The following is a 72,089-nucleotide window of genomic DNA, read 5'->3' as shown; positions in this document are numbered from 1 at the left end:
GAGAGGACGACCTCCACGCCCGGCCCTTGCAGAGCCAGTCCCGTCAACCTCGTCCACAAGAGGCGCAGGAAAGGCTCCACGCAGATGGCATATAACTGGCCGGACATGGGGCATCCCTGGTGCACCCCTCTCCTAAAGCGAAGGTGCGCCGTCAAGGACCCGTTAACCTTAATCAGACACTCCGCGGCGGCGTACAAAAGTCGGATCCGGGCGACGAAATGCGTCCCGAACCCGAAAGCGCGCAGAGTTCCGAGCAGATAGTCGTGATCCACACTGTCGAACGCCTTCTCTTGGTCGAGAGATAAGAAGGCGACCGATAGACCAACCTCCTGGGAATGATGGATGAGGTCCCGGACCAGATGGATGTTGTCGTGGATTGTCCGGCCCGGGACCGTGTAGGACTGGTCGGGGTGGATCATGTGGTCCAGCACGGCACCAAGGTGAGCAGACATCGCCCTGGAGAAGATTTTGTAGTCCGTGCTGAGGAGGGAGACCGTGCGCCAGTTCTTAAGGAGGCGGAGATCGCCCTTCTTAGGCAGCAGGACGATGACTGCCCTGCGCCAAGAGAGGGGCATCTCCCCGGTCGCCAGACTTTCCCCCAGGACCTGCGCGTAGTCGCCCACCAGGACGTCCCAGAACGCCCTGTGGAACTCCACGGTCAGCCCGTCCAGCCCCGGGGTTTTTCCCCTCGAGAGCCGGTCGAGGGCACCGGTCAGCTCCGCCACGCTTAGCGGAGCTTCCAAATTTTCACCGCCCTCCGGGCTGACTTTCGGCAGGTCCTCCCACAAAACTCTACGCGCTTCCTCGCTGGACGGATCCGGAGAGAACAGTTCCCCGTAATATTCACGGGCCCTGTTGTTGACACCCTCCGGATCCGAGACGAGAGAGCCGTCGTCGGCCAGCAGCGTCAAGAGCTGCTTACGGACACTCTGTCTTTTTTCCAGCGAGTAGAAGAAGGGGGAGCCGCAGTCCAGATCCCGCAGGAACCGGATCCGCGACCTCACGAACGCGCCTCGGGACCCGACAAGCTGCAGGTCCTTCAGCGCGGCCTTCTTCGCTTCGTACACCGTCCGCAGGGCCGGGTCCTGGACGACTTGACTGAGACGGGATTCCAGGTCGAGCACCTCTTTTTCTAGGCGCCCGACTCTGCCCGCCCGCCTCTTGGTCGACCCCCTCGCATACTCTTGACAGAAGACGCGGACGTGAGGCTTGCCCACGTCCCACCATAGCCTCAAGGAGGGGAAGCCCCCCTGCTTCCTTCTCCAGTCGGACCAGAATCGACGGAACGAGTCCTGGAACCGCACGTCCTCCAGCAGCCGGTTGTTAAAGTGCCAGTACGCGGACCCCGTCCTCGCGCGGAGCGAAGCGAGCTCCGCCCACACCAGGTGGTGGTCCGAACACGGCACCGGCCGCATGGAGGCCGCCGGGACGCAGGAAACGTACGCCCGAGACACGCAAAGGCGGTCTACTCTAGACCATCCAACTCCAGGCCTCACCCAAGTAAAGGCGCTGGAGTCGGGGTGGAGATTTCGCCAGACGTCCACCAAGTCGAAGGACCCGACCAGGTCCCTCAACTTCTCCATCGCCGTCATGCACTGCGGGGCACCGGAGCGGTCCCTCGCCTCGAGGGTGCAGTTAAAATCCCCCCCGAGGACAATGCAGTCGCCGACGTCGACGGAGCCAAGAAGAGCGGACACCTCTTCGAAGAAGCGCGTTTACGCTGGCCGGGCTGAGGGGCGTACACGTTCACGAGTTGGAGCGGCACGTCCCCCAGGCGAACCGTTACGTGCAGCAAGCGACCTGGCACGGGCTCCTCGACCCTCAAGATCTCCGGCTGAAAATGCGGGCCCAGCAAGATGGCCACCCCACTAGAAGTGGCGGTGAGGTGGCTCATGCGGACCTCTTCTTGCCATTCCAGGAGCCACGTGGCTTCGTCTCCCGGAACGGTGTGGGTTTCTTGCAGGAAGCACACCACATATTTCCCCTCCCGCAGGAGCGAAAAATTGTCAAATCTACGGTGTGCCCCTCTGCCGCCGTTGATGTTGAGGCTGGCTATGGTTATCTTCATGGCAAAAGCATAGTGCAACCTCTACCTTAACCTATTGTGGGGGAGGGAGCGGAGTCTTTTGTTGAACTCCACTCCCTCCGCAGCCCAGCGAGGAGTCCCTCGAGCTCGCGCTGCTCAAGGTGTTGGGCCTTTGTCAAGGGCCCGCCCGCGGCCAAGGTTTTAGCGGCGGCGCGGACGGACCCCTTGATCAGCTCTGGCTCGGACCATTTTTTCAGGGCCAGTCGGGCTTGGTTGCAGCGACCCCGGCTCTGGGCCAAAAAGTCCCGGAGTTCCTTTGCAGGAATGAGGAAGGCCTCAGCGGCGGCCACGAGCAGATCCACCGCCTCCATGGTGGTGGTCTCTAGTTCTTCTCCCGCGTCCCCCACCAAGTCCCCGTCCTCCTCCGGGAGGTGGCCGCCAGCAGCCGGCCCATCGACCGCACAAGGTACGGCAAATGACCCGGCCGCTCCAACCGGCCCTGGCTCTGCCCCGATCCCACCCCCAGGATCGTCGGCAGAGGAGTCCCCACTGGGCTCTTTTAAAAATGGTGCTGGGTCGGGAAACGACAGCGGAAGGGGTTCCCCCTCCGCCCCCGGAACCGGGGAACAAGGAGAGACCCGGCCATAGGAAATCCCCAGGCTCTCCAAGTGCCCCAGCTCCAAAGTAGGGGGCGAGGGTGGGGACCATCGGGGACCCCCGCCTCCTCCGGACGGCAAGATGGTACGCCATGGCGTGTCCGGACGGCAGGTGAGGATGGCAAAGTTGAGAGTGTGCAGGAGCAGCCCGTACAAGAAACCCCTCTGCGCGGAACTGAAAGGCACGGAGGGGATTTCCCCAAGACGGCTCAAGTTGTGAGGCGCCGGCCCCCGAGGGAGGTTCCGGGGTTTGGCGCCGATGAGGAATTCCGTCCGGACGGGGGTCAGTTCGGACGGGATCTCCCCACGTGCTTGAGCCTCCTCGATGCACCTAATGGAGTCAGGGCCCAGAGCTGTTTTTAGCGACTCCTGGCGCCATCCAGCCCGCTCCTCCACCATCGAGCAGGTCCCTGACCCTGGTCACCTCACCAGCCACAGCCCTCTCTTCCGACCGCCACATAAGACCTCGGTCATGGAGGTACGGATTCCCGAGCAGCGGCTCCTGCAGGACGGCCGCCACTCCAGCCGGCGGAGAGCTGCGTTTGGTGGAGACTTTGTTCCAGACCCTGATGAGTTCCTTGTAAAAGACAGGCAGCTCCCGGAGGGCGGTCCTGACACCCCCCAAGTTCACAAACAGGAGCTGCGTGTCGTAATTGAGGTCGCGCTGCTGGCGGAAGAAATACGTCGCCAGAGCGCACCACCTAGGAGGAGGCTCGACGTAAAGGTATCTCTGCAGGGTCTGAAGACGGAAAGTCGCGAGCTGGGCGCTGACGCACACCAACGACTGACCGCCCTCCTCAAGCGGGAGACTCAAGACCGCAGCAGAGACCCAGTGCTTCCTGTTGTTCCAGAAGAAGTCCACCAGCTTCTTCTGTATCTTAGCGACAAATGCAGGGGGAGGGGTCAAAGTGACCAGCAGGTACCACAACATTGCGGCCACCAGCTGGTTTATGACTAGCGCTCGACCCCTGTAGGACAGCACTCGGAGCAGTCCTGTCCAGCGCCCTAGGCGAGCGGCGACCTTGGCCTCCAGCTCCTGCCAGTTCGCCGGCCAGGCTTTCTCGTCGGGGCTAAGGTAGACTCCCAGATAGAGGAGATGGGTCGTGCTCCAGGCAAAAGGCCTGAGCTCCTCCGGCAGGGAGTCCACCCGCCACTGACCCACCAGGAGTCTGGAACATTTCCCCCAGTTCATCCAGGCGGAGGACGCGGCCGAGTAAATCTCCTGGCACTCACGCAGCCTCCGCAGGTCAGCGGGATCCTCTACCGCGAGGAGCACGTCATCGGCGTAAGCCGAGAGGACGACCTCCACGCCCGGCCCTTGCAGAGCCAGTCCCGTCAACCTCGTCCGCAAGAGGCGCAGGAAAGGCTCCACGCAAGCGGCGTATAACTGGCCGGACATGGGGCATCCCTGGCGCACCCCTCTCCTAAAGCGAAGGGGCGCCGTCAAGGACCCGTTAACCTTAATCAGACACTCTGCGGCGGCGTACAAAAGTCGGATCCGGGCGACGAAATGCGTCCCGAACCCGAAAGCGCGCAGAGTTCCGAGCAGATAGTCGTGATCCACCCTGTCGAACGCCTTCTCTTGGTCGAGGGATAGGAAGGCGACCGACAGACCAGCCTCCTGGGAACAATGGATGAGGTCCCGGACCAGATGGATATTGTCGTGGATTGTCCGGCCCGGGACCGTGTAAGACTGGTCGGGGTGGATCATGTGGTCCAGCACGGCACCAAGGCGAGCAGACATCGCCCTGGCGAAGATTTTTTAGTCCGTGCTGAGGAGGGAGACCGGGCGCCAGTCCATTGGTGCATGAAACTCTTTTGAGTTTACCTGCAAAACATAAAAACATTAAACGGTGCCACCCGACCTGGGTGACACTCCAGACATTTACAAGGCCCTTTTTTTTCTCCCCTTTTTTTTTGTTTTTTTTGTGTTTTTCTTTTTTTTTTTCTCTTTTTTTTTTTGGGCACTAAAATCACAATTTTTCCCCAGTGCCCCCTATAAAAGGGAAGGGGACACTAAAAGCACCGGCAATTAAAACAAATTAACTTTAAAACGTAAAATCAAATTAAAATTTGGTTGCCGGGCGTGATGATGCACTCCAGTCCCTCCGGTGCCCACCTCTCGCGGAAGGCCGCGAGCGTACCGGTGGACACCGCGTGCTCCATCTCCAAGGACACCCTGGACCGGATGTAAGAGCGGAAGAGAGGCAGGCAGTCAGGTTGAACGACCCCCTCGACCGCCCGCTGCCTGGACCGGCTGATGGCACCCTTGGTGCATGAAACTCTTTTGAGTTTACCTGCGAAAACATAAAACATTAAAGAGTGCCACCCGACCTGGGTGACACTCCAGACATTTACAAGGCCCTTTTTTTCCCCCCTTTTTTTTTTTTTGTGTTTTTCTTTTTTTGGTTTTTTTTTTGGGCACTAAAATCACAATTTTTCCCCAGTGCCCCCTATAAAAGGGAAGGGGACACTAAAAGCACCGGCAATTAAAACAAATTAACTTTAAAACGTAAAATCAAATTAAAATTTGGTTGCCGGGCGTGATGATGCACTCCAGTCCCTCCGGTGCCCACCTCTCGCGGAAGGCCGCGAGCGTACCGGTGGACACCGCGTGCTCCATCTCCAAGGACACCCTGGACCGGATGTAAGAGCGGAAGAGAGGCAGGCAGTCAGGTTGAACGACCCCCTCGACCGCCCGCTGCCTGGACCGGCTGATGGCACCCTTGGTGCATGAAACTCTTTTGAGTTTACCTGTGAAAACATAAAACATGTATCCGTGCCACCCGACCTGGATGACACACACAAGACATTTACAAGGCCCTTTTTTTTTTTTGGTTTTTTTTTGTGGTTTTTTTTTTTGGGCACTAAAATCAAATTTTTCCTTTTTTCCAGTGCCCCCTATAAAAGGAGAGGGGGACACTAAAAGCACCGGCAATTAAAACAAATTAAACTTAAAAACGTAAAATCAAATTAAAATTTGGTTGCCGGGCGTGATGATGCACTCCAGCCCTTGGTGCATGAAACTCTTTTAGAGTCTACCTGCGAAAACATAAAACATTAAACGGTGCCACCCGACCTGGGTGACACTCCAGACATTTCCAAGGCCCCTTTTTTTCCCCCCTTTTTTTTTTTTTTTGTGTTTTTCTTTTTTTTGGTTTTTTTTTTTGGGCACTAAAAACACAATTTTTCCCCAGTGCCCCCTATAAAAGGGAAGGGGACACTAAAAGCACCGGCAATTAAAACAAATTAACTTTAAAACGTAAAATCAAATTAAAATTTGGTTGCCGGGCGTGATGATGCACTCCAGTCCCTCCGGTGCCCACCTCTCGCGGAAGGCCGCGAGCGTACCGGTGGACACCGCGTGCTCCATCTCCAAGGACACCCTGGATCGGATGTAAGAGCGGAAGAGAGGCAGGCAGTCAGGTTGAACGACCCCCTCGACCGCCCGCTGCCTGGACCGGCTGATGGCACCCTTGGCCGTGCCCAGGAGCAGTCCTACGAGGAGGCCCTCGGACCTACCCGCTCCCCTCCGCACAGGGTACCCAAAGATCAGGAGAGTGGGACTGAAGTGCAGCCAGAATTTCAGGAGCAGCCCCTTCAAATAGTGGAACAGGGGCTGCAACCTTGTGCATTCAATAAAAACATGGAACACGGACTCCTCCAGACCGCAGAAATTGCAGGCGGCCTGGGAGTCCGTGAACCGGCTTAAAAATTTGTTGCACGGCACTGCTCCGTGCACCACCCTCCAGGCCAAGTCCCCGATGAATAGTGGGAGGACCCCTGCGTAGAGTGCCCTCCATCGGGGACCCCCGCCTCCTCCGGACGGCAAGATGGTACGCCATGGCGTGTCCGGACGGCCGGCGAGGATGGCAAAGTTGAGGGTGTGCAGGAGCAGCCCGTACAGGAAACCCCTCCGCGCGGAACTGAAAGGCACGGAGGGGATTTCCCCGAGGCGGCTCAAGTTGTGAGGCGCCGGCCCCCGAGGGAGGTTCCGGGGTTTGGCGCCGATGAGGAATTCCGTCCGGACGGGGGTCAGTTCGGACGGGATCTCCCCACGTGCTTGAGCCTCCTCGATGCACCTAACAGAGTCAGGGCCCAAAGCTGTTTTTAGCGACTCGATGGCTTCGGCCGCGTGGCGGACGTCGGCTGAATTTAGGCGCCGCGCCAGCGTGCCTGGCGCCATTCAGCCCACTCCTCCGCCATCGAGCAGGTCCCTGACCCTGGTCACCTCACCAGCCACAGCGCTCTCTTCCGACCGCCACATAAAACCTCGGCCGTGGAGGTACGGATTCCCGAGCAGCGGCTCCTGCAGGATGGCCGCCACTCCAGCCGGCGGAGAGCTGCGCTTGGTGGAGACTTTGTTCCAGACCCTGATGAGTTCCTTGTAAAAGACAGGCAGCTCCCGGAGGGCGGTCCTGACACCCCCCAAGTTCACAAACAGGAGCTGCGTGTCGTGGTTGAGGTCGCGCTGCTGGCGGAAGAAATACGTCGCCAGAGCGCACCACCTAGGAGGGGGCTCGACGTAAAGGTATCTCTGCAGGGTCTGAAGACGGAAAGTCGCGAGCTAGACGCTGACGCACACCAACGACTGACCGCCCTCCTCAAGCGGGAGACTCAAGACCGCAGCAGAGACCCAGTGCTTCCTGTTGTTCCAGAAGAAGTCCACCAGCTTCTTCTGTATCTTGGCGACAAACGCAGGGGGAGGGGTCAAAGTGACCAGCCGGTACCACAACATTGCGGCCACCAGCTGGTTTATGACTAGCGCTCGACCCCTGTAGGACAGCACTCGGAGCAGTCCTGTCCAGCGCCCTAGGCGAGTGGCCTCCAGCTCCTGCCAGTTCGCCGGCCAGGCTCCCTCGTCGGGGCTAAGGTAGACTCCCAGATAGAGGAGATGGGTCGTGCTCCAGGCAAAAGGCCTGAGCTCCTCCGGCAGGGAGTCCACCCGCCACTGACCCACCAGGAGTCCGGAACATTTCTCCCAGTTGATCCTGGCGGAGGATGCGGCCGAGTAAATCTCTTGGCACTCACGCATCCTCCGCAGGTCAGCGGGATCCTCTACCGCGAGGAGCACGTCATCGGCGTAAGCCGAGAGGACGACCTCCACGCCCGGCCCTTGCAGAGCCAGTCCCGTCAACCTCGTCCACAAGAGGCGCAGGAAAGGCTCCACGCAGATGGCATATAACTGGCCGGACATGGGGCATCCCTGGTGCACCCCTCTCCTAAAGCGAAGGTGCGCCGTCAAGGACCCGTTAACCTTAATCAGACACTCCGCGGCGGCGTACAAAAGTCGGATCCGGGCGACGAAATGCGTCCCGAACCCGAAAGCGCGCAGAGTTCCGAGCAGATAGTCGTGATCCACACTGTCGAACGCCTTCTCTTGGTCGAGAGATAAGAAGGCGACCGATAGACCAACCTCCTGGGAATGATGGATGAGGTCCCGGACCAGATGGATGTTGTCGTGGATTGTCCGGCCCGGGACCGTGTAGGACTGGTCGGGGTGGATCATGTGGTCCAGCACGGCACCAAGGTGAGCAGACATCGCCCTGGAGAAGATTTTGTAGTCCGTGCTGAGGAGGGAGACCGTGCGCCAGTTCTTAAGGAGGCGGAGATCGCCCTTCTTAGGCAGCAGGACGATGACTGCCCTGCGCCAAGAGAGGGGCATCTCCCCGGTCGCCAGACTTTCCCCCAGGACCTGCGCGTAGTCGCCCACCAGGACGTCCCAGAACGCCCTGTGGAACTCCACGGTCAGCCCGTCCAGCCCCGGGGTTTTTCCCCTCGAGAGCCGGTCGAGGGCACCGGTCAGCTCCGCCACGCTTAGCGGAGCTTCCAAATTTTCACCGCCCTCCGGGCTGACTTTCGGCAGGTCCTCCCACAAAACTCTACGCGCTTCCTCGCTGGACGGATCCGGAGAGAACAGTTCCCCGTAATATTCACGGGCCCTGTTGTTGACACCCTCCGGATCCGAGACGAGAGAGCCGTCGTCGGCCAGCAGCGTCAAGAGCTGCTTACGGACACTCTGTCTTTTTTCCAGCGAGTAGAAGAAGGGGGAGCCGCAGTCCAGATCCCGCAGGAACCGGATCCGCGACCTCACGAACGCGCCTCGGGACCCGACAAGCTGCAGGTCCTTCAGCGCGGCCTTCTTCGCTTCGTACACCGTCCGCAGGGCCGGGTCCTGGACGACTTGACTGAGACGGGATTCCAGGTCGAGCACCTCTTTTTCTAGGCGCCCGACTCTGCCCGCCCGCCTCTTGGTCGACCCCCTCGCATACTCTTGACAGAAGACGCGGACGTGAGGCTTGCCCACGTCCCACCATAGCCTCAAGGAGGGGAAGCCCCCCTGCTTCCTTCTCCAGTCGGACCAGAATCGACGGAACGAGTCCTGGAACCGCACGTCCTCCAGCAGCCGGTTGTTAAAGTGCCAGTACGCGGACCCCGTCCTCGCGCGGAGCGAAGCGAGCTCCGCCCACACCAGGTGGTGGTCCGAACACGGCACCGGCCGCATGGAGGCCGCCGGGACGCAGGAAACGTACGCCCGAGACACGCAAAGGCGGTCTACTCTAGACCATCCAACTCCAGGCCTCACCCAAGTAAAGGCGCTGGAGTCGGGGTGGAGATTTCGCCAGACGTCCACCAAGTCGAAGGACCCGACCAGGTCCCTCAACTTCTCCATCGCCGTCATGCACTGCGGGGCACCGGAGCGGTCCCTCGCCTCGAGGGTGCAGTTAAAATCCCCCCCGAGGACAATGCAGTCGCCGACGTCGACGGAGCCAAGAAGAGCGGACACCTCTTCGAAGAAGCGCGTTTACGCTGGCCGGGCTGAGGGGCGTACACGTTCACGAGTTGGAGCGGCACGTCCCCCAGGCGAACCGTTACATGCAGCAAGCGACCTGGCACGGGCTCCTCGACCCTCAAGATCTCCGGCTGAAAATGCGGGCCCAGCAAGATGGCCACCCCACTAGAAGTGGCGGTGAGGTGGCTCATGCGGACCTCTTCTTGCCATTCCAGGAGCCACGTGGCTTCGTCTCCCGGAACGGTGTGGGTTTCTTGCAGGAAGCACACCACATATTTCCCCTCCCGCAGGAGCGAAAAATTGTCAAATCTACGGTGTGCCCCTCTGCCGCCGTTGATGTTGAGGCTGGCTATGGTTATCTTCATGGCAAAAGCATAGTGCAACCTCTACCTTAACCTATTGTGGGGGAGGGAGCGGAGTCTTTTGTTGAACTCCACTCCCTCCGCAGCCCAGCGAGGAGTCCCTCGAGCTCGCGCTGCTCAAGGTGTTGGGCCTTTGTCAAGGGCCCGCCCGCGGCCAAGGTTTTAGCGGCGGCGCGGACGGACCCCTTGATCAGCTCTGGCTCGGACCATTTTTTCAGGGCCAGTCGGGCTTGGTTGCAGCGACCCCGGCTCTGGGCCAAAAAGTCCCGGAGTTCCTTTGCAGGAATGAGGAAGGCCTCAGCGGCGGCCACGAGCAGATCCACCGCCTCCATGGTGGTGGTCTCTAGTTCTTCTCCCGCGTCCCCCACCAAGTCCCCGTCCTCCTCCGGGAGGTGGCCGCCAGCAGCCGGCCCATCGACCGCACAAGGTACGGCAAATGACCCGGCCGCTCCAACCGGCCCTGGCTCTGCCCCGATCCCACCCCCAGGATCGTCGGCAGAGGAGTCCCCACTGGGCTCTTTTAAAAATGGTGCTGGGTCGGGAAACGACAGCGGAAGGGGTTCCCCCTCCGCCCCCGGAACCGGGGAACAAGGAGAGACCCGGCCATAGGAAATCCCCAGGCTCTCCAAGTGCCCCAGCTCCAAAGTAGGGGGCGAGGGTGGGGACCATCGGGGACCCCCGCCTCCTCCGGACGGCAAGATGGTACGCCATGGCGTGTCCGGACGGCAGGCGAGGATGGCAAAGTTGAGAGTGTGCAGGAGCAGCCCGTACAAGAAACCCCTCTGCGCGGAACTGAAAGGCACGGAGGGGATTTCCCCAAGACGGCTCAAGTTGTGAGGCGCCGGCCCCCGAGGGAGGTTCCGGGGTTTGGCGCCGATGAGGAATTCCGTCCGGACGGGGGTCAGTTCGGACGGGATCTCCCCACGTGCTTGAGCCTCCTCGATGCACCTAATGGAGTCAGGGCCCAGAGCTGTTTTTAGCGACTCCTGGCGCCATCCAGCCCGCTCCTCCACCATCGAGCAGGTCCCTGACCCTGGTCACCTCACCAGCCACAGCCCTCTCTTCCGACCGCCACATAAGACCTCGGTCATGGAGGTACGGATTCCCGAGCAGCGGCTCCTGCAGGACGGCCGCCACTCCAGCCGGCGGAGAGCTGCGTTTGGTGGAGACTTTGTTCCAGACCCTGATGAGTTCCTTGTAAAAGACAGGCAGCTCCCGGAGGGCGGTCCTGACACCCCCCAAGTTCACAAACAGGAGCTGCGTGTCGTAATTGAGGTCGCGCTGCTGGCGGAAGAAATACGTCGCCAGAGCGCACCACCTAGGAGGGGGCTCGACGTAAAGGTATCTCTGCAGGGTCTGAAGACGGAAAGTCGCGAGCTGGGCGCTGACGCACACCAACGACTGACCGCCCTCCTCAAGCGGGAGACTCAAGACCGCAGCAGAGACCCAGTGCTTCCTGTTGTTCCAGAAGAAGTCCACCAGCTTCTTCTGTATCTTAGCGACAAATGCAGGGGGAGGGGTCAAAGTGACCAGCAGGTACCACAACATTGCGGCCACCAGCTGGTTTATGACTAGCGCTCGACCCCTGTAGGACAGCACTCGGAGCAGTCCTGTCCAGCGCCCTAGGCGAGCGGCGACCTTGGCCTCCAGCTCCTGCCAGTTCGCCGGCCAGGCTTTCTCGTCGGGGCTAAGGTAGACTCCCAGATAGAGGAGATGGGTCGTGCTCCAGGCAAAAGGCCTGAGCTCCTCCGGCAGGGAGTCCACCCGCCACTGACCCACCAGGAGTCTGGAACATTTCCCCCAGTTCATCCAGGCGGAGGACGCGGCCGAGTAAATCTCCTGGCACTCACGCAGCCTCCGCAGGTCAGCGGGATCCTCTACCGCGAGGAGCACGTCATCGGCGTAAGCCGAGAGGACGACCTCCACGCCCGGCCCTTGCAGAGCCAGTCCCGTCAACCTCGTCCGCAAGAGGCGCAGGAAAGGCTCCACGCAAGCGGCGTATAACTGGCCGGACATGGGGCATCCCTGGCGCACCCCTCTCCTAAAGCGAAGGGGCGCCGTCAAGGACCCGTTAACCTTAATCAGACACTCTGCGGCGGCGTACAAAAGTCGGATCCGGGCGACGAAATGCGTCCCGAACCCGAAAGCGCGCAGAGTTCCGAGCAGATAGTCGTGATCCACCCTGTCGAACGCCTTCTCTTGGTCGAGGGATAGGAAGGCGACCGACAGACCAGCCTCCTGGGAACAATGGATGAGGTCCCGGACCAGATGGATATTGTCGTGGATTGTCCGGCCCGGGACCGTGTAAGACTGGTCGGGGTGGATCATGTGGTCCAGCACGGCACCAAGGCGAGCAGACATCGCCCTGGCGAAGATTTTTTAGTCCGTGCTGAGGAGGGAGACCGGGCGCCAGTCCATTGGTGCATGAAACTCTTTTGAGTTTACCTGCAAAACATAAAAACATTAAACGGTGCCACCCGACCTGGGTGACACTCCAGACATTTACAAGGCCCTTTTTTTTCTCCCCTTTTTTTTTGTTTTTTTTGTGTTTTTCTTTTTTTTTTTCTCTTTTTTTTTTTGGGCACTAAAATCACAATTTTTCCCCAGTGCCCCCTATAAAAGGGAAGGGGACACTAAAAGCACCGGCAATTAAAACAAATTAACTTTAAAACGTAAAATCAAATTAAAATTTGGTTGCCGGGCGTGATGATGCACTCCAGTCCCTCCGGTGCCCACCTCTCGCGGAAGGCCGCGAGCGTACCGGTGGACACCGCGTGCTCCATCTCCAAGGACACCCTGGACCGGATGTAAGAGCGGAAGAGAGGCAGGCAGTCAGGTTGAACGACCCCCTCGACCGCCCGCTGCCTGGACCGGCTGATGGCACCCTTGGTGCATGAAACTCTTTTGAGTTTACCTGTGAAAACATAAAACATGTATCCGTGCCACCCGACCTGGATGACACACACAAGACATTTACAAGGCCCTTTTTTTTTTTTGGTTTTTTTTTGTGGTTTTTTTTTTTGGGCACTAAAATCAAATTTTTCCTTTTTTCCAGTGCCCCCTATAAAAGGAGAGGGGGACACTAAAAGCACCGGCAATTAAAACAAATTAAACTTAAAAACGTAAAATCAAATTAAAATTTGGTTGCCGGGCGTGATGATGCACTCCAGCCCTTGGTGCATGAAACTCTTTTGAGTTTATCTGCGAAAACATAAAACATTAAACGGTGCCACCCGACCTGGGTGACACTCCAGACATTTACAAGGCCCTTTTTTCCTTTTTTTGTTTTTTTTTTGGGGTTTTTTTTTGGGCACTAAAATCACAATTTCTCCGGTGCCCCCTATAAAAGGGAAGGGGACACTAAAAGCACCGGCAATTAAAACAAATTAAACTTTAAAACGTAAAATCAAATTAAAATTTGGTTGCCGGGCGTGATGATGCACTCCAGTCCCTCCGGTGCCCACCTCTCGCGGAAGGCCGCGAGCGTACCGGTGGACACCGCGTGCTCCATCTCCAAGGACACCCTGGACCGGATGTAAGAGCGGAAGAGAGGCAGGCAGTCAGGTTGAACGACCCCCTCGACCGCCCGCTGCCTGGACCGGCTGATGGCACCCTTGGTGCATGAAACTCTTTTGAGTTTACCTGTGAAAACATAAAACATGTATCCGTGCCACCCGACCTGGATGACACACACAAGACATTTACAAGGCCCTTTTTTTTTTTTGGTTTTTTTTTGTGGTTTTTTTTTTTGGGCACTAAAATCAAATTTTTCCTTTTTTCCAGTGCCCCCTATAAAAGGAGAGGGGGACACTAAAAGCACCGGCAATTAAAACAAATTAAACTTAAAAACGTAAAATCAAATTAAAATTTGGTTGCCGGGCGTGATGATGCACTCCAGCCCTTGGTGCATGAATCCCAAAAGGTTAGTTTGCAGGTGCAGCAGGTAATCAGGAAGGCGAATGGAATGTTGGCCTTCATTGTGAGAGGGATGGAGTACAATAGCATGGAGGTCCTTCTGCAACGGTATAGGGTATTGGTGAGGCCGCACCTGGAGTACTGCGTGCAGTTTTGGTCACCTTACTTAAGGAAGGATATACTAATTTTGGAGGGGGTACAGAGACGATTCACGAAGCTAATTCCGGAGATGAGGGGGTTACCTTATGATGATAGATTGAGTAGACTGGGTCTTTACTCGTTGGAGTTTAAAAGGATGAGGGGTGATCTTATAGAAACATTTAAAATAATGAAAGGGATTGACAAGGTAGAGGCAGAGAGGTTGTTTCCACTGGTCGGGGAGACTAGAACTAGGGGGCACAGCCTCAAAATACGGGGGAGCCAATTTAAAACCGAGTTGAGAAGGAATTTCTTCTCCCAGAGGGTTGTGAATCTGTGGAATTCTCTGCCCAAGGAAGCAGTTGAGGCTAGCTCATTGATTGTATTCAAGTCACAGATAGATAGATTTTTAACCAATAAGGGAATTAAGGGTTACGGGGAGCGGGCAGGTAAGTGGAGCTGAGTCCACGGCCAGATCAGCCATGATCTTGTTGAATGGCGGAGCAGGCTTGAGGGGCTAGATGGCCTACTCCAGTTCCTAATTCTTATGTTCTTATGTCTATTCCTGTTCCGCATATGGATTCGACTCTCCGGATTCCCCTCCTCTTATTGTACTGTCGGATTGCTCTCAGCATTCACTTACAGTATCTGAAAAAAACTCGTAATAAGCTGGGTATGAATGATGTAGCATGCGACGAATGGGAGAGCCGGGTGAAAGCCAATGGGGTGTGTTTGTGTGACTGACTGTGAGAGCTGCAATCAGGCGAACCCGATTGTCTTTTTTCGCCCACCGAAGCGGGTCTGAGATTTTGCAGGAGGCTGCAACGAAATTGCACAGGTGAAACTGAAAAACAACACAGCGAAGATTCATTGCAACTTTTAAAGTCAGGTCTGTTTTGCGTTTAGTTTATCGTTTTTAGCGCAACTTGTTTATTTAACATGGCGGAATCAACCAGTTTAAAAAGGAACGCCCCATGCAAAACTAATTTGTTTCGGCAACATTTTACAACATCAAGTTGGTGAAACTATTTCAAAAAAGAATGCGACATATTCCAGAGTTCAGCTTTTTCTTGCTCCATTTGAGGTGACGTTGTTCCGCTGAAGCGACGAATGGAGGGGAGGGGAGGGAGTTGAGCTGTGTGTTTTGCAACAAAATATCAATAACTAATATTAAAACACTGTCTTTATTCGGCTACTTTTAATATAAAAAGATATACCCATCTAGAAGGGGATATACGCCGTGTTCTGGACTGAAAATGAAACCAGTTCTTAGATCGTCTGCTTGAAACGCGACTTCCTGCTTTAGAATTTTTTTTGCACACGTTATTTTTATAGGGACATGTTGTTAGTGATGATTTTGGTTTTTAATCCTATGTTAAAGAGGGTGAGGATGTTTTTCAGCTCGATTGTGAAAAATGGGGTGCTGTAAAAGCTCTATCCGCCAACATTGGAGAATATGCGAAAAAGGAGGGTTTCAGAGAGAAAAAAACCTTAAACCCTTTAAATCTTTGTAGCAAGATTCAATATCCAAGAGATAATCTGAATGGTATACCATGGTGGAGCAGCAACACATGGGTGCCACAGTGGAACCCAAGTTTAATTCCTTACCAACCATTCTACAGAATTGCTAATCTTGCTGCTGAGCAGAGGCCTGGCACCACCTAGTAAACATTTCCACCAGGTCTCGATCTGCACCACTGCCATTTTGTGTCTCATTTGTTGTGAGTACAGCAGTTTCACCCGCTTTTTGGATGAGACGTTAAACCGAGGCCCTGTCTGCTCTCTCAGTTGGATGTAAAAGATCCCATGGCACTACTACGAAGAAGAGCAGGGGCGTTATCCCTGGTGTCCTGGCCAATATTTGTCCCTCAATCAACATAGCATAAAAACAGATTATCTGGTCATTATCACATTGCTGTTTGTGGGAGCTTGTTGTGCGCAAATTGGCTGCCGCGTTTCCTACATTACAACTGACCCCACCGATCCCTTCCCTCGACGAATGTCTGTCCCATCTGTAACAGGGTCTGTGACTCTCGTAATGGACTATTCAGCCATCAAAGAACAACTTAGGGAGTGGAAGCAAGTCTTCCTCAATTCTGAGGGACTGCCCATGAGTGACTACACTCCAAAAGTACTTCTTTGGCTGTAAAGTACTTTGAGACGTCTGGTGGTTTTATAAATGGAAGTCTTTCTTGCCCGGACCAACAGGCATCCTATTTCACTGTTTATGGTAAGTCAGATTTTGTGCAATTTTTATAATGTGTATAATGCACAATATCGTACGGGACAACCATGTGCTTTTGAACTTGACTGTGACCATGCCCATGTGCTAGCTTTTCAGCCTTTTCAGAAGGCTGCTGGACCACATTGGATTGGCTGGTTATTTTAAATAGGCAATGCCTCCATTAAATTTGCAGAGGAGTGCCATTTCAATATAATACACAAGATAAATTAAAAGGAGCTGTATGTTATTGTTTGAGAGTCACAAACTAATGTGTGGCATAAACATAGAAAATAGTTGCAGGAGTAGGTCATTCGGCCCTTCGAGCCTGCACCACCATTCAATATGATCATGGCTGATCATGCAACTTCAGTCCCCCATTCCTACTTTCTCTCCATACCCCTTGATCCCTTTAGCCGTAAAGGCCACATCTAACTCCCTTTTGAATATATCTAATGAACTGGCCTCAACAACTTTCTGTGGTAGAGAATTTCACAGGTTCACAATTCTCTGAGTGAAGAAGTTTCTCTTCATCTTGGTCCTAAATGGCTTACCCCTTATCCTTAGACTGTGACCCCCGGTTCTGGACTTCCCCAACATCAGGAACATTCTTCCTGCATCTAACCTGTCCAATCCTGTCAAAATTTTATATGTTTCTACGAGATCCGCTCTCATTTTTCTAAATTCTAGTGAATATAATCCTAGTCGATTCAATCTCTCTTCATATGTCAGTCCTGTCATCCCGGGAATCAGTCTGGTGAACCTTCGCTGCACTCCTTCAATAGCAAGAATATCCTTCCTCAGATTAGGAGACCAAAACTGTACACAATACTCAAGGTGTGGCCTCACCAAGGCACTGTACAACTGCAGTAAGACCTCCCTGCTCCTATACTCAAATCCTCTTGCTATGAAGGCCAACATGCCATTTGCCTTCTTGACCGCCTGCAGTACCTGCATGCCAACCTTCAATGACTGATGTACCATGACACCCAGGTCTCGTTGCACCTCCCCTTTTCCTAATCTGTCACCATTCAGATAATCTGCCTTCCTGTTTTTGCCACCAAAGTGGATAACCTCACATTTATCCACATTATACTGCATCTACCATGCATTTGCCCACTCACCTAACCTGTCCAAGTCACCCTGCAGCCTCTTGGCATCTTCCTCACAGCTCACACTGACACCCAGCTTAGTGTCATCTGCAAACTTTGAGATATATTCAATTCCTTCGTCTAAATCCTTAATGTATATTGCAAATAGCTGAGGTCCCAGCACTGAGTCCTGCGGTACTCCACTAGTCACTGCCTGCCATTCTGAAAAGGACCCGTTTATTACTACTCTTTGCTTCCTGTCTGCCAACCAATTCTCTATCCACGTCAAGACATTACCCCCAATACCATATGCTTTGATTTTGTACACTAATCTCTTGTGTGGGACCTTGTCAAAAGCCTTTTGAAAGTCCAAATACACCACATCCACTGGTTCTCCCTTGTCCACTTTACTAGTTACATCTTCAAAAAGTTCTAGAAGATTTGTCAAGCATGATTTCCCTTTCATAAATCCATGCTGACTTGGACTGATCCTGTCACTGCTTTCCAAATGCACTGCTATTACATCTTTCATAATTTATTCCAACATTTTCGCCACCAACGATGTCAGGCTAACTGGTCTATAATTCCCTGTTTTCTCTCCGTCCCTTTTTAAAAAGTGGTGTTACATAGCTACCCTCCAATCCATAGGAACTGATCCAGAGTCTATAAAACATTGGAAAATGACCACCAATGCATCCACTATTTCTAGGGCCACTTCCTTAATACTCTGGGATGCAGACTATCATGCCCTGGGGATTTATTGGCCTTCAATCACATCAATTTCCCTAACACAATTTTCTGACAAATAAGGATTTCCTCCTTCTCGCTGGACCCTTGGTCCCCTAGTATTTCCGGAAGGTTATTTGTGTCTTCCTTAGTGAAGACAGAACCAAAGTATTTATTCAATTGGTCTGCCATTTCTTTGTTCCCCATTATAAATTGACCTGATTCTGACTGCAAGGAACCTACATTTGTCTTCACTAATCTTTTTCTCTTCACATATCTATAGAAGCTCTTGCAGTCAGTTTTTATTTTCCCTGCAAGCTTACTCTCATACTCTATTTTCCCCCTCCTAATTAAACCCTTTGTCCTTCTCTGCTGAATTTTAAATTTCTCCCAGTCCTCAGGTTTGCTGCTTTTTCTGGCCAATTTATATGCCTCTTCCTTGGATTTAACACTATCCCTAATTTCCCTTGTTAACCACTTTGAGCCACTTTCGTTGTTTTATTTTTATGCCAGACAGGGATGTACAATTGTTGAAGTTGATCCATGTGATCTTTAAATATCTGCCATTGCCTATCCACCGTCAACCCTTTAAGTGTCATTCGCCAGTCTAACCTAGCCAGTTCACGTCTCATACCATCGAAGTTACCTTTCTTTAAGTTCAGGACCTTAGTCTCTGAATTAACTGTGTCACTCTCCATCTTAATGAAGAATTCTACCATATTATGGTCACTCTTCCCCCTCGCACAACAAGATTGCTAATTAATCCTCTCTCATTACACAAGACCAAGTCTAGGATGGCCAGCTCTCTAGTTGGTTCCTCGATATATTGGTCTAGAAAATCATCCCTTATACACTCCAGGAAATCCTCCTCCACCGCATTGCTACCAGTTTGGTTAGCCCAGTCTATATGTAAATTAAAGTCACCCATGATAACTGCTGTACCTTTATTGTACTCATCCCGAATTTCCTGTTTGATGCCTTCCCCAACCTCACTACTACTGTTTGGTGGTCTGAACACAACTCCCGCTACCGTTTTCTGCCCTTTGATGTTCCGCAGCTCTACCCATCATCGTGAAACAGAATTCACCAAGCGTTGGATTGCTCACCCACTAATAGGGAACGTGAGCTGGAATTAGACTGTCGTGTGACAGGTTAGTTTTACCCTACTGATGATGTGTTGTTGCAATAGTTGTTCCACATCATTCAAGCTAATGTCCTTCCTTACTATTGCATTAATCTCCTCTTTAACCAGCAACGCCAACCCACCTCCTTTTTCTTTCTGCCTATCCTTCCTGAATATTGAATACCTGTGGATGTTGAGTTCCCAGCCTTGATCACCCTGGAGCCATGTCTCTGTAACCCCAATTGCATCATATAAGATCATTTAACTCATAGCTCTGCAAGTCTGACTTGTAAGTAACTATGCAAATGGAGGCTGAAAACTGTTAGCACTGCAGAACTTTGCACAGCAGTGGACTGCTGTTTTTCAGATACATGGGAATCAGATTTATTCCCAATGTGGCTTTTCTCAGACCATCATCATAAGAACATAAGATTATAAGAGCAGGAGTAGGCCATACAGCCCCTCATGCCTGCTCTGCCATTCAATAAGATCATGGTTGATCTTTGATCTTAACTCCGCTTTTCTGCCCCATCCCCATAATCCCTTGATTCCCCATGAGTCCAAAAATCTATCTATCTCAGCCTTGAATATACTCAGAGACTCAGCATCCACAGCCCTTTGGGTTAGAGAATTTAAAAATTCTCAACACTCTGAGCGAAGAAATTCCTCCTCATCTCAGTTTTAAATGGCCGACTCCTTATTCTGAGACTATGCCCCCCAATTCTCGACTCTCCAGCCAGGGAAACAACCTCTCAACATTTACCCTGACAATCCCCTTCAGAATCTTGTATGTTTCAATGAGATCACCTCTCAATCTTTAAACTCGAGAGAGTATAGGCTCACTCTCTCCTCATGGGCCAACCCTCTCATTCTCTGAATCAATCTAGTGAACCTTCGTTGCACTGCCTCTAAGGCAAGTATCCTTATGTAAGGAAGGATATACATCACCAAAGTATGTCTCGTGCTTTTATTCAATAACGAAACTGCTTAATATGAATTTATCTGTTTTATCTTGTATCACTACTGTGAAGCGCCTTGTGACACTACCCTTTGCTACGTTAAAGGTGCTATATAACTAAAAGTTGTTGTTGTAATACCTGAAGTTCATTGCACTTTTAAATATGGGCCCTGGAGTTTGGGTTTGTAGTGTTGCTGCTACAACAACAGCTATATGTAATGTGACCAGGCAATTGTATAGAGAGATGAGGACGACTTGTAAGACTGATGGTACCAATGACATAGGTAAAAAAAGGGATGAGTTCCTACGAAATGAATTTAAGGAGCTAGGAGCTAAATTAAAAAGTAGGACCTCAAAAGTAGTAATCTCGGGATTGCTACCAGTGCCACGTGCTAGTCAGAGTAGGAATTGCAGGATAGCTCAGATGAATACGTGGCTTGAGCAATGGTGCAGCAGGGAGGGATTCAAATTCCTGGGACATTGGAACCGGTTCTGGGGGAGGTGGGACCAGTACAATCCGGACGGTCTGCACCTGGGCAGAATCGGAACCAATGTCCTCGGGGGAGTGTTTGCTAGTGCTGTTGGGGAGGAGTTAAACTAATATGGCAGGGAGATGGGAACCAATGCAGGGAGATAGAGGGAAACAAAAAGGAGGCAAAAACAAAAGACAGAAAGGAGATGAGGAAAAGTGGAGGGCAGAGAAACCCAAGGCAAAGAACAAAAAGGGCCATTGTACAGCAAAATTCTAAAAGGACAGAGGGTGTTAAAAAAACAAGCCTAAAGGCTTTGTGTCTCAATGCAAGGAGTATCCGCAATAAGGTGGATGAATTAACTGTGCAAATAGATGTTAACAAATATGATGTGATTGGGATTACGGAGACGTGGCTCCAGGATGATCAGGGCTGGGAACTCAACATCCATGGGTATTCAACATTCAGGAAGGATAGAATAAAAGAAAAAGGAGGTGGGGTAGCATTGCTGGTTAAGGAGGAGATTAAGGCAATAGTTAGGAAGGACATTAGCTTGGATGATGTGGAATCTATATGGGTAGAGCTGCAGAACACCAAAGGGCAAAAAACGTTAGTGGGAGTTGTGTACAGACCTCCAAACAGTAGTAGTGATGTTGGGGAGGGCATCAAACAGGAAATTAGGGGTGCGTGCAATAAAGGTGCAGCAGTTATAATGGGTGACTTTAATATGCACATAGATTGGGCTAACCAAACTGGAAGCAATACGGTGGAGGAGGATTTTCTGGAGTGCATAAGGGATGGTTTTTTAGACCAATATGTCGAGGAACCAACTAGTGGGGAGGCCATCTTAGACTGGGTGTTATGTAATGAGAGAGGATTAATTAGCAATCTCGTTGTGCAAGGCCCCTTGGGGAAGAGTGACCATAATATGGTGGAATTCTGCATTGGGATGGAGAATGAAACAGTTAATTCAGAGACCATGGTCCAGAACTTAAAGAAGGCTAACTTTGAAGGTATGAGGCGTGAATTGGCTGGGATGGATTGGCGAATGATACTTAAGGGGTTGACTGTGGATGGGCAATGGCAGACATTTAGAGACCGCATGGATGAACTACAACAATTGTACATTCCTGTCTGGCATAAAAATAAAAAAGGGAAGGTGGCTCAACCGTGGCTATCAAGGGAAATCAGGGATAGTATTAAAGCCAAGGAAGTGGCATACAAATTGGCCAGAAATAGCAGCGAACCTGGGGACTGGGAGAAATTTAGAACTCAGCAGAGGAGGACAAAGGGTTTGATTAGGGCAGGGAAAATGGAGTATGAGAAGAAGCTTGCAGGGAACATTAAGACGGATTGCAAAAGTTTCTATAGATATGTAAAGAGAAAAAGGTTAGTAAAGACAAACGTAGGTCCTCTGCAGTCAGAATCAGGGGAAGTCATAACGGGGAACAAAGAAATGGCGGACCAATTGAACAAGTACTTTGGTTCGGTATTCACGAAGGAGGACACGAACAACCTTCCGGTTATAAAAGGGGTGGGGGGGTCTAGTAAGGAGGAGGAACTGAGGGAAATCCTTATTAGCCGGGAAATTGTGTTGGGGAAATTGATGGGATTGAAGGCCGATAAATCCCCAGGGCCTGATGGACTGCATCCCAGAGGACTTAAGGAGGTGGCCTTGGAAATAGTGGATGCGTTGACAGTCATTTTCCAACATTCCATTGACTCTGGATCAGTTCCTATGGAGTGGAGGGTAGCCAATGTAACCCCACTTTTTAAAAAAGGAGGGAGAGAGAAAACAGGGAATTATAGACCGGTCAGCCTGACATCGGTAGTGGGTAAAATGATGGAATCAATTATTAAGGATGTCATAGCAGTGCATTTGGAAAGAGGGTGACATGATAGGTTCAAGTCAGCATGGATTTGTGAAAGGGAAATCATGCTTGACAAATCTTCTGGAATTTTTTGAGGATGTTTCCAGTAGAGTGGATAAGGGAGAACCAGTTGATGTGGTATATTTGGACTTTCAGAAGGCGTTCGACAAGGTCCCACACAAGAGATTGATGTGCAAAGTTAGAGCACATGGGATTGGGGGTAGTGTGCTGACATGGATTGAGAACTGGTTGTCAGACAGGAAGCAAAGAGTAGGAGTAAATGGGTACTTTTCAGAATGGCAGGCAGTGACTAGTGGGGTACCGCAAGGTTCTGTGCTGGGGCCCCAGCTGTTTACACTGTACATTAATGATTTAGATGAGGGGATTAAATGTAGTATCTCCAAATTTGCGGATGACACTAAGTTGGGTGGCAGTGTGAGCTGCGAGGAGGATGCTGTGAGGCTGCAGAGCGACTTGGATAGATTAGGTGAGTGGGCAAATGCATGGCAGATGAAGTATAATGTGGATAAATGTGAGGTTATCCACTTTGGTGGTAAAAACAGAGAGACAGACTATTATATGAATGGTGACAGATTAGGAAAAGGGGAGGTGCAACGAGACCTGGGTGTCATGGTACATCAGTCATTGAAGGTTGGCATGCAGGTGCAGCAGGCGGTTAAGAAAGCAAATGGCATGTTGGCCTTCATAGCAAGGGGATTTGAGTACAGGGGCAGGGAGGTGTTGCTACAGTTGTACAGGGCATTGGTGAGGCCACACCTGGAGTATTGTGTACAGTTTTGGTCTCCTAACCTGAGGAAGGACATTCTTGCTATTGAGGGAGTGCAGCGAAGGTTCACCAGACTGATTCCCGGGATGGCGGGACTGACCTATCAAGAAAGACTGGATCAACTGGGCTTGTATTCACTGGAGTTCAGAAGAATGAGAGGGGACCTCATAGAAACATTTAAAATTCTGACGGGGTTAGACAGGTTAGATGCAGGAAGAATGTTCCCAATGTTGGGGAAGTCCAGAACCAGAGGTCACAGTCTAAGGATAAGGGGTAAGCCATTTAGGACCGAGATGCGGAGGAACTTCTTCACCCAGAGAGTGGTGAACCTGTGGAATTCTCTACCACAGAAAGTTGTTGAGGCCAATTCACTAAATATATTCAAAAAGGAGTTAGATGAGGTCCTTACTACTAGGGGGATCAAGGGGTATGGCGAGAAAGCAGGAATGGGGTACTGAAGTTGAATGTTCAGCCATGAACTCATTGAATGGCGGTGCAGGCTAGAAGGGCCGAATGGCCTACTCCTGCACCTATTTTCTATGTTTCTATGATGGTAATAAGAAATGTCTTCCAAATCATCATCATCTGTTCCAGACTGACAGCACTGCATCGGCCTTCTCCAGCCTGGTCCTCTGAGGTTGTGAAAGGCAAAATATAAATGCAAGTTCTTTCACTTACAATCTGTTTTACAAGGAATACATTTTTAGTCTTAAAATACATGCATATTCTGATTGACTGTGAGCAGCACCATAGGATGTTTGCTAGTAATGAGTTCAAAGTTTTAATTGTGCAAGCAAGTTTGTTTAGAGGTCATCTACTGTCAAAATTGAAGGGATATAGATTGGCGTGATGTTTGGAATGGCAGAAAGAAGAGAGTAGATTTGCTAAATTTTATTTTTTACTTATTTTATTTTCTATTTTAATCATTTCATTTTGTTCTCCTCTCTGTACAGGAGCTATTTGCCCATGTACAGCCACTTTCAGCTAAAATGGCCTTTCATTCTGTGGTGTGGAATTATCTTATAATTGCTGATGGGATCTCACGTGCACTTTCAGCAGAGAAAGCTGATTTTTGTTTTTTTTTCCTTGGATATGCACTTGGAAGTGCTGTTTTCTGCAAGGCTATGAATCAAATGCTGGAAAGTGGGATTAGAATGGATAGCTCTTTTCGACTGGCATAGACACAATAGGGGGCAGTCAGTTCCAGATCCCCATCACACTCTGGGTGAAAAAAGTTCACCTCAACTCCCCTCTAATCCTTCTACCAATTACTTTAAATCTATGCTCCCTGGTTATTGATTATGGGAAATAGGTCCTTCCTATTCACTCTATCTAGGCCCCTCCTAATTTTATACACCTCAATTAAATCTCCCCTCAGCCTCCTCTGTTCCAAAGAAAACAACCCCTCATAGCTAAAATTCTCCAGGGCAGGTAACATCCTCTTCAATCTCCTCTGTACCCTTTCTCGTACAATCACATATTTCCTGTAATGTAGTGACCAGAACTGCACACAGTACCCTAACTAGTGTTTTATACAGTTCAAGCATAACGTCCTTGCTCTTGTATTCCATGCCTCGGCTAATAAAGACAAGTATTCCTTTTGCCTTCTTAACCACCTTATTTACTTGTCCTGCTACCTTCAGGGATCTGTGGACATGCACTCCAACATCCCTCTGTTTCTCTACACTTCTCAGTAGCTTACCATTTATTGTGTATTCCTTTGCCTTGTGAGCACTTCCCCATTGCATTACCTCACTTCTCTGGACTGAATTCCATTTGGCACTTTTCTGCCCACCTGACCAATCCATTGATGACTTCCTGCAGTTTACAGCTTTCTTCCTCACTATCAGCCACACGGCCAATTTTTGTAGCATCTGCAAACTTCTTAATCATGGCCCCGACATTGAAGTCTAAATTATTGATATATACCACAAAAAGCAAGGGACCTCGTACCGAACCCTGTGGAACCCCACTGGAAACAGCATTCCAGTCACAAAAACTCCTGTTGACCATTACCCGTTACTTCCTGCCACTGAGACAATTTTGGATCCAAGTTGCCACTTTCCGTGGGTCCCATGGGTTTTTACTTTTCTGACCAGTCTGCCTTTGGGGCCTTGTCAAAAGTCTTGCTAAAATCCATGTAGACTACATCAAATTTGCTATCCTCATCAACCCTCCTTGTTACCTCCTCAAAATATTCAGTCAAGTTCGTCAGCCATGACCTTCCCTTAACAAACCCATGCTGACTGCCCTTGATTAATCCGTGACTTACTAAATGAAGATTTATCCTGTCCCTCAGAATTTTTTCCAATAATTTGCCCACCACCGAGGTTAGGCCTGCAATTACTTGGTCTATCCCTTTTTCCCTTTTTTAAATGATGGTACAACATTAACAGTCCTCCAATCGTCATAGGATGTGGTGCTTTTTATTTAATGTTGAGGCTTTTCTTTCTGACGTTACCAGTGGTGTTCTGTAATAAATATTTAAGTATGTTTTGACTCTGCATGCAGGAAAGAATGAAGGGTTAACACTGGCCTCCCACATTCTACCCTACATAAACTAGAGATCATTCAAAACTCGGCAGCCCGTGTCCTAACTCGCACCAAGTCCCGCTCATCCATCACTCCTGTGCTCGCAGATCTATGTTGGCTTCCGGTTAAGCAACGCCTCGATTTCAAAATTCTCATCCTTATTTTTAAATCCCTCCATGGCCTCTCCCCTCCCTATCTAGGTAATCTCCTCCAGCCTCTCAACTCCCTGAGATGTCTGCGCTCCTCTAATTCTGCTGTCTTGAACATCCCTGATTATAATCGCTCATCCATTGGTGGCCGTGCCTTCTGTTGCCCAGACCCCAAGCTCTGGAACTCCCTGCCCAAACCTCTCCGCCTCTCTACCTCTCTTTCATAGAATCATAGATGTTTACAGCACGGAAGGAGGCCATTTCGGCCCATCGTGTCCATGCCGGCCAACAAGAGGTTATCCAGCCTAATCCCACTTTCCAGCTCTAGGTCAGTAACCCTGCAGGTTATGGCCCTTCAGGTGCCCATCCAAGTACTTTTTAAATATGGTGAGGGTTTCTGCTTCTACCACTCTTTCAGACAGTGAGTTCCAGACCCCCACAACCCTCTGCCTGAAGAAATTCCCCCTCAAATCCCCTCTAAACCTTCTACCAATTACTTTAAATGTATGCCCCCTGGTTATTGACCCCACTGCTAAGGGGAATAGGCCCTTTCTATCCACTATAGCTAGGCCCCTCATAATGTTATACACTTCAATGAGGTCTCCCCTCAACCTCCTCTGTTCCAAGGAAAGCAAACCCAGCCTATCCAATCTGTCCTCATAGCTAAGATTCTCCACTCCCGGCAACATCCTCATAAATCTCCTCTGTACCCTCTCCAGTGCAATCACGTCCTTCCTGTACTGTGGTGACCAGAACTGAACACAATACTGCAGCTGTGGCCTAACCAGTATTTTATACAGTTCAAGAATAACCCCCCTGCTCTTATATTCTATACCTTGGCTAATAAAGGCAAGCAATCCATATGAATTCTTAACCACCTTATCTACCTGGCCTGCTACCTTCAGGGATCTATGGACATGCACTCCAAGGTCCCTTTGTTCCTCTACACTTCTCGGTGTCCCACCATTTAATGTGTATACCCTTGTTCGCCCTCCCCAAATGCATTACCTCATACTTCTCTGGATTAAATTCCATTTGCCACTGTTCTGCCCACCTGACCAGTTGATTGATATCTTCCTACAGTCCGCAGCTTTCTTCTTCTTTATCAACCACACAGCCGATTTTAGTATCATCTGCAAATCATACCCTCTATATTCAAGTCAAGATCATTGATGTATACCACAAAAAGCAAGGGACCTAGTACTAAGCCCTGCGGGACCCCACTGGAAACATCCTTCCAGTCACAAAAACACCCATCAACTATTAGCCTTTGCTTTCTGCCTCTGAGCTAATTTTGGATCCAACTTGCCACTTGGCTCTGGATCCCAAGATGCTCCTTAAAACATACCTCTTTGACCAAGCTTTTGGTCACCTGCACTAATTTCTCCTTATGCGGCTCAGTGTCACATTTTTTAATCTCATAATACTCCTGTGAAGCGTCTTGGGATGTTTCACTACGTTAAAGGTGCTATATAAATAAAGTTTATCTTTTTTTCAAGGTTTAAAAGCAAATCACTATGCCGTACGCGGGTGATGAGTTATACAAGTACATACGGAGCAGAATGCCAGATTTCTTCATAATAAATGTAGTGGAATTGTTACCACATCTTCATTGCCTTTCTCAGATGGACCAGGTAATTCTATTTCTATTGCTACAGAAAATGACACATCATTTATAATAAGAACTAAGATATTATCAGCTTTGTTAATTTCTCATCCTTCATGCAAACTACATGCAATTTCTATTTATTTAATATCGTAAAAGTTACTTTTTATAATTAAAAACTTAGCTGTGTTTATAGCAGCTGTTTTGCCGGTGATGCTGTTGGAGCTGGAAACTGAAGAATTAGTTCAACCTTACAATGCCTGTATCATGAGAGATGATTTAAAACATCATCTGTAACCTGGCCATGATTGGGATGCAAAAAATATTTACAGACTGAATGATTTGATTTGACTTAGGAAGTGAAAGCATTAATAAGATATGCAGACATCCCACTTCCTTCCGTGTTCACCCCATGGAAAGAAAACTCTCCCTCAAGTCACTGACAACTTGCAAATTCCCATTCACCACAACCTTTCATAAGAACATAATAAATAGGAGCAGAAGTCAGCCATACGGTCCTTCGAGTCTGCTCCGCCATTCAGTAAGATCATGGCTGATCATCGACCTCAATTCCACTTTCCCGCCAGATCCCCATACCTTAGATTCCCCTAGACTCAAAAAATCTATCTCTCTCAGCCTTGAATATACTAAGAGACTCAGCATCCACAGCCCTCTGGGACAGAGAATTCCAAAGATTCACAACCCCCCTGTGTGAAGAAATTCCTCCTCATCTCAGTCTTAAATGGCCTACCCCTTATCCTGAGACTGTGCCCCCTTGTTCTGTAGCTAACGATCTGCTCAATGACGCCCTAATTTGATGAGGAGTTAGAGTTGTTTCACTCGTAAGTTATTTAATAGAAAACTGTTTTTATTTTTTAAAAATCAGCCGTAAGGTGACGGAAAGACATTGGCCCTGAAATTCCGATGTCCCGGGTCCATACGAAGTTCCTACGGACCCGGGAAGGCATCAGAAAAGCCGGGTTTCAGTGCGCAATGCCCTTGCGCTGAAAATCGGCTTTTCCAATCTGTCAAGTTTTTGGTCTTGACAGATCTCACGCATATCGGGAGCGAGGACATTTGTAGGATAAGATTTCCGATATTTACGAATATCTTGCCCTGCAAATGTCCTTTAACATCTTGCGCCTGAAAAAGCAGGCGTATAGCCTACTTTTACAGGCGCAAGTGTTTAAAAATACATAAAAACATTTAAATTAAATTAAATAAAAACATATGAAAACATACTTTATTGTTAAAAACCGTCCCCACTACGGTAAGTTTATTTTAAGGCATCTTTCAAAAAAGTCAGGAAAATATTATTTTTTATGAACTTTAATTTAAATGATTCTTAAATATGTCATGTATTTTTCTATTTTTTATTGATTTTTTTTTTTGTGTGTTTTTGCAGGGGTGGGGGGGGGGGGGTGGGTGGCGGTGGCGGGGTTTCTTAATCATAATGGGAACTCCAACTTACGGAGTTCCCATTATTATGAATGAGAAAATACGGTACCTTGATTGGCTGCCCAGAGCCATGTGACTACAGCTCCAGCCCTGCGTATGTCCTGATGTGCACGCGCTCCAATGCGTAGGAGTGAAGGCCTCGGGCTCGGAAGTTCGAGCGGGCGCAGCAGCAACAGGTAAGTGCGCAGTTTTTTACTTTTTTTCTTTAGTTTGCCCACGGGAAGACCAAAATGGAATTTCAGGGCCATTAAAAGGAAACGCAAATAGCTGAGGATGAAAAGATCTGCGAAAGACTGACTTAAACCAAAAGGTGAGAAAATAGATGGAATTGGATTGAAAATGAGGTGGCTCTTTCACAGGTGGAATGGAAAATAAACAATTATTTTCCTAATTCTTTTCCTGAAACATGTATTTCAGACAAAAAGCTCTCCCTTTCATCTCTTTAGGAGAAAATAAAAGCTGAAGCCAAATATAATGGCAATGAGTTCGCTGTACCCACTTTACTGGATTCTGTTAGAAGAAGAGGAAACTGGGAAAGGCTGTTGATAGATGCACTATGGAGCAATGCATACAATCATCTTGCAGACGATTTGGAGCGTAAACTTGAATCTCTAACTCCAAGAAGTGAGTATCGTGGTGGTGATTCTCACATCAAAAGTTTACATTTTAATTATGATTATCTGTTCATTGTCATAGTTTTTTGAAATTGACTGTCCACCAGCAAAAATCAGTATTTTCACTGGTGGTTGGCCTTCACTTACAAATGAAGAGTCTGTTTCCAGACCCAAGGATAGGGTAGCACGATAGTTTTAGGAACATGCAAAGGCATCAAGAATGGCAGATCAGCTCACATTATTTCTCTGTTTTCACTTTATAGATGTTGCTCCACAAAATGCAAGTCCTGACACGGACTGCTTGAGTTACATGGCCTGTTTCCATATTGTAACTCCTTTTGTAAATCAGCCGGTCTTGACAGTTGTGAAATTGTCTGCCTACTTAACATTTGTGTTCCCAATTTAGCAGCAGCACTTCACTATGCCCTGACTAGGGAACAAGGCTTGAAGCCTGGGAGCTTGAGGGGATTGGTGTGCCTCAGTGAAGGGAGCCAGAGCTTTGTGGGTGTGGCTAGGAAGGTACGGAGCAGAATTGAGTACTCTGGGAAGAACTTGGTGAGCAGAGCCAGAACTGGGGTACTTCTGGCTCCGAGAGTTGAGTGCTGCCAACCAAGCATTAGAATTTGGACATTAGAATTTTCAGTTCCTGAGGGGAAAAAAAAGACAATTTTTCAAAAAGCATTTTGGGTGACTGAATTGTTTTATCCAGGGATATGTGCATGAGGGAATTCTGCAGTGTCGGAGGTGCAGTCTTTCTGTTGAGACGTTAAACCGAGACCCTGTCTGCCCTCAAAGAAGAACAAGGGAGCTATCCCCAGTGTCATGACCAATATTTATCCCTCAATCAATATCAGTAAAAAAAAAACAGTTTATCTAGCCATTATCACATTGCTGTTTGTGGGAGTTTACGGTGCGCAAATTGGCTGCTGTGTTTCCTATAAAACAATAGTGAATACATTTCAAAAGTACTTAATTGGCAGTAAAGCACTTTGGGACATATTGAGGTTGTGAAAAGCACTATATAAATGCAAGTTTTCCATCTTCAAGTCATACTGAAAGCAGCTTTGATTCCTCTGGCACTATATATATAATTTCCAAAAAGAAGTTCATGCAAAGGAGGAACTTTTGAGTAGTCAGAATATAAAAAAAATGCAAGATTTTGCAAATGTGGGAGAAAAGAATAATGTTTCAGCCACACTGAATAATGGTGATGCGTTCATTCTACTGGGTTATGTTCAGCCTCGAGTCAATTATATGGATTCAATAGTAGACCAAACCTTGTTGCCAGCAGGGACAACTGCACGTGCTAATGTATATAACACCATATAGACCAACCTATAGTTTTGATGCCCTCACTATTTGATTTGCAGTCTGTAGTCCAGAGATTCTTACTGACTAGAGGCAAGTTGCTTAGAATTTAAGTCACTCTACCTTGTTCTCCCTCTGTCTTTCACTCATGAATGCACTCTGCATCTTGCTCACAGTCTCTAATGCACTCTCTGTCTTACTTGTGCACACTGAGTGTTTCTCTTGTGCACATGCTCTCTCTCTTCTCTCTTGTCTCTCACGCTCTACTGTCTTGTGTGCGCACACTGTCTCCCTACTGTGCTTTCTTGTATCTCCGCTGTACCTGTTGTCTGTTTTCTTCCTCTTGTTCCCCCCACTTGTTCCCTTTACTGTCTTCCTCCCCCATCTCCATGCTCTTTTCCTATCTTCTTTTCACCGTTTTCCTGCCCTTGCCCTCAAGCATCCCCATTTTTTCCCTGAAAGTCATGGAGGTGAATTATACATGAGTTGTTGCATTAGTGATATATGATAACTATGTCATCAGTCAAAGTAGAATGAGATGACTTCAAAACATTTTCAGATCAGTGAAGGTTAAAATGTCAAATCACTTTCATTCCATTCAGCACTTTACTTGGTAAAGCTGTTTTATTAAGTAGATCAAAAATGTTGCTATTATTAAAAGCTACTACATATGACTTAAGTATAAGATCAACATCGCCTCATTTTTCAAAAGGAATGTAACTTTCGAAGTTAACCGCCTCTACTGTCTCTTTGCAGGGCCCGTAGTGAATCCAGGTGCTTCTGCATTTTCGCATCCCAACAGCACTGCTGCTGCTTCTTCAATGGTTTATGACACTTCTCCCCCAAGAGCCCCACTAGCTGTTTCACTACCAAATAACTCTTTGGGCACAGTCGCTGCTGCTGACAATTCGGAATCCACTCCAAGAGTCTTTTCTCCTGCAGACTACTTGCCATCCCATGCCAATGGTCTACAGTCCTCGGGTGGCATATGTGTAGCGCAGTGCTCGGGTGGCACACCTGTACCTGTCACACCTGTAGTGCAGACCTTGGCTGGCCCACCTGTACCTGTCACACCTGTAGTGCAGTCCTCAGGTGGCACACCTGTACCTGTCACACCTGTAGTGCAGACCTTGGCTGGCCCACCTGTACCTGTCACACCTGTAGTGCAGTCCTCGGGTGGCCCACCTGTACCTGTCACACATGTAGCGCAGTCCTCAGGTGGCACACCTGTACCTGTCACACCTGTAGTGCAGACCTTGGCTGGCCCACCTGTACCTGTCACACCTGTAGTGCAGACCTCGGCTGGCCCACCTGTACCTGTCACACCTGTAGTGCAGTCCTCGGGTGGCCCACCTGTACCTGTCTCACCTGTAATGCAGACCTTGGCTGGCCCACCTGTACCTGTCACACCTGTAGTGCAGACCTCGGGTGGCCCACCTGTACCTGTCACACCTGTAGTGCAGACCTCGGCTCCCACTGCCAATCTGCAGCCCTCGGCTTTATTAGTTGCTACCTCAAACACTTCCTTTGCAACATCTTCTGCGTCTTCGATTGCCGCTGATTCAAGCCGTCGGCATAATTCCACAGAGCTTAAAAAACCAATTCAGGAAATGGGAAACTTGGTGGATAAAGAAGAAAGCCAAGATTACAATCTACCTGTACAGGTAATGTGGCAATTTGTACCTCTGGTCCTTAATTGATACAATATGAAACTCCACCATTCAGATCTCCATGGAGTTGACTGAAGGCTGCACGTAATTCTTAAACAGATTAATATGTCATTTGGTTTTTAAGTTTAATTCTGGATGAATATTTATATATGCTGATTCTACTGTAAGATTGAAAAAAAAGTAATGAATTATTGCTTGAGGGTTCATTATGATTTTCTTTGCTTTTTTCCCATTTAAGCAAAGTTAAACTATATAAAAAGGTGTAAACCAGAAGTCTGGTGAAAATGATAGGCAGGGAATCCAAAAAGCTCGAGGCAAGTGAATTGTAAATCCATATTAAAAGTTAACAGAAATTGCCATCATGAGGGGCCATGATTGTGAATAAGGCAAAACTGTTTCCACTGCCAAAAATGTCAATAACCAAAGTACACAGATTTACAATTGGCAAAAGAACCAGAGAGGAGATGAGAATTTTTATTACGCAGTGAGCTGTTATGATGTGGCATGTGCTGCCTGAAAGGGCGGTAGAAATAGATTCAATAGTAATTTTCAAAAGGGAATTGGATATGCAGGGCTATGTGGAACGAGCAGAGGGATGGGACTAATGGGATATCTCTTTCAAAGAGCCAGCACAGACATGATGGGTTGAATGGTCTCCTATGATGTTTAAGTGTTAAGTCACTGCATTACAAATCAGTACAAGAAGATGAAAATATGAGTTGGAATGTGATGGTGCAGAATTAAGGTTGAGGTAACTAAATTTGTAACAAATAAAAATCAGATTGCATTTTATTTTGACAGACTTTAGACATTGCTGTCTGAGGAGCTTTGTGAGGCCCCTCAATAGAGATTCTTCATAAGCTAACCTTCAGAATGAATCATAGAATGGTTGCAGCATAGAAGGAGGCTATATGGCCCATCGTGCCATTTGCCGGCTCTCTGACTAGCTTCAGCTCGTCCCACTCCCCTGGCCTTTTCCCGTAGCCCTGCAAATTATTTTACTTCAGGTACTTGCCCAATTCCCTTTTGAAAGCCACAATTGAATCTGTCTCCACCGTCCTTTCAGGCAGTGAATTCTAGACCATAAACATTCGCTGCGTTAAAAAAAGGTTTTCCCTCGTGTTGCCTTTGGTTCTGCCAATCACCTTAAATCTATGTCCTCTGGTTCTCGACCCTTCTCCCAGTGGGAACAGTTTCTCTCTATCTACTCTGCCCAGACCCCTCAAGATTTTGAACACCTCTATCAAATCTCCTCTCAACCTTCTCTGCTCTAAGGAGAACAACCTCAGCTTCTCCAGTCTATCCACGTAGCTGAAGTCCCTCATCCTTGGAACCATTCTTGTAAATCTTTTCTGCACTCTCTCTCAGGCCTTCACATCCTTCCTAAAGTGTAGTGCCCAGAATTGGATACAATGCTCCAGTTGAGGCTGAACAAGTGTTTCATAAAGGTTCATCATAATTTTCTTGCTTTTGTACTCTTAGGCCTCTATTCATGAAGCCCAGGATCCTGTATGCTTTTTTAACCGCTTTCTCAACCTGCCCTGCCACCTTCAATGATTTGTGCACATATAACCCCAGGTCTCTCTGATCATGCACCCAGTTTCGAATTGTATCCTTTATTGCCTCTCCTAGTTCTTCCTCCCAAAATGTATCACTGCACTTTTCTGCATTAAATTTCATCTGCTACATCTCTGCCCATTCTATCAGCCTGTCTATGTCTTCTTGATGTCTTATCATTTTCCTCCTCACTGTTCATCATCTGTAAATTTTAAAATTGTGCCCTGTACACCCAAGCTTAAGTCATTAATATATATCAAGAAAAGCAGTGGTCCTAGTACCGACCCCCTGGAGAACACCACTGTATATATTCCTCCAGTCTGAAAAACAACCGTTCACCACTAATCTCTGTTTCCTGTCACTTAGCCAATTTCTTATCATTCTGCCAATGGCCCTTTTATTCCATGGACTTCAACTTTGCTGGCAAGCCTATTATGTGGCACTACATCAACCCTCTCTGTTACCTCATCAAAAAACTCAATCAAGTTAGTTAAATATGATTTGCCTTTAATAAATTCATGCTGGCTTTCCTTAATTAATCCATAATTGTCCAAGTGACTGTTAATTTTGTCCCTGATTATCATTTCTAAAAGCTTCCCCTTTTTTGAACAAGGGTGTAACATTTGCAATTCTCCAGTCCTTTGGCACCAGCCCCATATCTAAAGAGGATTTGAAGATTACGGCCAGTACCTATGCAATTTCCACCTTTACTTCCCTCAGCATCCTAGGATGCATCCCATCCAATCCTGGTGACTTATCTACTTTAAGTACAGCCAGCCTTTCTAGTACCTCCTTCCTTATCAATGTTTATGCCAATCAATATCTCAACTACCTTCTCTTTCATGACTTTGGCAGCATCTTCTACCTTGGTAAAAACCAATGCAAAGTAATCATTTAGTACCTTGGCCATGCTCTCTGCCTCCATGCTGTAGGTCTCCATTTTGTTCCCTAATCGCCGCCACCGCTCCCCACCTGGCATCTCTGTGGAAGTTACTGAAAAGTAAATAGTTATAATGGGCCAAACAGATTTTTTTCTTGTTCCATGTCTTTTTTTTGCGAAGAAATCTTGTATATATTTTAAAAGGCTGACCGATATTAATGCAATGCCTGTTATTGGCAACAAAATCAAACACTTGTGCAAGATGAGCAAAATACGTCAAATCCTCAAATCCCAAACAAATGGTCGGATTCTGCTCGGAGCGGTGAACGAACAGCACCAGCCATTCATTCGACTTGAATTTGCCCATAGACTTTCTGTGGGATTTTGCACGGAAAGTTTCCGTCAGCCAAACAGCACAGCACCGCACCCTCTGGGACCTGTGTGAACAGGGCAAGCAACTGTGTATCTCCTTAAAACAATCCAATTGAAGAGTCATTAATGAGCAGTGCAGAGTCTGAACCAGGAAGTGTAAATTAAAATAATGAATTCAATGTCAAAATCGGCAACAATAAATAGAAGCTGAAGGATGAGACTCCACACTTGTAAAAGTGCCAGAGAGGTTGTTTGGCAGTAATTAAGACTTCCCAAGCCTGTAAAAAGGTACTTAGACTGGGATGGACAAGTCCTAACTTTTTCTGATGCGTATCTATGACAACAACTTCATGCCATTCAAAACATTGGAATGGTGAGCCAGACAGCAAGGTGCCATTTTCAGGTAGGTTACAGAGGAATTCCGCATCTTGGACAGCAACTTCCGGATTTCTGCTTTTAACTGCATATAATGAGGTTGCTGGAAGTTGCTCTCCAATTTGTACATAAATAACGGTGAGCGCTGTTAGCTGTAAATCCAGCCCATTATCTTTACCTCCCCCCACCCGCCCCCCCCAGATCATCCTACGCTATGCAAAAAAAAAATCTATTTTGGGGGGAGGTGGGGGATACTATGGTGAAAACTTAATACAAAATAGTTTGAAAATTCCCAATAATTTGTAAGTAAACAGTACTTGGTGAAGAAAGTTTACAGTTATAGATTGGAGTTCATTATTTAATTTTTTTTTTGGGGGGGCGAGGTACTTTGACATTTTCAACATAGGTTATTAAACACAAGTTGTGTTTTATTGCTTTATAGAAATGTATGATCGTCTTGATGGATCCAGCTCTAAGTTGACTTTTTTTACTTTTAAAGGTAAAGATAGTTACTTCTGGTCATCCAAAGCCCCGTGACTCTCCCCGAGTTCCAACGCATCGGACTATAAATTCGGATCAAAATAACTCTGGTGAAAAAAGCAAAGTAAATAAAATATTCTCGCCCAGTACTGATCAAGCTGAGGGAAAAACAAAAACTGACCAAGTTACAGCTGATGTCCCTTCAACAAGCAGACAAGTGCACCCACACAGACCTCCGTTGCAGCCAGATGATGATGATGATCAGGCCATTGATAAACCAGGAGTATTGAGGAGTGATGCTGCGAATATGCTGTCAGTAACTGAGGTTGCCGTTGATGCCCCTGAAGGTGCCTGTTCAACAAGAAGTAGCGATTTACAGTTCAGTGAAAGCACAGTGGATACTTCAAAAAGCAATAGTTCGAACAGTTCCTCGCCACTCCCCAATCTTTATCCAACAAACACTTCCCAACAGGCCAGCCCTTTGAGTTTGGATGACAGCAGCAGTAGCGGAGCTAGTGTTTCAGATGATTTCAGTGACAAAAACTCAATCAAGGAACAAAAGATTCAGGCACTTCGGGGCTACCAGAATGATCATCTGTCAAGGAGCTTTATTGATGTTCACAATCCATTGAATATACAGTTGAATTTTGATGCTCAGAAAAATACAGGTGAAGGTGCAAGTCCTGATCAAGACATTTTAAATCAAAATCTAACTATTGAGCACACATCTACGGCAATGTTTGTTCCGATGAGTAACACACAAGTTGCACAAAGTATCCCCGCATTTACAAGCACACACCCTGCTAATAATAGGGCTGACTCTGAAGTTGAATTCCTGAAAAATGTGCAGGTCAATAACAGCACTGATACAATTTCCAGCAGTGATCTAATGCTAAGCTCTTCTGATAGTGATTGCTCCTTGGTAGACAGTTCGGCGAACAATGATTCTGTCAACGAGCCAAGATTTCATGTGGAACAAAATGCAAACATACTGAACAATATCCCTCAGCTTCTGCCATCTCAGATACGTGGTGCACAAGTACCAGCTCAGACTGATGTTGTTCGAGAAAATGCGTGGAACCAAAACCAAACGACTGCGCATGAATGCAAACCAGAATCGATTGGAGACCGCAGCATTTATTTTGATTGCAATCAGTCACATGAAGACAGCTGTACAAAATCGGATAAAGAGTCAGGCCGAAAATCAGATGTTGCAGAGAGAGGAGGTTCATTACACTCTCGAGAGAGTGAAGGGAGCCACGGTAAATATGACATTAGCCCTGATGACGTTAAGATGCATATTGGACGCATTGTTCAGGAACCTGATTATGAAAATGAAGCGGCCAATGACCATGAATTTGAAGCAGCGAAAGTGAGAGATTTTAGCGGACGCGATTCCGGAGAAGGCTGCGTTAATGCTTCATCCACCGAGCATGTTTCTTTGGCTTCACAGAAAAGGTCAGAAGCCAGACAGGCGGTAAACCCAAATGGGGATTTACCGCACTCTAATTATGGATTTGTTTCAGTGGCAGTTCTGGTAGTGGCTGTTGTGGCTGGGTGCATATGGAAATTCTATCATAAATAGGGACCGGAGTGACTTGAGAGATATCATTTGTTAAAAATTAAAGTTTAAGTGATTTTAAGTTTACAATGGAGTTTCAATTAGTGGTTCAGGAGTAGGAGAATCATTTGCTTTCTGTTCTGGTGAATTGTGCTTGGGAAATATTTTGCACTCTGCATTTTCACTGCAAATCTGTAGTTGGAAGCTTTTCCAGGATATTTGAGTTTAGCTAAAAATATCAAAGTAACTAACACGAAATGTCTCTGTTGTAGTTCACAATCAGCTGTTCACAAAAGTAAAAAATCAATTCCAGCCATTAACAATAAAATCATACCCTGAACAAAATAATTATACCAATTTTACTTTTTGCTCCTATCTATGCAAACACAGTGTCTTCAGAGATGTAAATACATGTTTGGCAATTTAGAATTTTTCTTTCTCCAAATCATCATTTAAATCAGTTATCTTTTCCTTAAAATGTTCCTCCTTTTATTTATACCAGTTTAAAGACCCATCCTCCTTCTGAATTTCAAGACATCCTAAGCCATTATTTTTGTTTCCTTGTCACTGCTCCATCCCATTCCGGGTGCAATCGCTCAGGCTGAATCAGACCATGTGAAACCTTGGTGTTTTGTCCAACTCTTAGTTGAGCTTCATATCACCCATCCTGTCCATTACCAAGGTGGCTCATTTCCACCCCTGCAGCGTTATCCGTCTCCATCCCGACTTCAGCCCCGCTTCTCAACGCCCCCCGCCCCCATCACCACCACCACCACAACTCAAATCCTTACCCATGGGTTTGATACCTCTATTTCTCTTTCTCTTCATTTCATAGAAACATAGAAAATAGGTGCAGGAATAGGCCATTCGGCCCTTCGAGCCTGCACCACCATTCAATAAGATCATGGCTGATCATTCCCTCAGTACCCCTTTCCTGCTTTCTCTCCATACCCCTTGATCCCTTTAGCCGTAAGGGCCATATCCAACTCCCTCTTGAATATATCTAACAAACTGGCCTCAACAACTCTCTGCGGTAGGGAGTTCCACAGGTTAGCAATTCTCTGAGTGAAGAAGTTTCTCCTCATCTCGGTCCTAAATGGCTTACCCCTTATCCTTAGACTGTGACCCCTGGTTCTGAACTTCCCCAACATCGGGAACACTCTTCCTGCATCTAACCTGTCCAGCCCCGTCAGAATATTATATGTTTCTATGAAATCCCCTCTCATCTTACTAACCTCCCATCCTCCCCCATCCCCCACCCCCCATAAACTTCAGCTAAAGAAAGAAAGACTTGCATTTATATAGCGCCTTTCATGACCACTGGACGTCTCAACGCTTTACAGTACTTTTGGAATGTAGTCACTGTTATAATGTGGAAAACACGGCAGCCAATTTGCACACAGCAAGCTCCCACAAACAGCAATGTGATAATGACCAGATAATCTGTTTTTCTGTTATGTTGATTGAAAGATAAATATTGGCCAGGACACCAGGGATAACTCCCCTGCTCTTCATCGAAGTAATGCCATGGTTTTTTTTTAAATCCACCTGAGAGCAGACAGGGCCTCAGTTTAATGTCTCATCTGAAAGACGGCACCTCCGACAGTGCAGTATTCCTTCAGTACTGCACTGGAGTGTGAGCCTAGATTTTTGTGTTCAAGTCCCTGGAGTGGGACTTGAACCCACAGCCTTCTGACTCAGAGGCGAGTGTTCTACCCACTGAGCCACAGCTGACACAGTTAGTACAAAAATACAGTCACCTGTTCCTCATATTAAGTCCCATGTTCTTCTCCTCACTGACCTACATTCGTTCCCAGTCCTGCTGCGAATTCAATTTAAAATTCTCATCCTGCTTTTCAAATCTCTCCATGACCTGATTCCATTCGATTTTTGCAACTTCCTGACAACAGCCACCATTGCCTTTAAAATTGTCTCAATGTGCTTTGCAGAGGTGTGTGGGAAAACAGACACCTTGCCAAAGGAAGAGAGATTAAGAGGGGTGACCAAAAACTTGATCAAAGGGATGGATTTTAAGGAGGGTCCTTAAACGGGGCAGAGGCGGAAGGGTTTAAGGAGCAAATTGCGGAGAGTGGGCTACAGGCAGCAGAAGGCACTGCCACCGACAATGGGCCGAAGGCTGTATCTGAGGCTGGAATCACAGGGACACAGAGTTTGAGCGGATGGTCGAGCTGGAGGAGTTTACAGAGATGCGGCGGGGTGAGGCATTGGAGGGATTTAAAGATTAGGAGAAGAATTTCAAAGGTGAAGCATCATGGGACTAAGAGCCCAGGTAGGCGAGAGAGGATGGGGTCATGGATGAACAGAACTCCAGTGTCCTTTGGTCTTCCAACTCTAGCCTTTAATGCATCCCTCACCGTTGGTGGCAGTACCTTCAGCTGTCTCAACCCCCATTAATCCTTCCTAAACACCTCTGACTCGCTTTCCCCAGCTTGTCAACCAAGCTTTCAGTCACCTCACAATTTCTGCATCTGTATTTTTCTCTCTCTCAAGTGCCTTGGAGCATTTTCTATGTTAAAGGTGCTAATAAATACAAGTTGTTGTTCACTGAATAGTTCCAGATGGTGCATAGAATGTGTAACAGAACTGTTCAATGCTTGGTTCCACAATTTCTAAAGTTAGTCCTTTTTTTAAAAAAAAGAGGCTCTTATTTTCCCAGAATAAGTTACCTCGGTCAAAAACAGAAAGAAGGATTTGTATTTATATAGCGCCTTTCACGACTTCAGGATGTCCCAAAGCACTTTACAGCCAATGAATTACTTGTGAAGGGGAGTCACTGTTGTCATGTTGAACTGCTGGCTCTGCAGAAGAAGAATCTCGCTCTGCAGCAGCCCTTCCTGTATGATGCATAAATGTTTCAGAGATTAACCAGGTCACATCAATTTGCAGAATTGCATGTGATCCAGCTTCTGGGGCCTGTTTTCAACCAGCCAGTGGCCAGTTTTTTTTCTCCAAAGCTACTTCTTTAATGCTGTAATAAAAAAAAACACTTACTACTAACTTCTAGGGAAAGGAAAATTGTGTGGGGTGCATAACGGCCGTCCGATTCGCTACCTCCCATTTTACACTGCCCGCCGAAATGAAAGATCTGCCTAGACATGTGTTATATTGCTGCATTTAGAGGATAGTATGGGCCAATGTGCCTCCCTATATGGAGGGGAGACACAATACTGTCTTCTCAAGGCTGCTTTCACGTGCCCCTTGAAGGGCAGCCAAAAGGGCATTGACTTAGGGAGCAGGACCCCCAATCTCCCCCTTCTTGACGACCAGAGGCATGTAGTCTCCGATGAGCTAGTGGGAATCTGCAGACTGACTGTAAAGCACTTGCACATCATGTACTTTAATCTGTAATGAAAGGAAGAAGTATTTTAATAAAGTGTAAACTATAAGAATGTTTAAATTGTGGTTTATTTCAAGTAATGTGGTGCAAACTGTGACAGCCCTGCTCTCCCTCACTAGAGGATTGCGCACAGCTAACGTGCCTCCGGGCTGTTGCAAATGAAGGCGAACTATTGTGGAGGTGAGGACCGAATGTGAAGTGGCCTTTGACAATAAAAGGGCCAGAATGTTTGACTAATTCACTTTTGCAATAAAGCTTAAAGCAATTTGGTGGAAAGAATAATCCAGCTTTTTTAATTCACTCTTCAGTTTTTTCCATCCTGTACTAAATACAATGATTTCTTTCTGAGGTGCCGTTCTGTGAATGCTGGTCACCTTCCAATACTTTATCTAAGTAGCTTCTATTTATAGAAACATAGACATAGAAACATAAAAAATAGGTGCAGGAGTAGGCCATTCGGCCCTTCTAGCCTGCACCGCCATTCAATGAGTTCATGGCTGAACATACAACTTCAGTACCCCATTCCTGCTTTCTCACCATACCCCTTGATTCCCCTAGTAGTAAGGACTTCATCTAACTCCTTTTTGAATATATTCAGTGAACTGACCTCAACAACTTTTTGTGGTAGAGAATTCCACAGGTTCACTACTCTCTGGGTGAAGAAATTCCTCTTCATCTCGGTCCTAAATGGCTTACCCCTTATCCTTAGATTGTGTCCCCTGGTTCTGGACTTCCCCAACATTGGGAACATTCTTCCTGCATCTAACCTGTCTAACCCCTGTGTGGACCTTGACATTGTCAAATTAATGAAGCCTTTTTAAATAAAATCATACTGGAGCCGAACTGCATGCCATTCCCACTATCTAGTCTTTGTAATGCGCCTATATGAATCTCCCTCTTTATCCTTGTTTTAATGTCGATTCCATGTTTTTTTTTAAATGAGCATTAGCTCTTCTTATGAATTTTCGTAGATTGGATCCTAATTTTGTACCATGAAAAGTGACACGTAAATACTTTATCGGAACAGAGATTTCATCATCTGAATATGCTTAACTGAAACATTGGATTTTAGTAACCTCAGCAGGTCCAAGGGGGCGATGTCGGTGGCGGGTCCCGACCCCGCTGCTGTCTCCATCCCGGCCTCTGAAATGAATTTTCCTTGATTGGGCTTGTTAAACCAGCCCAGCACATTTCCCGGCCGATAATAGGAAGCGGGTCTGGTGATGTCATTTGATGACGTGTCATCAGCCGATTTCTTTAAAGAAATCATGGCCAACTTTATTTTGACATTTGTGCTGTCCGTGTTCTACAGCATTGAGGTAGTGCAAACACTGACAAACACTGCACAAAGGCACAGCGCTGCACCCAGGCTCTCCCGTGACTCCCTTCATGTGCTTTACCGAGGGAGTCATAGCATACACAGGTCCTCTTTCCTTCCCAAGGGTGGAAGAGATCTCCCCAGGAGACCAACGCAGCCTGGTTGCACATTGCAGAGGAGGGCAGCAGCAGCAATGTGCTCCGGAGGACCTGGGTGCCGCAAATGTTTCAATGATCTCAGTAGAACATGATACGTTAATGCAAAGCCACACTCAATCTCATCCTGCTGTGCCTCTCATCGCATCCCCATCACTCTGCCTTCCCTACCCGACTCCTGCACATCCTTACACCAACTTAACTAGCACCTCCACCTGTCCCCCTCGAGCTATATTATCACTTTCCCATCTCACTAGCCACCCCTCACACTCATCCTTATCTTAGTGCAATTATATTAACTAATAACGCACAAGGGTAGGCACTTGGGTGTTTTATGCAATGTTCACTAATAAGAACATAAGAATTAGGAACAAGAGTAGGCCATCTAGCTCCTTGAGCCTGCTCCGCCATTCAAAAAGATCATGGCTGATCTGGCCGTGGACTCAGCTCCACTTACCTGCCCTCTCCCCGTAACCCTTAATTCCCTTATTGGTTAAAAATCTATCTGTGATTTGAATACATTCAATGAGCTAGCCTCAACTGCTTCCTTGGGCAGAAAATTCCACAAATTCACAACCCTCTGGAGAAGAAATTCCTTCTCAACTCAGTTTTAAATTGTCTCCCCCGTATTTTGAGGCTGTGCCCCCAAGTTCTAGTCTCCCCGACCAGTGGAAACAACTTCTCTGCCTCTATCTTGTCTATCCCTTTCATTATTTTAAATGTTTCTATAAGATCCCCCCTCATCCTTCTGAACTCCAACAAGTAAAGACCCAGTCTACTCAATCTATCATCATAAGGTAACACCCTCATCTCCGGAATCAGCCTAGTGAATCGTCTCTGTTCCCCCTCCAAGGCTAGTATATCCTTCCTTAAATAAGGTGACCAAAATTGCACGCAGTACTCCAGGTGTGGCCTCACCAATACCCTGTACAGTTGCAGCAGGACCTCCCTGCTTTTGTACTCATCCCTCTCGCAATGAAGGCCAACATTCCATTCACCTTCCTGATTACCTGCTGCATCTGCAAACTAACTTTTTGGGATTCATGCACAAGGACCCCCAGGTCCCTCTGCACCGCAGTATATTGTAATTTCTCCCCATTCAAATAATATTCCCTTTTACTGTTTTTTTTTCCCCAAGTTGGATGACCTCACATTTTCCGACATTGTATGCCATCTGCCAAACCTTAGCCCATTCGCTTAACCTATCCAAATCTCTTTGCGGCCTCTGTGTCCTCGACACAACCCGCTTTCCCACTAATCTTTGTGTCATCTGCAAATTTTGTTACACTACACTCTGTCCCCTTTTCCAGGTCATCTATGTATATTGTAAACAGTTGTGGTCCCAGTACCAATCCCTGTGCCACACCACTAACCACCGATTTACAACCCGAAAAGGACCCATTTATCCCGACTCTGCTTTCTGTTAGCCAGCCAATTCTCGATCCATGCTAATACATTTCCTCTGATTCCGCAGACCTTTATCTTCTGCAGTAACCTTTTGTTGCATCTTATCGAATGCCTTTTGGAAATCTAAATACACCACATCCATCGGTACACCTCTATCCACCATGCTCATTATATCTTCAAAGAATTCCAGTAAGTTAGTTAAACATGATTTCCTCTTCATGAATCCATGCTGCGTCTGCTTGATTGCACTATTCCTATCCAGATGTCCCGCTATTTCTTCCTTAATGATAGCTTCAAGCATTTTCCCCACTACAGATGTTAAACTAACCGGCCTATAGTTACCTGCCTTTTGTCTGCCCCCTTTTTTAAACAGAGGCGCTACATTAGCTGCTTTCCAATCCACTGGTACCTCCCCAGAGTCCAGAGAATTTTGGTAGATTATAACGAATGCATCTGTCATAACTTCCGCCATCTCTTTTAATAACCTGGGATGCATTTAATCAGGACCAGGGGACTTGTCTACCTTGAGTCCTATTAGCCTGTCCAGCACTACCTCCCTAGTGATAGTGATTGTCTCAAGGTCCTCCCTTCCCACATTCCCGTGACCAGCAATTTTTGGCATGGTTTTTGTGTTGTCCACTGTGAAGATCGAAGCAAAATAATTGTTTAAGGTCTCAGCCATTTCCACATTTCTCATTATTAAATCCCCCTTCTCATCTTCTAAGGGACCAACATTTAATTTAGTCACTCTCTTCCGTTTTATATATCGGTAAAAGCTTTTACTATCTGTTTTTATGTTTTGCGCAAGTTTACTTTCATAATCTATCTCTCCTTTCTTTATTGCTTTCTTAGTCATTCTTTGCTGTTGTTTAAAATTTTCCCATCTTCTATGATGATGCGATGTCAAACATTGAAGCCTTTATTATTAACATTTTGCATTCTTGGACAGATTTGTGTGCATCTTTGGAAGTGGCTTTGTGAGTTGCGGTGAATGGCGAGACTTAAGGGTACGAGTGATGAGTGTGAAAAGAATGGCTTGGGCATTGTAGGCATGCTTTATGGTGTTGGTGTGGGGTAGTGCTAACCTGGCGCATCATGTGGCAGCCAGGGTGTACAGCATCAAGTGAAGTAAATCTGGCCATGGTGAATTCATCCCTGACCTCTCGGGTAGCAATGTGGTCAGGTGCTGATGCTGCACAGGACATGGGGAATCAGTTGATTGCGGAGAAGCTCGGTGTTGTTGGTGCTGCTGGTATGCCTGGTGCTGCTGGTGTTGGGTCTGATTGTGATGGGATTCTGAGGACTAAAGTGAGAGAGTTTCAAGGGCACCATACTGATGGAATAGATGGCAGCTGAAGTAGAGGTGACAGAAGCGATCTGTCAATGGTGGGAGAGGCAATGAAGTCAGACTGGATGAAGACTTGTGTAAAAGCAGCATCCTGAATTTGTAGTGAAAATGCAGTTTAGAGAAGCAAGTAGTTAAGGGAACATTTCTCAATCAGCTGGGAGCTTTGACTTGATATTTGAAGCTGCCAACTCATCAGCTGATTCACTGACCTCCTGCCTCAGCTTCACAGAGAAAGTCGAGGCACAGCAGAAAACCGGTGGGCAATCTGTTAAATCCAAAAAGCTGGGAAAAAAACACATTGATAAGTGGCTGTAAACAAGCCACTGATGATTTTAATTGCCACCCTGCTGCTGCATGCTGGTCAGTGCTGATAGACCTGACGTTTGGTGAAGGTGCGTGACGGCGGGTTCACAATGGGGTCCCAACCCGCTGGGGTAAAAAACACTTTTCCACTCGTACTGCCACCGATCGCGCCCGCTGACCACTCCCGCCCACCCCCCCCCCCCCTGCAAAATCTAGCCCATTGTGTACAGTATAATGGAATGGAGGTGGGGCGGAAGGAGCAGTTAATTCTCATCACTAGTATTGCAAGAACTGATGTTACCAGTTAACACACATTCACTATTCTATGATGTTAAGCAGCATCGCCCAATGTTCATTCACGTAAGGACTTCATTTCAAAAAGAAAGTGTTAAAAATCCAGAAAACTTCATTTGTTCAAGGTTATATGAAATGGCATGATTCAGTAATTGAAATATCTAAAGTTTCTCCAAGCGGCTGCAAGACATTCTGCGGGGGGAGGGGTGATGAACCGCCAGAGATTGTGGTGCATATTGGCACCAATGACATAGGTAGAAAGACGGATGAGGTCCTGCAGGCAGAATTTAGGGAGCTAGGAGAGAGATTAAAAAACAGGCCCTCAAAGGTAGTAATCTCCGTGCTAGTGACTACAGAAATAGAAGGATAGAGCAGATGAATGCTTGGCTGGAGAGATGGTGCAAGCGGAAGGGCGTTAGATTCCTGAGGCATTGGGATCATTTCTGGGGGAGGTGGGGCTTGTAGAAGCCGGACGGGTTGCACCTCAACAGAGCCGGGACCAGTATCCCCATGTGGGGTTAGTTTGCTAGTGTTGTTGGGGAGGTTTAAACTAGCTTGACAGGGGGATGGGAACTGGAGAATAGATTCAGTGGAGGGGAGAAGCAAAGCTGGAATTGGGCAGCAGAAAAGTAGAAAGTGAATTTGGAAGACACAGGAAACAAGGGCTGGATAATAGACAAGAAGAGAGTATGGCATCACTAAATGGTATATACTTCAATGCAACAACTATAGGAAACAAGGCAGATGAGCTGGGAGCACAGATAGACACTTGTGAGTACGATATTTTAGCTATTACTGAGTCATGGCTGAAAGAAGGGCAGGTATGGCAGCTCAACATTCCTGGTGACAGGGTTTTCAGACGGAATAGAGAGAGGGATAAAAAAGGAGTTGTGGGGGGGGGGGGGGTCGCAGTATTAATTAAAGGAACAATTACAGCTGTGACAAGGGATGATATGTTAAAGAGGTCATCAAATGAGGCCATATGGGTTGAATTGAAGAACCAAAAGGGGCGATCACACTACTGGAAATGTACTATAGACCCCTAAACAGTCAGAGGGAGATAGGAGAACAAATATGTGGGTTAATTGCTGCGAAGTGCAAAAACTATGGAGCTGTAATAGTGCGGGATTTCAACTATCCTAATATTAACTGGGGAAAAAGCAGTGTGAATGGTACAGAGGGTGCGGAATTCCTAAAATACATTCAGGAGAACAACTTTAACCAGTATGTAACAAGCCCAACAAGGGATGGGGCAGATCTGGACTTGGTTTTGGGGAATGAAGAGGGGCAGGTGGAAGGGGTATCAGTGGGAAAGCATTTCTGTGCAATTGATCATAATTCAGTAAGATTTAGGGTAGTTATGGAAAAGCACAAAGGTGGACCAGGAAAAAAAGTTTTCATTTGGGGTAAAGCCAATTTTGCTGAACTGAGATGAGATTTGGCCAAAGTGGACTGGAAATGGCTACTTGATGGTAAATCATTGTCAGAGCAGTGGGAGGCATTCAAGGAGATCGTGAGGGTAAAGAGCAAGTATGTTCCCTTAAAGAATAAGGGTGGGGCTAATAAATCTAGAACCCCCTGGATGTCAAGGGACATACAGGGTAAGATAAAGAAAAAAAGGGAAGCGAATGACAGATACAGAGAACTCAATACTGCAGAAACTCTAGAGGAGTATAAAAAGTGCAGGGGTGCAATTAAAAAAAGATATCAGGAAAGCAAAGAGAGAGCATGAAAGAATGTTGGCAAGTAAAATCAGGGAAAACCCAAAGATGTTTTATAAATACATTAAGAGCAAGAGAATAACTAAAGAAAGAAGGGGGCCTATAGAGACCATAAAGGAAATCTGTGTGTGGAGGCAGAAGACATAGGTATGATTCTTAATTAATACTTTGCATCTGTTATCACAAAAGAGAAGGGTGATGCAGACTTTGCAATGAGGGAGGAGGTATGTGAAATATTAGACAAGATAAACATTGTGAAAGAGGAAGTATTAAGGGACTTAGCAGCTTTGAAAGTGGAGAAATCCCCAGGCCCGAATTAAATAAAAACATAAGAACATAAGAAATAGGAGCAGGAATGGGCCACCTGGCTCCTTGAGCCTGCTCTGCCATTTAAAAAGATCATGGCTGATCTGATCATGGACTCGGCTCCACTTCCCTGCCCACTCCCCAGAACCCTTTATTCCCTTATCACTCAAAAATCTGTCTCTCTTCACCTTAAATATATTCAATGACCCAGCCTCCACAGCTCTCTGGGGCAGAGAATTCCATAGATTTACAATCCTCTGAGAGAAGAAATTCCTCCTCATCCTAGGATGTATCTCAGGCTGTTAAGATAAGGAAAAGAGGAAATAGCACAGGCTCTGACCATCATTTTCCAGTCCTCTCTGGCTACAGGTTTTGTGCCAGAGGACTGGAGGACTGCTAATGTTGTACCTTTGTTTAAGAATATAAGAAATAGGGGCAGTTGTAGGCCATTTGGCCCCTCCGCCATTTAATACGATCATGGCTGATACAAAAAGGGATAAAGGGATAGACCGAGTAATTAAAGGCCAGTCAGCCTAACGTCAGTGGTGGGAAAATTATTGGACAAAAATCCTGAGGGACAGGATAAATCTTTATTTGTAAAGACATGGATTAATCAAGGACAGTCAGCATGGATTTGTTAAGGGAAGGTCGTGTCTGACTAACTTGATTGAATTTTTCGAGGAGGTAGCCTGGAGGGTCGATGAGGGCAGTGCATATGATGTAGTGTTTATGGATTTTAGCAAAGCTTTGGATAAGGTCCTACATGGCAGACAGATCATGAAAGTAAAAGCCCATGTGATCCAGGGCAAAGTGGCAAGTTTGATCCAAAATTGGCTCAGAGGCAGGAAGCAAAGGCTGATGGATGTTTTTGTGATTGGAAGGCTGTATCCAATGGGGTTCTGCAGGGCTCAGTGCTTGGTCTCTTGCGTTTTGTGGTATATATCAATGAATTGGACTTGAATGATGGAGGTATGATTAAGAAGTTTGCAGATGACACTAAGATAGGGCTGTGTGGTTGATAATGAAGAGGAAAGCTGCATAGAAACATAGAAACATAGAGAAATAGGTGCAGGAGTAGGCCATTCGGACCGTCGAACCTGCACCACCATTCAATAAGATCATGGCTGATCAGTCACCTCAGGTGATCATTTCTCTCCATACCCCTTGATCCCTTTAGCCGTAAGGGCCATATCTAACTCCCTCTTGAATATATCCAATGAACTGGCATCAACAACTCTTTGCGGTAGGGAATTCCACAGCTTAACAACTCTCTGAGTGAAGAAGTTTCTCCTCATCTCAGTTCTAAATAGCTTACCCCTTATCCTTAGACTATGTCCCCAAATCCTGGACTTCCCCAACATCGGGAACATTCTTCCTGCATCTAACCTGTCCAGTCCCGTCAGAATATTATATGTTTCTATGAGATCCCCTCTCATTCTTCTAAACTTCAGTGAATACAGGCCCAATCGATCCAGTCTCTCCTCATATGTCAGTCCTGCCATCCCAGGAATCAGTCTGGTGAACCTTCGCTGCACTCCCTCAATAGCAAGAACGTCCTTCCTCAGATTAGGAGACCAAAACTGAACACAATATTCCACGTGAGGCCTCACTAAGGCTCTGTACAACTGCAGTAAGACCTCCCTGCTCCTATACTCAAATCCCCTAGCGATGAAGGCCAACATACCACTTGCTTCCTTCACCTCCTGCTGTACCTGCATGCCAACTTTCAATGACTGATGAACCATGACACCCAGGTCTCGTTGCACCTTCCCTTTTCCTAATCTGCCGCCATTCAGATAATATTCTGCCTTCGTGTTTTTGCCACCAAAGTGGATAACCTCACATTTATCCACATTATGCTGCATCTGCCATGCATTTGTCCACTCACCTAACCTGTCCAAGTCACCCTGCAGCCTCTTAGCGACCTCCTCATAGTTCACACCGCCACCCAGCTAAGTGTCATCTGCAAACTTGGAGATATTACACTCAAATCCTTCATTTAAATGTATATTGTAAAGAGCTGGGGTCCCAGCACTGAGCCCTGCGGCACCCCACTAGTCACTGCCTGCCATTCTGAAAAGGATCCGTTTATCCCGACTCTCTGCTTCCTGTCTGCCAACCGGTTCTCTATCCACATCAGTACATTACCCCCAATACCATGTGCTTTAATTTTGCACCCCAATCTCTTGTGTGGGACCTTGTCAAAAGCCTTTTGAAAGTCCAAATACACCACATCCACTGGTTCTCCCTTGTCCACTCTACCAGTTACATCCTCAAAAAATTCTAGATTTGTAGAGCATGATTTCCCTTTCACAAATCCATGCTGACTTGGACCGATCCTGTCACTGCTTTCCAAATGCGCTGCTATTTCATCTTTAATAATTGATTCCAACATTTTCCCCGCTACTGATGTCAGGCTAACCGGTCTATAATTACCCGTTTTTTCTCTCCCTTCTTTCTTAAAAAGTGGTGTTACATTAGCTACCCTCCAGTCCATTGGAACTGATCAAGAGTCAATCGGCTGTTGGAAAATGATTACCAATACAGCCACTATTTCTAGGGCCATTTCCTTAAGTACTCTGGGATGCAGACTATCAGGCCCCGTGGATTTATTGGCCTTCAATCCCATCAATTTCCCTAACACAATTTCCCACCTAATAAGGATTTCCTTCAGTTCCTCCTCCTCACTAGACCCTCGGTCCCCTAGTATTTCCGGAAGGTTATTTGTGTCTTCCTTCGTGAAGTCAGAACCAAAGTATTTGTTTAACTGGTCCGCCATTTCTTTGGTCCCCATTATAAATTCACCTAAATCTGACTGCAAGGGACCTATGTTTGTCTTCACTTATCTTTTTCTCTTAACATATCTATTGAAGCTTTTGCAGTCAGTTTTTATGTTCCCAGCAAGCTTCCTCTCATACTCTATTTCCCCCCTCCTAATTAAACCCTTTGTCCTCCTCTGCTGAATTATAAAATTCTCCCAGTCCTCAGGTTTGTTGCTTTTTCTGGCCAATTTATATGCCTCTTCCTTGGATTTAACACTATCCTTAATTTCCCTTGTTAGCCACGGTTGAGCCACCTTCCCCGTTTTATTTTTACTTCAGACAGAGATGTACAATTGTTGAAGTTCATCCATGTGATCTTTAAATGTTTGCCATTGCCTATCCATCGTAAACCCTTTCGGTATCACTCGCCAGTCTATTCTAGCCAATTCACGTCTCATACCATCGAAGTTACCTTTCCTTAAGTTTAGGACCCTAGTCTCTGAATTAACTGTGTCACTCTCCATCTTAATAAAGAATTCCACCATATTATGGTCACTCTTCCCCAAGGGGCCTCGCACAACAAGATTGCTAATTAGTCCTTTCTCATTACACATCACCCAGTCTGGGATGGCCAGCCCTCTAGTTGATTGCTAGACATATTAGTCTAGAAAACCATCCCTCATACACTCCAAGAAATCCTCCTCCACCGTATTGCTACCAGTTTGGTTAGCCCAATCTATATGTAGATTAAAGTCGCCCATGATAACTGCTGTACCTTTATTGCAATCATCCCTAATTTCTTGTTTGATGCTGTTCCCAACCTCACTACTACTGTTTGGTGGTCTGTACACAACTCCCACTAGCGTTTTATGCCCTTTAGTATTCCGCAGCTCCCCCATACGGATTCCACATCATCGAAGCTAATGTCCTTCCTTACTATTGCGTTAATTTCCTCTTCAACCAGCAATATTCAAGAGGGAGTTCGATATGGCACTTACGGCTAAAGGGATCAAGGGGTATGGAGAGAAAGCAGGAAAGGGGTACTGAAGGAATGATCAGCCATGATCTTATTGAATGGCGGTGCAGGCTCGAAGGGCCGAATGGCCTACTCCTGCACCTATTTTCAATGTTTCGATGTTTCTATGTTTCTACCCCACCTCCTTTTTCTTTCTGTCTATCCTTCCTGAATGTTGACTGTTGAATGTCCTTGGCAGAGGGGGTCAACAACGAGGGGACATAGATTTAAAGTAATTGAGGGGAGGTTTAGAGGAGATATGAGGGGAAATTTCTTCACTCAGAGGGTAGTGGGGGTCTGGAACTCGCTGCCTGAAAAGGTGATAGAGGCAGAAACGCTCACCACATTTAAAAAATATTTAGATGTGCACTTAAAGTGCTGTAACCTACAGGGCTACGGACCAAGAGCTGGAAAGTGGGATTAGGCTGGAATAGCTCTTGGTCGGCCGGCGCGGACACGATGGGTTGAAATGGCCTCCTTCCGTGCTGTAAATTTCTATGTTTCAGACAGCTGACTATACACTCTGACTAAGGCAAGATGTTCCAGTTTTAGATCAGTGATTACTGGAAGTTTTTCTTTGTTTGTTCTCGGAATGTGGACCACAATGCTCAAGTCTCATTTATTAACCAACCCTCGATGTGGTGGGCCATTACGTCACTTGCTGATCCACCACAGCGAACCGCGCAGTGTGGGGTTGGAGTCAGATGTAGGCCGCTGAAGTGGCAGGTTCCCTTCCCTGAAGGATATTACTGAATCTGTTCGGGTTTATTTTTAACGACAACCTGACAGCCAGCCCACAATGACCAGATTTATTGTTTTCAATTTTCAACATGTCATGTGCGATTTTCACTCCTGACCTCTAAGTTACTAAGTCTAAGTGCATCGTCATAAACTACCATATCCATCTGGTAAATATTTTAAATATGGTACCATTTAGGAACCAATCTGTCATGTCTTCTGAGATTCTGCACTTTTGTTATGCAGTATCACTTAAAGCATATTTGTCGAGATACTGTGTGTGTTCGTATATATGTGCCAATAATGTAGGTAATCTCCAGTAATTTGATCAATATTATTTGATTGCGATGCATTCACAGTATTGCAGGCTCTTCGCCATCCCTGGTCATATTGTGGTGGTCTTATTAAAAAGAACTGAAGAGGAAGAAAATTGATTACCACACTCCGGTAGACCTATTGAGTTAGTGTCACAAATCATCTGTCTCTCGGAAGATTGCTTGTTTGAAAGATTAATATTTAAAAAAACACAAATTTCACACACAGGACAGCAGAGAACTGCAGCATAACTTTCTAGTATGTATGGCTGCCAAGGATTGGGCATCACACCAGGAGGATCATCTTCTGAATACAGCACATCACCTTCGCCTTCACTGGAGTGTTTTTCCTGGCGTTCCACTCAGTAATTTGACAGCAGATGAAGATGGGAGAGGGGAAGGGTTTTCAGCCACACAGAGTGGGGTGGAGGGGTGCATAACAGATTTGTTGATTTTAAGCACCTGTGGAAATTATGAAATTACTGAATTTTGCACAACTAAATTTTTCCTTACATTCTGAGGAAAATAATGTCACCGTGTATTACATTCAAACCGAAGCCACACAATTCGGGAGATAACCGCCATACTGAATTTGGCACCGAGCCATTTGAGAAGTTATTTTACTTAAAAACAAACTGATGAGAACCATAGAAAATTCATAGGAAGTCATCATCATAGGCAGTCCCTCGGAATCGAGGAAGACTTGCTTCCAATCTAAAAATAAGTCCTTAGGTGACTGAACAGTCCAATACAGGAGCCACAGACTCTGTCACAGGTGGGACAGATAGTCGTTGAGGGAAGGGGTGAGTGGAACTAGTTTGCCACACGCTCTTTCCGCTGCCTGCGCTTGATTTCTGCATGCTCTCAGTGATGAGACTCGAGGTGCTCAGTGCCCTCCTGGATGCACTTCTTCCACTTAGGGCGGTCTTTGGCCAGGGACTCCCAGGTGTCAGTGGGGATGTTGCACTTTATCAGGGAGGCTTTGAGGGTGTCCTTGCTGTTGTGCTCAGAATAAATCCACAGGACTATATCGCAAGCTCAAACTGTTGTGACCTTGGTCTCTTTATTTCAGACTCTAGAATGAGGAAGCAGCAAGGTGAGTCACCTTTTATGCCTGCTTGCCCCAGGGTGCACAGGTAACCCTTAGATCTAGAAACATAGAAAATAGGTGCAAGAGTAGGCCATTCGGCCCTTCGAGCCTGCACCGCCATTCAATAAGATCATGGCTGATCATTCCCTCAGTACCCCTTTCCTGCTTTCTCTCCATACTCCTTAATCTCTTTAGCCGTAAGGGCCATATCTAACTCCCTCTTGCATATATCCAATGAACTGACATCAACAACTCTCTGCGGCAGGGAATTCCACAGGTTAACAACTCTCTGAGTGAAGAAGTTTCTCCTCATCTCAGTCCTAAATGGCCTACCCTTTATCCTAAGACTATGTCCCCTGGTTCTGGACTTCCCCAACATCGGGAACATTCTCCCACAGGTGTGCCCCCTGGTGGCAAGTCTTACATTTGGATAAGGTCGACACACATACATAACACTTGTAATGTTTCTTCTGACCACCTTTGGCTTGTTTGCCGTGATAGGAGGTACAGGGGTTTGGGAATGAACTTTTTAGCTTGGTGGCAGCATTGCCACGGCTGAGTCAGAAGGGTCCAGTCCCACCCAGGACAGCCCTGGCGAGTGCCGACCGGAACACTGGCTCTGAATACTGAGCTGATATCCAGCGAGGTGTACTCATGTCTCATGGCTGTGGATACCCCATCATGATGGATAGGTGGGGCTCTTTATCCTTGGTTGCAGCTCACCTAGGAGAAAGTACCCCGAAGATAAAATCTGCGAGGAAAGCAAGGGTGAACCACCTTTACCTCGTAAGTGGCTCAAGAATCTCATGTTAGACTTGACTTTGGACCTGCCGTGCGTCAGAACATGATGGATTGATGGGCAAAAGGTTGTGCATGCATCTTGGCATATGGTCACAGAGAAGCAGCTGGCCACACAACAAATGTTGGATGCCATTGTAATTGCAGATTTTGAATGTGGAAACCTGTAGCAACAGAAAGTGGTTTACATCACCTGCATTAGTTTCCAAGTTGACAGTCGTCTTGGTTAATCCTTGCCACTGGACCAAGACCTAGCTCTGTCAAGCCCGTGGGTGGCTGGTATGCAACGGCCACCACACGTTTAAAAATCCATGCACAGGCATCTTCCACTCTTCAGCATTTAGTTCAGGACCTGGAATATTATGCCCTTCATTGAAACACCTGCGAACTCATTCATTTTTGGTGTGGAAGCAAGTCATCCTCTGTAATGACTCAAGAGTCTTGTTACTGTAAACGGCCTCAGGTGTAAACCTGATCCAACTTTATTTGTGCTCAAAGTACCTGTGCTTATATACCAGTGACCGCGCACACTCGTGTACAGCCCGATGACCTCCAACAGTGGCACCCCCTGGTGTCTGGCGACCCCAAGCATCAATACATAACAACATCCCCTTTCAAGATCTGAATATCAGTTTCTTTACAAACTAAGACGGGCTGCGACTTTCCGCTCACGAGTTAATCGTCTCAGTTCAACTTTAGTTCTAGGCCAGCGTTCTGAGTCAGTTGTGACTGAAGGCTGAGTAACTGATCTAATGGGAGTGTAATGACCACATCAGAGACTGAAGGTCCAGGTTCAGTAATGACAGCAAAGTCCTCTGATGAATGAACATTGGTTGGTTGGTCACTGACTGCATCTTCCTCAAACGGTTCCAGTTTATCTGTGTGCCGCAGTTTGACCTGATCAACATGTTTCCTGCATGTTTGCCCATTCTTGAGCATGACAATAAACACTTTGTTACCTTCCTTGGCTGTAACAGTACCGGCGATCCACTTTGGACCTTGACCATAGTTCAGTATAGGAACCGGATCGTTGATAGAGATGTCACGTGACACAGCAGCATGATCATGATACCATTGCTGACTTTGACGTCTGTTTTCAACATGATCATTCAAATCAGGATGAACAAGAGAAAGCTTTGTCTTGAGATTTCTCTTCATCAGTAGTTCAGCAGGCATATGAGGTCTTGTTCTGTAACTGAGCAATATACGTGACAGACGAGTCTGCAGTGAACTCTGAGTTACACGTTTCATACTTTGCTTGATCGTTTGAACAGCACACTCTGCTTGACTGTTAGAAGCAGATTTGAATAGAGCTGACCTCACATGTCTAATACCATTAAGTTTTATGAACTCCTGAAACTCAAGACTTGTCAAGCAAGGTCCGTTGTCGCTCACAAAAATGTCAGGCAAACCATGAGTAGCAAACATGACATGAAGGCTCTCAATAGTAGCTGTAGATGTACTGGATAAAAGGGTGCGGAGCTCGGGAGGAGGAGCAGCAGTTCGGGAGATCGAGGCCCTGATAAAAGGGCGCAGAGCTCGGGAGGAGGAGTAGCAGTTTGGGAGATCGAGTCCGAAGGTAAAACAAAGAAGTAAAAAGAAATCGAAGTGTGACGTCACAGCCAAACAGGTAAGTGATTGGCTGGTGGATTGTTGAGTATTTAATCTTCTTCTTTATCTCTTCATTTCCTTTGACATTGTTGCCAAATTAAGTTAATTTAAGGGTTAAGTCATGGCAGGAGAGCCCAGACCCGTGTCATGCTCCTCCTGTGCTAGGTGGGAACTCAGGGACGCTTCCGGTGTCCCTGACTACTATGTGTGCAGGAAGTGCATCCAGCTGCAGCTCCTGACAGATCGCATTGCCGCACTGAAGCTGCGCATGGATTCACTCTGGAGCATCCGCGATGCTGAGGATGTTGTGAATAGCATGTTTAGTGAGTTGGTCACACCGCAGATAAAGGCGACTCAGGCAGATAGAGAATGGGTGACCATCAGGCAGAGCAGTGGAAGGAAGGTAGTGCAGGGGTCCCCTGCGGTTATCCTCCTCCAAAACAGATACACTACCTTGGGTGCTGTTGGGGGGGATGACTCATCAGAGGAGGGCAGCAGCAGCCAAGTTCATGGCACCATGGGTGGCTCTGCTGCACAGGAGGGCAGGAAAAAAGAGTAGGAGAGCTATAGTGGTAGGGGATTCTATTGTAAGGGGAATAGACAGATGTTTCTGCGGCCACAATCGAGACTCCAGGATGGTATGTTGCCTCACTGGTGCAAGGGTCAAGGATATCTTGGAGTGGCTACAGGACATTTTGGAGGGGGAGGGTGAACAGCCAGTTCTCGTGGTGCATATAGGTACCAACAATATTGGTAAAAAACAGGATGAGGTCCTAAAAGCTGAATTTAGGGAGCTAGGAGTTAAATTAAAAAGCAGGACCTCAAAGGTAGTAATCTCAGGATTGCTATCAGTGCCACGTGCTAGTCAGAGTAGAAATAGCAGGATAGCTAAGATGAATACGTGGCTTGAGGAGTGGTGCAGGAAGGAGGGATTCAAATTCCTGGGACATTGGAACCGGTTCTGGGGGAGGTGGAACCAGTACAAACCAGACGGTCTGCACCTGGGCAGTACCAGAACCAATGTCCTAGAGGGAGTGTTTTCTAGTGCTGTTGGGGAGGGGTTAAAGTAATATGGCAGGGGGATGGGAACCTATGCAGGGAGACAGAGGGAAGTAAAATGGGGGCAGAAGCAAAAGATAGAAAGAAGAAAAGTAAAAGTGGAGGGCAGAGAAACCCAAGGCAAAAATCAAAAAGGGCCACATTACAGTAAAATTCTAAAGGGACGAAGTGTGTTAAAAAGACAAGCCTGAAGGCTCTGTGCCTCAATGCGAGGAGTATTCATAATAAAGTGGACGAATTAACTGCGTAGGCAGCTATTAAAGAATATGATATAATTGGGATTATGGTGACATGGCTCCAGGGTGACCAAGGCTGGGAACTCAACATCCAGGGGTATCAACATTCAGGAAGGTTAGACAGAAAGGAAAAGAAGGTTGGGTAGCATTGCTGGTTGAAGAGGAAATTAATGCAATAGTAAGGAAGGACATTAGCTTGGATGATGTGGAATCTGTTAGGAGAGAGCTGCGGAATACCAAAGTGCAGAAAACGCTAGAGGGAGTTGTGTACAGACCACCAAACAGTAGTAGTGAGGTTGGGGACAGCATCAAAAAAGAAATTAGGGATGTGTGCAATATAGGTACAGTAGTTATCATGGGCGACTTTAATCTACATATAGATTGGGCTAACCAAACTGGTAGTAATACGGTGGAGGAAGATTTCCTGGAGTGTATTAGGGATGGTTTTCCAGACCAATATGTCGAGGAACCAACTAGACAGCTGGCAATCCTAGACTGGGTGATGTGTAATGATAAAGGACTAATTAGCAATCTTGTTGTGTGAGGCCCCTTGGGGAAGAGTGACACAGTTAATTCAGAGACTAGGGTCCTAAACTTAAGGAAAGGTAACTTCGATGGTATGAGACGTGAATTGGCTAGAATAGACGGGCAAGTGATACTTAAAGGGTTGACAGTGGATAGGCAATGGCAAACATTTAAAGATCACATGGATGAACTTCAACAATTGTACATCTCTGTCTGGCGTAAAAATAAATGGGGAAGGTGGCTCAACCGTGGCTAACAAGGGAAATTAGGGATAGTGTTAAATCCAAGGAAGAGGCATATAAATTGTCCAGAAAAAGCAGCAAATCTGAGGACTGGGAGAAATTTATAATTCAGCAGAGGAGGACAAAGGGTTTAATTAGGAGGGGGAAAATAGAGTGTGAGAGGAACCTTGCTGGGAACATAAAAACTGACTGCAAAAGCTTCGACAGATATGTGAAGAGAAAAAGATTAGTGAGGACAAATGTAGGTCCCTTGCAGTCAGAATCAGGTGAATTTATAATAGAGAACAAAGAAATGGCAGACTAATTGAACAAATACGTTGATTCTGTCTTCACGAAGGAAGACACAAATAACCTTCCGGAAATACTAGGGGACCGAGGGTCTAGCGAGAAGGAGGAACTGAAGGAAATCCTTATTAGGTGGGAAATTGTGTTAGGGAAATTGATGGGATTGAAGGCCGATAAATCCCCAGGGCCTGATAGTCTGCATCCCAGAGTAATTAAGGAAGTGGCCCTAGAAATAGTGGATGCATTGGAGATCATTTTCCAACAGTCGATCGACTCTGGATCAGTTCCTATGGACTGGAGGGTAGCTAATGTAACACCACTTTTTAAGAAAGGAGGGAGAGGGAAAGCGGGAAAATATAGACCGGTTAGCCTGACATCAGTAGTGAGGAAAATGTTGGAATCAATTATTAAAGATGAAATAGCAACGCATTTGGAAAGCAGTGACAGGATCGGTCCAAGTCAGCATGGATTTATGAAAGGGAAATCATGCTTGACAAATCTTCTAGAATTTTTTGAGGATGTAGAGTGGACAAGAAAGAACCAGTGGATGTGGTGTATTTGGACTTTCAAAAGGCTTTTGACAAGGTCCCACACAAGAGATAGGTGTGAAAAATTAATGCACATGCTATTGGGGGTAAAGTACTGACATGGATAGAGAACTGGTTGGCAGACAGGAAGCAGAGAGTCGGGATAAACGGGTCCTTTTCAGAATGGCAGGCAGTGATTAGTGGGGTGCCGCAGGGCTCAGTAGTGGGATCCCAGCTATTTACAATATTCATCAGTGAATTAGATGAATGAATTGAGTGTAACATCTCCATGTTTGCAGATGACACTAAGCTGGGTGGGGGTATGAACTGTGAGGAGGATGCTAAGAGGCTGCAGGGTGACTTGGACAGGTGAGATGAGTGGGCAAATGCATGGCAGATGCAGTACAATGTGGATAAATGTGTGGTTATCCACTTTGGTGGCAAAAACACGAAGGCAGAATATTATCTGAATGGCGGCAGATTAGGAAAATGGGAGGTGCAACGAGATCTGGGTGTCATGGTACATCAGTCATTGAAAGTTGGCACACAGGTTTAGCAGGCGGTGAAGAAGGCAAATGGCCTATTGGCCTTCATAGCTAGGGGATTTGAGTATAGGAGCAGGGAGGTCTTACTGCAGTTGTACTGCCTTGGTGAGGCCTCACCTGGAATATTGTGTTCAGTTTTGGTCTCCTAATCTGAGGAAGGACATTCTTGTTATTGAGGGAGTGCAGCAAAATTCCACCAGACTGATTCCCAGGATGGCAGGACTGACATATGAAGAGAGACTGGATCGACTGGGCCTAAATTCACTGGAGTTTAGAAGAATGAGAGGGGATCTCATAGAAACATACAAATTCTGACGGGACTGGACAGGTTAGATGCAGGAAGAATGTTCCCGATGTTGGGGAATTCCAGAACCAGGGGTCACAGTTTAAGGATAAGAGCTAAGCCATTTAAGCCCGAGATGAGGAGAAACTTCTTCACTCAGAGAGTTGTTAACCTGTGGAGTTCTCTACCGCAGAGAGTTGTTGATGCCAGTTCGTTCGATATATTCAAGAGAGAGTTAGTCATGGCCCTTATGGCTAAAGGGATCAAAGGGTATGGAGAGAAAGCAGGAAAGGGGTACTGAGGTGAATGATCTTATTGAATGGTGGTGCAGGCTCGAAGGGCCTACTCCTGCACCCCTATTTTCTATGTTTCTATGTTTCTAATATTACACTCTATCCACTTTGAATATGTATCCACTGGAACAAAAAACATCTTTCGCATGAAAAGGCCTGCAAAATCGATGTGGATCCTCAACCATGGTTTAGATGGCCACGACCAAAGACTCAGTGGAGATTCCACTGGTACTTTACTTAGCTGCATGCAAGTATTGCACTGATGTACACATGATTCCAGATCAGAGTCAATTCCAGACCACCATACATGAGACCTAGCAATAGCATCGTGACAATACCGGGATGAGTGCTATGTAGTTCACCTACAAATTTTTCTCTACTTTTCTTAGGCATAATGACATGATTACCCCACAGTAAACAATCTGACTGAATGGACAGCTTACCTTTGCGACAGTTGTAAGGTTTGGTCTCATCACCATCTCCCTCGGTATTGCGGACCTATCACCACTGAGGACACAACATTTCACAACCGATAAAATAGGGTCATGGGTGGTCCAGATCCTAACTTGTTGAGCAGTGACAGGAGTTCCTTCACTCTCAAAAGCATCTATTACTAACAGTAGATCTGCAGGTTGAGGCGTCTCCATATCAGGTGTGGGCAAAGGCAGACGACTCAGTGCATTGGCACAATTCTCAGCGTCCGGTCTATGACGAATAACATAATCATAGGCAGACAGTGTCAACCCCCACCTCTGGATACAGGACGATGCATTGGTATTAATACCCTTGTTTTCCGAAAACAATGAAATGAGTAGCTTGTGATCCGTTTCGAGCTCAAAATGAAGACCAAACAGGTACTGATGCATCTTTTTGACCCCATGGCCAAAACACAGGCCAAATGTTCTTTTTCTACCATGCTGTAAGCTCTTTCCACCTTTTGCAAGCTTCTCGAAGCATACGCAACAGATTGTAGCTTACCCGACTCATTTGCTTGTTGGAGTACACAGTCAACCCCATATGATGAAGCATCACAGGCCAATACAAGGCGCTTACACGGATCATAATAAATAAGCAACTTGTTTGAACAGAGCAGATTCTTAGCTTTCTCAAAAGCTCTATCTTGAGACACACCCCAGACCCAGTTGTCACCTTTTCTGAGTAGCATGTGTAGAGGCTCTAATAAAGTGCTCAATCTGGGTAAGAATTTCCCAAAGTAGTTGAGTAGCCCAAGGAATGAATGCAGTTCCGTCACATTCTGAGGCCTGGGTGCATTTTTGATGGCCTTGGTTTTTGAATCAGTAGGCCTGATGCCATCAGCAGCAATCTTCCTCCCCAGGAATTCAACTTCAGGTGCCATGAAGACACACTTCGAACATTTCAGCCTGAGTCCCACTTTTTCCAGACGGTGTAGGACTTCTTCAAGATTGTTCAGATGTTCAGCAGTGTCGTGACCTGTGACCAGGATGTCATCATGAAACATGACAGTTCTAGGAACAGACTTCAGTAGACTCTCCATATTCCTCTCAAATATGGCTGCAGCCGAACGAATTCCAAAAGGACACCTGTTGTAGACAAACAGTCCTTTATGGGTGTTGATGCAGGTGAATTTCTTCGAAGTGCCGACAAGCTCCTGTGTCATGTAGGCCGACATCAGATCTAGGTTAGTGAATGACTTTCCACCAACTAGCATGGCGAATAGATCATCAGTCTTCGGTAACGGATACTGATCCTGTTTCAAAAATCGGTTAATCGTAACCTTGTAGTCTCCACAAATCCTGACAGTGCCATCACTCTTCAACACAGGAACAATAGGACTGGCCCACTCGTTAAACTCGACCGGTGATATGACCCCTTCACATTGGAGTCTGTCGAGCTCAATTTCAACCTTCTCCCTCATCATGTAAGGAACAGACCGAGTTTTATGATAGACAGGCTTTGCATCAGCAACCAGGTGAATATGCACCTTGGCTCCAGTAAAATTACCAAGGCCTGGTTCAAATAAAGAAGGAAACTTCTTCAACACTTGAACACATGAAGTGTCATCCACCGAGGACAACACTTTGACATCATTCCAGTTCCACTTGATTTTCTCGAGCCAATTCCTGCTGAATAGCATTAGACCATCTCCTGGGATGATCCATAATGGTTGATCATGAACCACACAACCATACGACACTTTGACTACTGCACTGCCAATCACCAGTATGAGTTCCTTAGTGTAAGTACGCAACTTGGCATTGACCGGACTCAGCTTAGGCTTCACAGCCTCAGTGTCCCACATCTTGTCGAATGTCCTTTGGCTCACTATCGACTGACTCGCACCCATGTCCAGCTCCATTGATACAGGCACGCCATTCAGCTTCACATTAACAATTATCAGCTGGCTCTTTCCCAAGAACGAATACAGGCCATACACTTCCTCCCCGGGTTGTGTATCCGGCCCAGCACTAGGCTGGTCATCATCAACAATGTGATGAGCAGCAGCACGCTTGCTCAGTTGTGGGCACATTCTCTGAAGATGCCCCACTTTCGAACAGCTATTACAGGTGTATTGTTTTAAACCGACACTGATGAGGCCGATGATTGCCCCCACAACGCCAACAGGGTGAAATCAGATTCGTACCAGTTGGCGGACTCTGAGCAGCTACAGGTTTCACATAAGCAGTTGAGTAGGCCCTGCCATAAGCAGTTCTGCAGAAGAAGACACAATCTTGTTTACAGTACCTGCTGTGGAGCTCCAACTCTTTGAGGATATCTGCCTCAAATTATCATCAGTTGTCATGCGTGCCTGGGCAGTCGTGATGGCCTTTCTCAAATCCAGCTTCTCTTCAGCCAATAACTTCTGAAGAGTCACATCATGGTTGATGCCTATCACGAAGAAATCTCGCAACATGTCTTCCAACAGCTCAGCAAGAAGTTGTTGGTCGGCGACGAATCCTGATACATCCTGGCCCTCAGCACGAACACGTGTATAGAAGCGATAGAGTGAGATGATGATCCCCTCTTTTGACTTGAGTTGGTCACATACCAAAGCACACAAATCCTCGTACTCTTTGTCCTTTGGACGTAAAGGCGAGAGAAGGTTCTTCATATGGCCGTAAATTTTCAGACCACAAACGGTGAGGAAAACTGCCTTGCACCTAACTGCTTCAGCCGATTCCCCCATTTTGTTGGCCACAAAATACTAATCCAGACAGTTGATAAAATCCGTCCAATTCTCGCCCTCCACGAATCTCTCCAGAATTCCAATCATGCCCATTGTACATGCGAAGATTCTTAAGTTGCCTCGTCACCAAATGTAATGATTCAAGAGTCTTGTTACTGTAAGTGGCCTCAGGTATAAACCTGATCCAACTTTATTCGCGCTCAAAGTACCCGCGTGACATAGTACCCGCGCTTATGTACCAGTGACCGCGCAAAGGCACGTACAGCCCGATTACCTCTGACAATGGCACCCCCTGGTGTCTGGTGACTCCAAGCATCAATACATAACATCCTCGATACGAGGTACCGCCTAGGATGATGATGAATAGTTTCCATTCCCTCAACATGCAGGTAGCCTGTATCACCCTCAGAAATTTCTACCTTTTGACGCTGAATTTCTGGTGGCCACACAGCATTCCTTCAGCCTTTAACCTGAGTTTTTCTGCTTCCTCATTATCCGCCCACCAAATTTTGTCTCCTGACAATGTGGAATTCTTGTGAGGGCATTTTTCCCTAATAAGCCCTTGGAATTTGGTACCCTGCCACCCCCCCCCCCCCCCACACCCGCTCCCCCCCCCCCCCCCACACCCGCTCTCCCCCCCCACCCACCTCGAGCACCAATCATCCAAACATTCATGTTTCTGCATTTAATTTCTGTTTTCTTCACATTACTGCATTAAGAGCTGTGATTGGTGAGAGATGCCAATGTGAGCACAAAAACATCATACTTAAAGGCATGGTCCATTTACGAGGTCTGCCAATGCATGTTTTCTGCAAATATTTTAGAGCTCATTATTTATCACAAGTCAAATAAGATTTGCTTTTTTCACAGACAACTCAGACCGTGAAAATATATTTACCATAATTACATTTATAATGTAGGGGGCCGAAATTCATCCTCGCTGGAAACGGGGCGCACTTACCATGATTCAGCTGTTTTCACCAATGCGGTGGATGTGGTGGCCTCTTGTGTGAAATTCAGCTCTTTGCCATTTTTTTCCAGCGGGGTGGAAGTCCGTCATAATGGGGGCGCAAGTGGGGGTGTGATGGAGTCTCCGCTGCTGTCAGTCATCATGCTGGTGCATCTCCACGTCTTTCCCCTTCACTTACAAATGGCTCTGTGATTATTTTAGTTAGATCCACTGGGCCATTTGGGAGGGTTTCAGCCAGGCCAGCGGCCTGACACCTAAAATTAAACTTTGCCGCATGTATTCATAGCTGGCTTTTGTCAAGGCATCAATCCACTCCTCACATTCATCTTTATTCTCACACACAAATGCGAGTGCCTAGTGGGCTACATTTGGTAAGCTGCGGAATGAACCACATGACATCTCCAGCTAAATAATCAACTAGTACTAGTGTTCCAGCAAATTCACGGTGAGACACGGTAGGTATTAATTGCAGAATAATCCTCCTCCATAGCAGTGGTATAGCACTTGCACATGACATTTTAGGGGTTCCACAATCCGATAGGCAAAATTCTGTTCATGCTTCTGGGTGGAAGGAAAACATGTTCCATAATCCTCATTGGCTGTAACCTTGAACACTGTAGAGATGACACGTATATCTTTTGTATCAGGATCTTTCTGTACGCTGACTAATTCCTTGAATATTGTCTTGATCGTTTCCAGATAAGGATCAACCCTATCTTCAAATTGACAGAGTACTCCACCCAAGCATAGATGTTTGAAGATGCAGAAGACAAATTCCTCACGTTCCATATTACTGAATATTTGATAATTGTCAGAGTCTTCCAACAGTAATACCTGTCGAAGCTTGTCGGAGATAGTAATATCCTCATAGAATTCATCCAAACACTTGGTAATGTGCCCAGTTTCTCGTACATTCTCTTCAGTATACAAACAGTCAAAGAATAATCAGCAGTACCTTTCAAAAAAGGAAATTGGATACACAAGGAGAATATTGCAGGGCCATGGAGAAAGAGCAGGGGAAGTGGGACTAATTGGATCGCTTTGCAGAGGCACAATGGGCCGAATGGCTTCATTCTGTGCTACAAGATTCTATAATCTATTTGCATATCTCTAGCTGCAGGAGTCCTGAATGCTTAGTTTCTCATAGAAAATACAAACTTCCTCTTCTCTTTCAATCAAATGTATTCCTCAACCATTCATTGCTTTGCAGGCCAAGGTGGCGCCTAACCATGCCGACCAACAAGCCACTTGTTATGTCTGTAATGCACTTATGAATGACTCCATGAGGCAATGTGTTGTACTCAAACTGTAGTAACTTTGGTCCTTTATTCGTAACTCCAAGCTGCCTGTTGGCGGCCTGGCCAAACCTGGGGGCATAATAGTCAGGCCGACCTGGCAGTCGGCAGGCAAAAAAAATAATATTATGGCGGCCGCAGCAGTGCATCCCCTTTAATGGTGCAAACAAAGTGCACCGGCACGAAAAAGCTGTCGGTGGCACCAAGCGGCGGACCGAAGATTTTTCCAGGTAGATTTTGCTTCGGGGCGGGAGTTCGGCGGTGACGCACTTAGGAGGGTTCGGCAGCAGCGTAGCCGAAGTGGGGACCGTGGGAAAAACCACACAGGTGAATGTTGCGCTTGGTGGCCAATTGACAAAAAATCAGCGGCCACTCGACACCGCCGCGTGGCCGTCTCTTTCCGGCAGTAACAAGGCCTTATCGGGAGGCTGACTTTCAGCCCCTAGGTTTACAGAGTTTGGAGACTGAAAATGGGCATCACCTAACTCCACAAAGTGTTTCCGCTGTAAGATTTAAATGGTCCTTCAGTACTTTTTCCCATAAAACATTTTGTATTCACTTAAATGCACAATGAGAATGATCAAAAAAAAATACTCGGGAATGACACAGCCTTGCCTTTAGCTAGATGCAGCTGTTGTGCTAGATAGAAACATAGAAAATAGGTGCAGGAGTAGGCCATTCGACCCTTTGAGCCTGCACCGCCATTCAATGAGTTCATGGCTGAACATGCAACCTCAGTACCCCATTCCTGCTTTCGCGCCATACCCCTTGATCCCCCTAGCAGTAAGGACTTCATCTAACTCCTTTTTGAATATATTTAATGAATTGGCCTCAACAACTTTCTGTGGTAGAGAATTCCACAGGTTCACCACTCTCTGGGTGAAGAAATTTCTCCTCATCTCGGTCCTAAATGGCTTACCCCTTATCCTTAGACTGTGACCCCTGGTTCTGAACTTCCCCAACATTGGGAACATTCTTCCTGCATCTAACCTGTCTAAACCCGTCAGAATTTTAAACGTTTCTATGAGATCCCGTCATTCTTCTGAACTCCAGTGAATACAAGCCCAGTTGATCCAGTCTTTCTTGATATGTCAGTCCCGCCATCCCGGGAATCAGTCTGGTGAACCTTCGCTGCACTCCCTCAATAGCAAGAATGCCCTTCCTCAAGTTAGGAGACCAAAACTGTACACAATACTCCAGGTGTGGATTCACCAAGGCCCTGTACAACTGTAAACATAGAAACATAGAAACATAGAAAATAGGTGCAGGAGCAGGCCATTCAGCCCTTCTAGCCTGCACCGCCATTCAATGAGTTCATGGCTGAACATGAAACTTCAGTACCCCCTTCCTGCTTTCTCGCCATAACCCTTGATCCCCCGAGTAGTAAGGACTTCATCTAACTCCCTTTTGAATATATTTAGTGAATTGGCCTCAACTACTTTCTGTGGTAGAGAATTCCACAGGTTCACCACTCTCTGGGTGAAGAAGTTTCTCCTCATCTCGGTCCTAAATGGCTTACCCCTTATCCTCAGACTGTGACCCCTGGTTATGGACTTCCCCAACATTGGGAACATTCTTTCTGCATCTAACCTGTCTAAACCCGTCAGAATTTTAAACGTTTCTATGAGGTCCCCTCTCATTCTTCTGAACTCCAGTGAATACAAGCCCAATTGATCCAATCTTTCTTGATAGGTCAGTCCCGCCATCCCGGGAATCAGTCTGGTGAACCTTCGCTGCACTCCCTCAATAGCAAGAATGTCCTTCCTCAAGTTAGGAGACCAAAACTGTACACAATACTCCAGGTGTGGCCTCACCAAGGCCCTGTACAACTGTAGCAACACCTCCCTGCCCCTGTATTCAAATCCCCTCGCTATGAAGGCCAACATGCCATTTGCTTTCTTAACCGCCTGCTGTACCTGCATGCCAACCTTCAATGACTGATGTACCATGACACCCAGGTCTCGTTGCACCTTCCCTTTTCCTAATCTGTCACCATTCAGATAATAGTCTGTCTCTCTGTTTTTACCACCAAAGTGGATAACCTCACATTTATCCACATTATACTTCATCTGCCATGCATTTGCCCACTCACCTAACCTATCCAAGTCACTCTGCAGCCTAATAGCATCCTCCTCGCAGCTCACACTGCCACCCAACTTAGTATCATCCGCAAATTTGGAGATACTGCATTTAATCCCCTCGTCTAAATCATTAATGTACAATGTAAACAGCTGGGGCCCCAGCACAGAACCTTGCGGCACTCCACTAGTCACTGCCTGCCATTCTGAAAAGTACCCGTTTACTCCTACTCTTTGCTTCCTGTCTGACAACCAGTTCTCAATCCACGTCAGCACACTACCCCCAATCCCATGTGCTTTAACTTTGCACATTAATCTCTTGTGTGGGACCTTGTCGAAAGCCTTCTGAAAGTCCAAATATACCACATCAACTGGTTCTCCTTTGTCCACTTTACTGGAAACATCCTCAAAAAATTCCAGAAGATTTGTCAAGCATGATTTCCCTTTCACAAATCCATGCTGACTTGGACCTATCATGTCACCATTTTCCAGATGCACTGCTATGACATCCTTAATAATTGATTCCATCATTTTACCCACTACTGAGGTCAGGCTGACCGGTCTATAATTCCCTGTTTTCTCTCTCCCTCCTTTTTTAAAAAGTGGGGTTACATTGGCTACCCTCCACTCCATAGGAACTGATCCAGAGTCAATGGAATGTTGGAAAATGACTGTCAATGCATCCGCTATTTCCAAGGCCACCTCCTTAAGTACTCTAGGATGCAGGCCATCAGGCCCTGGGGATTTATCTGCCTTCAATCCCATCAATTTCCCCAACACAATTTCCCGACTAATAAAGATTTCCCTCAGTTCCTCTTCCTTACTAGACCCTCTGACCCCTTTTATATCCGGAAGGTTGTTTGTATCCTCCTTAGTGAATACCGAACCAAAGTACTTGTTCAATTGATCCGCCATTTCTTTGCTCCCCGTTATGACTTCCCCTGATTCTGACTGCAGGGGACCTACGTTTGTCTTCACCAACCTTTTTCTCTTTACATACCTATAGAAACTTTTGCAATCCGCCTTAATGTTCCCTGCAAGCTTCTTCTCATACTCCATTTTCCCTGTCCTAATCAAACCCTTTGTCCTCCTCTGCTGAGTTCTAAATTTCTCCCAGTCCCCAGGTTCGCTGCTATTTCTGGCCAATTTGTATGCCACTTCCTTGGCTTTAATACTATCCCTGATTTCCCTAGATAGCCACGGTTGAGCCACCTTCCCCTTTTTATTTTTACGCCAGACAGGAATGTACAATTGTTGTACTTCATCCATGCGGTCTCTAAATGTCTGCCATTGCCCATCCACAGTCAACCCCCTAAGTATCATTCGCCAATCTATCCTAGCCAATTCACGCCTCATACCTTCAAAGTTACCCTTCTTTAAGTTCTGGACCATGGTCTCTGAAATTACTGTTTCATTCTCCATCCTAATGCAGAATTCCACCATATTATGGTCACTCTTCCCCAAGGGGCCTCGCACAATGAGATTGCTAATTAATCCTCTCTCATTACACAACACCCAGTCTAAGATGGCCTCCCCCCTAGTTGGTTCCTCAACATATTGGTCTAGAAAACCATCCCTTATGCACTCCAGGAAATCCTCCTCCACCGTATTGCTTCCAGTTTGGCTAGCCCAATCTATGTGCATATTAAAGTCACCCATTATAACTGCTACACCTTTATTGCATGCACCCCTAATTTCCTGTTTGATGCCCTCCCCAACATCCCTATTACTGTTTGGAGGTCTGTACACAACTCCTACTAACGTTTTTTGCCCTTTGGTGTTCTGCAGCTCTACCCATATAGATTCCACATCATCCAAGCTAATGTCTTTCCTAACTATTGCATTAATCTCCTCTTTAACCAGCAATGCTACCCCACCTCCTTTTCCTTTTATTCTATCCTTCCTGAATGTTGAATACCCCTGAATGTTGAGTTCCCAGCCCTGATCATCCTGGAGCCACGTCTCCGTAATCCCAATCACATCATATTTGTTAACATCTATTTGCACAATTAATTCATCCACCTTATTGCGGATACTCCTTGCATTAAGACACAAAGCCTTCAGGCTTGTTTTATTAACACCCTTTGTCCTTTTAGAATTTTGCTGTACAGTGGCCCTTTTTGTTCTTTGCCTTGGGTTTCTCTGCCCTACACTTTTCCTCATCTCCTTTCTGTCTTTTGCTTTTGGCTCCTTTTTGTTTCCCTCTGTCTCCCTGCATTGGTTCCCATCCCCCTGCCATATTAGTTTAAATCCTCCCCAACAGCACTAGCAAACACTCCCCCTAGGACATTGGTTCCAGTCCTGCCCAGGTGCAGACCGTCCGGTTTGTACTGGTCCCACCTCCCCCAGAACCGGTCCCAATGCCCCAGGAATTTGAATCCCTCCCTGCTGCACCACTGCTCAAGCCACGTATTCATCTGCGCTATCCTGCGATTCCTACTCTGACTATCACGTGGCACTGGTAGCAATCCCGAGATTACTACTTTTGAGGTCCTACTTTTTAATTTAGCTCCTAGCTCCTTAAATTCGTTTCGTAGGACCTCATCCCTTTTTTTGCCTATGTCGTTGGTACCAATGTGCACCACGACAACTGGCTGTTCTCCCTCCCATTTCAGAATGTCCTGCACCCGCTCCGAGACATCCTTGACCCTTGCACCAGGGAGGCAACATACCATCCTGGAGTCTCGGTTGCGGCCGCAGAAACGCCTATCTATTCCCCTCACAATTGAATCCCCTATCACTATCGCTCTCCCACTCTTTTTCTTGCCCTCCTGTGCAGCAGAGCCAGCCACGGTGCCATGAACTTGGCTGCTGCTGCCCTCCCCTGATGAGTCATTCCCCTCAACAGTACCCAAAGCGGTGTATCTGTTTTGCAGGGGGATGACCGCAGGGGACCCCTGCACTACCTTCCTTGCTCTACTCTTCCTGCTGGTCTTCCATTCCCTATCTGGCTGTGGACCCTTTCCCTGCGGTAAGACCAACTCACTACACGTGATACTCACGTCATTCTCAGCATCGTGGATGCTCCAGAGTAAATCCACCCTCAGCTCCAATTCCGCAACGCGGACCGTCAGGAGCTGGAGGCGGATACACTTCCCGCACACGTAGTCGTCAGGGACACCGGAAGTGTCCCTGAGTTCCCACATGGTACAGGAGGAGCATAACACCCGACCGAGCTCTCCTGCCATGTCTTAACCCTTAGATACACTTAAACTGGTAATAACAATGTTAAAAGTTACTGACCAATATAAGAAGAAAAAGAAAAACTACTCACCAATCACCAGCCAATCACTTACCCCCTAGGCTGTGACGTCACCTTTGTTTTTTTGCCTTCTCCCTGTAGCTGCACCGGTACGCCTCTCGCCGACCCCGGACTCGCGCTGCTCCGAGCTCCCGCTGGCCTTTATAGGCCTCTCGCCGACCCCGGACTCGCGCTGCTCCGAGCTCCCGCCTCCTCGACTGACTGCTCCGAGCTCCCGCTGGCCTTTATAGGCCTCTCGCCGACCCCGGACTCGCGCTGCTCCGAGCTCCCGCCTCCTCGACTGACTGCTCCGAGCTCCCGCTGGCCTTTATAGGCCTCTCGCCGACCCCGGACTCGCGCTGCTCCGAGCTCCCGCCTCCTCGACTGACTGCTCGACTCCCGCTGGCCTTTATAGGCCTCTCGCCGACCCCGGACTCGCGCTGCTCCGAGCTCCCGCCTCCTCCTAGTAACACCTCACTGCCCCTGTAGTCAAATCCTCTCGCTATGAAGGCCAACATGCCATTTGCTTTCTTAGCCGCCTTCTGTACCTGCATGCCAACCTTCAATGACTGATGTACCATGACACCCAGGTCTCATTGCACCTCCCCTTTTCCTAATCTGTCACCATTCAGATAATAGTCTGTCTCTCTGTTTTTACCACCAAAGTAAATAATGTCAGATTTGTTTCTAGCTTGTGCTGATAAATCATTAAAAGTTTAAAAAGGTGCTCAACATCAAATTCTGCTGAATTGGAGAAATTCCAGGTCTCGAAAAGTTCAGTATTAAGCTCACATTTTGATAACAAAGACTCTTATGAGATAAATCCAACAAAAACCCTCTTCCTATCACTTTCCACGTTTCTTAAAATAATTGCCCCTGAGAAAGAGGTGGTGAGCCGCTGCCTTGAACCGCTGCAGTCCATGTGGTGAAGGTACTCCCACAGTGCCGTTAGGGAGGGAGTTCCAGGTTTTTGACCCAGCAACAATGAAGGAACGATGATATATTTTCAAGTCAGGATGGAGGGGAACTTAGAGATGGTGGTGCTCCCATGTGCCTGCTGCCCTTGTCCTTCTAGATGGTAGAGGTCACGGGTTTGGGAGGTTCACA

The 72,089-nt window shown here is 47.0% G+C and overlaps 1 protein-coding gene and 1 pseudogene across 3 annotated transcripts; one reads left to right on the top strand and one right to left on the bottom strand.

The window, feature by feature from the left end:
• Positions 1-14,664: 14,664 nt before the first annotated feature.
• LOC139236489 (uncharacterized) lies at positions 14,665-41,140 on the top strand. Of its 3 annotated transcripts, none has more exons than XM_070866830.1 (5): positions 14,665-14,779; positions 27,318-27,452; positions 29,329-29,506; positions 31,561-32,468; positions 36,158-41,140. In XM_070866830.1, the coding sequence occupies exons 2-5, from the start codon at positions 27,336-27,338 to the stop codon at positions 37,721-37,723; spliced, it is 2,769 nt and encodes a 922-aa protein (XP_070722931.1). In that variant the 5' UTR covers positions 14,665-14,779; positions 27,318-27,335; the 3' UTR covers positions 37,724-41,140. The 3 variants fall into 3 exon arrangements, with proteins under 3 accessions (XP_070722931.1, XP_070722932.1, XP_070722930.1); XM_070866831.1 differs by lacking the exon at positions 14,665-14,779 and adding an exon at positions 16,090-16,120; XM_070866829.1 differs by lacking the exon at positions 14,665-14,779 and adding an exon at positions 18,518-19,079.
• Positions 41,141-64,797: 23,657 nt separating this feature from the next.
• Positions 64,798-65,307, bottom strand: LOC139229853 (cilia- and flagella-associated protein 300 pseudogene; annotated as a pseudogene).
• Positions 65,308-72,089: the final 6,782 nt, after the last annotated feature.

Source organism: Pristiophorus japonicus, chromosome 2, assembly GCF_044704955.1.
Source record: "Pristiophorus japonicus isolate sPriJap1 chromosome 2, sPriJap1.hap1, whole genome shotgun sequence".
Taxonomy (NCBI): Eukaryota; Metazoa; Chordata; class Chondrichthyes; family Pristiophoridae; genus Pristiophorus; species Pristiophorus japonicus.
This window is presented reverse-complemented; position numbering and strand designations above follow the sequence as displayed.

Coding starts and splice junctions, on each gene's coding strand:
- LOC139236489 (XM_070866830.1), top strand. CDS start 27,336: ATGCCGTACGCGGGTGATGAGTTATACAAGTACATACGGAGCAGAATG. Junction 27,453..29,328: donor GCCTTTCTCAGATGGACCAG/GTAATTCTATTT, acceptor TCATCTCTTTAG/GAGAAAATAAAAGCTGAAGC. Junction 32,469..36,157: donor ATTACAATCTACCTGTACAG/GTAATGTGGCAA, acceptor TTACTTTTAAAG/GTAAAGATAGTTACTTCTGG.